This window comes from Orbicella franksi, chromosome 2 (assembly GCF_964199315.1).
Source record: "Orbicella franksi chromosome 2, jaOrbFran1.1, whole genome shotgun sequence".
NCBI lineage: Eukaryota > Metazoa > Cnidaria > Anthozoa > Scleractinia > Merulinidae > Orbicella > Orbicella franksi.
In genome coordinates this window covers 12,915,989-12,983,078 of record NC_138146.1, presented here as the reverse complement: position 1 = coordinate 12,983,078, position 67,090 = coordinate 12,915,989, and the positions used below count along the sequence as shown (strand labels likewise).

At 38.9% G+C, this 67,090-nt stretch overlaps 4 protein-coding genes across 4 annotated transcripts; 2 read left to right on the top strand and 2 right to left on the bottom strand.

The window, feature by feature from the left end:
- Nucleotides 1-10,627: 10,627 nt before the first annotated feature.
- LOC145478048 (serine/threonine-protein phosphatase 2A 55 kDa regulatory subunit B beta isoform-like) lies at nt 10,628-22,101 on the bottom strand. The gene is made up of 9 exons (XM_081455943.1): nt 21,975-22,101; nt 19,653-19,739; nt 18,274-18,342; nt 17,998-18,095; nt 17,745-17,907; nt 16,094-16,384; nt 15,426-15,590; nt 13,456-13,717; nt 10,628-11,956 (listed from the first exon to the last, which is right to left on the bottom strand). The coding sequence occupies exons 1-9, from the start codon at nt 22,000-22,002 to the stop codon at nt 11,677-11,679; spliced, it is 1,443 nt and encodes a 480-aa protein (XP_081312069.1). The 5' UTR covers nt 22,003-22,101; the 3' UTR covers nt 10,628-11,676.
- Nucleotides 22,102-22,170: 69 nt separating this feature from the next.
- LOC145478021 (golgin subfamily A member 7-like) lies at nt 22,171-32,608 on the top strand. The gene is made up of 5 exons (XM_081455906.1): nt 22,171-22,191; nt 22,325-22,438; nt 23,857-24,009; nt 29,085-29,186; nt 30,117-32,608. Exons 1-5 carry the CDS (start codon nt 22,177-22,179, stop codon nt 30,153-30,155), a joined length of 423 nt encoding a protein of 140 aa, XP_081312032.1. The 5' UTR covers nt 22,171-22,176; the 3' UTR covers nt 30,156-32,608.
- Nucleotides 32,609-32,676: 68 nt separating this feature from the next.
- LOC145478019 (wolframin-like) lies at nt 32,677-44,210 on the top strand. Its single transcript, XM_081455904.1, has 9 exons — nt 32,677-33,526; nt 36,092-36,454; nt 36,755-37,012; nt 39,956-40,242; nt 40,605-40,777; nt 41,462-41,599; nt 41,680-42,448; nt 43,021-43,207; nt 43,944-44,210. Exons 2-9 carry the CDS (start codon nt 36,113-36,115, stop codon nt 44,148-44,150), a joined length of 2,361 nt encoding a protein of 786 aa, XP_081312030.1. The 5' UTR covers nt 32,677-33,526; nt 36,092-36,112; the 3' UTR covers nt 44,151-44,210.
- Nucleotides 44,211-44,498: 288 nt separating this feature from the next.
- On the bottom strand, nt 44,499-66,391 carry LOC145478020 (cytosol aminopeptidase-like). The gene is made up of 16 exons (XM_081455905.1): nt 65,602-66,391; nt 65,376-65,524; nt 63,297-63,351; nt 61,944-62,052; nt 60,827-60,895; nt 54,162-54,276; nt 53,312-53,497; nt 52,707-52,849; nt 52,423-52,438; nt 51,372-51,585; nt 50,512-50,614; nt 49,998-50,077; nt 49,701-49,807; nt 49,228-49,264; nt 47,571-47,667; nt 44,499-44,966 (listed from the first exon to the last, which is right to left on the bottom strand). The coding sequence occupies exons 1-16, from the start codon at nt 65,761-65,763 to the stop codon at nt 44,905-44,907; spliced, it is 1,704 nt and encodes a 567-aa protein (XP_081312031.1). The 5' UTR covers nt 65,764-66,391; the 3' UTR covers nt 44,499-44,904.
- Nucleotides 66,392-67,090: the final 699 nt, after the last annotated feature.

Here is a 67,090-nt window from a genome sequence, read left to right as displayed (position 1 = left end):
GCTTGGCAGGATAGGAACCGCGGTAGGGATTTTCCTTCCCATCAGAAGTTCAGCAGGGCTGAGGCCGCTTTCAAGGGGAGTGGCATGATATGCCATCAGGGCTTTGTATGGGTCTGATGCCTTCTTTAGTACGTTTTTCACAGTCTGAACAGCACGCTCTACCTCGCCAGTTACTTGGGGGAAATTGGGGCTTGAGGTAATGTGCGTGAATCCAAACTCTTTTTGAAACTTGGCAAATGTGTTCGCTGAGAACTGCGGGGCATTATCTGACAGTAGCTGGTCTGGGATGCCGTGTCGCACAAACGTGAACTTGAGGTCCACTATTATGTCAGGTGAAGTCGTGCGGGACAGCTTGAATACCTTAACATATCAAGAGAAGTAGTCTATGACAAGTAGGTACTGTTGATCTTTCAGCTCAAATGAGTCAGCAGCAACTTTCTGCCAGGTCCGGTCAGGGAGTTCAGAAGGAATCGCTGGCTCCGCTTTGTTAACATGCCGTTTTATGCAGGTTGGAAATTTCTTTACCACTTCCTCCAGTTTTCTGTTCAGACCTGGCCACCATACTGAGGTTCTTGCTCTGTCTCTGCATTTGGCGATACTTTGGTGGGCTTCATGAATTCTCTCCAGGACACCTAGTCGCATGGACACAGGGATGAAAAGACGATTGCCCTTCATCAGTAAGCCGTGTTGTATTGTCAGTTCATTTCTCTCTGGCTAGTATGGTTCCAGCTGTCCTGGGAGTTGAGATCTCTCAGGCCATTGGGTCCAGGAATACTCCACGATCTGCTTGGTAACTTCATCTTCCTGTTGTAGGCACCTTGGCTCTTCTAGTCGATCCTCCGTTGCGGGCAGGTAGCTGATAATTGAGTCAATATAGGCCTTAACATCATTTTCCAGCTTCTCTTCCTGCTGGTTCACAGGTTTTACAAGATGTGCACGGGATAATGTGTCAGCAGTATACAGGTTTTTCCCAGGTACATGTGAGATGCTGTAGGAGAATCGCATCATACCGATCCGGGAATGCTGTACCCTAGCTGGAAGTTCTTCGAGGTTCTTTGTACTGAACAAAGGGACTAGTGGCTTGTGGTCCATCTCGATGTGAAACTTGAGTCCAGTGAGATAATCTGCAAAGCGTTCACTTGTCCAAGTTATGCTCAGTGCTTCCTTATCAATTTGTGCATGGCATTGTTCTGTAGGAATTACAGCTCTTGAGGCATAAGCGACTGGGCGCCATTGGTCATCATGGTTTTGCAGTAGACCCGTTCCTAGGCGGTAGGAAGATGCACCTGTAGAGAGTTGTCTGACGGCTTGCATCATGGAGAGCAAGGGTAGGAGTGGAAGCGAGGCTGTCTTTGACAGCAGAAAAGGCCTGCTGCCGAATTTCACCCCATGTCCAGTGGTTCTTGGCACTAAGGAGATCTCTTAGTGGTTTGGGGAGCACAGCTATATGGGACTGAAATTTGCTCAACTGATTAACCATTCCAAGGGACCTTCTTAATTCTAATGGGTCTTTAGGGGCTGCCATCTTCGTTATAGCTTCTCCTTTCTTGGGGTCAACTTGTATGCCCTCGGCATTGACAGTGGTACTTAAGAATTCCACTGATGGTTTGGCAAATTCACACTTTTCCTCATTTAAGGTATGGTTCGCCTCTTGTAGCTTGCATAGAGTTTCTTTCAGATGCTCATCATGTTCTTTGAATAATTTACCGCAGACCAGGATATCATCCATCTGGCACAGAGATCCTTCCGTTTCTTCCAAGACTTGTGAGATTCACTTATGGAAATGTTTGGTCGCCGAACCGATTCCAAATGGCAGACGGTTACAGCAAAGCCGGCCGAATGGTGTTATGAAGGCGGTGAACTTGGACGACTCTGGTGACAAGCCAATTTGCCAGAGTCCTGAATTTGCATCTAGCTTGCTAAATACTTTCACTCCAGCTAGTTGAGCTAGTGTCTGGTCAACACAGGGTAAGGGGTGGAATTCCCTCAAGATGTTTTCGTTTAGTCTTGTTAGACCCACACAGATTCGAGCCTTGGGGACTACGACCATCCCAGCGCACCATTCTGTTGGTTCATCAACTTTGGAAATGCTGTGCATTTGCTCCATCCGGGCAAGTTCTTTGACTTTCGAAAGGAGCAGAACAGGCACTCTCCTGGGTGTGGTGAGAGTGAATGGCTTGGCGTGTGGCTTCAGTTTTATGACATAGCTAGGTTCATCTAGTTTTCCGAGTCCAGTGAACAGTTTTGGGAACTGTGCTTTGTAATCTTTGTTTACCTCTATGGCATTAATCGTCTCAACAAGTTTGAGTCACTCTATTGCTGGGCAACTGAGGAGGGCTTGCCGTGCTCCGGTTACAACAGATATTTCCTGGTCTGTGGCCTTTTCACCTTGAGTGATTTTTCCCATAAAGTAGCCATGGGTAGGGAGGGCTGTATCTGCTGGCCCAAACAAAGTCTTGCTTGATTTGATCAGAGTTGTGGATGGATGCAGTGAATTATAAATACTCTCAGGGATTATCGTCACATCCGCTCCAGTATCTATCTTGAAGGAAAACAGGGGAGTTGTTGGAGGAGAGCTTTGCTGACCAGATGTTTTCGCCTGCCTCGGTTCCAACTGCTCCTAAGAAGGCGTAGTCTTCTTCCTCAACCGAACCAACTGTTCTCGAAGACTTGTAAAAGATTCCCTGGTGACGTCGCTTTGAGCACTTGTGGCAAGTCGCTTCCTTAGCTGGGCAGTTTTGTCGAATATGTCGGGATTTTTCTGCAGTATTCACAACGTTTCAGTGCTGGGGGATCTTTACCTTGATTCTTGAATTCTTTTGATTTTGGCGGCATCCTAAAGTTGACAGCGTCCACCTCGGTGGGTTCTTTGAAGTCATTTGTCATTAGGGTTTGCTTTCTCTTCCCGGCTTCGCTTTGCCGGGCCTGGTGCAACGGTTTTGAAAGCGTAAACTCGGGGTCAAGTTGGAGTTTTCGGCGAGTTTAGAGTCAAGCAAGCCAACAACGATCCGGTCCCTAATCAATTCATCCTGTAGTGTCCCAACGGCGCAATGTTTGGCCAAGGCGTATAAATCTGTGACGAAACTATCGACTGTCTCACCTTCCCTTGTCGGCGTCGATTGACTTTGGGCGCTCGAAAATAACATTCTGCGTACTACGAAATGTCCGTCAAACTTGTCTTCACAGTGTGATGCTGTTTCAGTTGAGTAGTTGATGACTTGAAGGAGTTGAGGATATCATCGGCTTTCTTCCTCTTCTTTCACAAGGCCTGATTCTTGGCAAAAGTGTTCGAATCGTTGGCTCCATTTAGGCCGGTCGTCTGGATGGCTGAAGTGGTAATTTTCCGGCAACGGAACTCGGAAGGACGTCATTGTCGTTTGCCACTTCTGACACCATGTAATGCTAGCTAGATAAGCGAGTATGAGACAGAACTGGACACAACGACAACACGTCTAATCCAGCAACATGGCGGCGAGCACATGGCATGTCGAAAGGGTCTCTGGGAAACAATGACTTACGTAACCGCCTACATCATAAGCATGACTTCCTCAGCCAACACCACTGATAAGACTTGCTCAATCAAAATGTTTGGTTGACATAGTTAAGTCAGTTACTTTGGTTCAAGTGGTCAAGTTGTGTTGGTTCTAGAAGTCCAGGTCTAGCTGGTTGTGTTGATGCAGCCATCAAATCGGTTGTGTAAGTCGAGACAGTCCAGTAGGTTGAACAATCAACCTGTTGGATTAGACAAGGCAGTGCAGTCGGTTGGATGGTTGCGCCTGTCGCGTTAGTTGAATTCACTGTGGTAGTGAAGTCGGTTGTAGTGGTTGAGACGTAGTTTAACGTTCTGATCCAACAGTCTAGTTGGTTGTTGATGGAGGTGGTCCACTTAGTAGTAGTAGTAGTCGTCGTCGTCGTCGTCGTCGTCGTCGTCGTCGTCGTCGTCGTCGTCGTCGTCGTAGTAGTAGTAGTAGTAGTAGTAGTAGTAGTAGTAGTAGTAGTAGTAGGCAGTTTAATCTGTCACGTTGGTCGAGGCAGTTTTGTTTAGTTTGGCTGTGCAAGTCAGCACAACTACCTTTGCTACCTGCATCAGCACAGTGTAGTGTTTTGCTGGTGAACGTTGTTATGTTGGTTGTGTTGATTATACTTTTATGGTGCTCTTGTCTACTATGTTGACTGTTCTAGTCTGTCAGTACCATGTTCATTATCATTAATCTAGGTATTCGTACCGTTGTTTTTGTTTTTGTTCATTTGAGACGTTATATATCTCATCTCATCTCATCTCATCTCATCTCATCTCATACGTAATGCTTATTCTTGTAGTTATGTAGTTCTGCAACTGAAAAACCCTCGTAGGGAGTTGCAATAAAGTATGTATGTAGTATGCTGCATGCATGCATATAGCTATCGTATCGAATCTTAACGTAACTTAATTATTATCTCATCGTATCTTAATCTTATTGTATCTTATCGTATAGTATCGTAACTTAATTTATATTTCCTAACTGAACCATGTTATCATATCTTATCTTATCCTACCATACCTTATCCTACCCTATCCTATTCTGTCCCATTCCATTCCATCCCATCCCATCCTATCTTATCTTCACATCCCATTACATCCCATCCTATCCCACCCTGTCCCATTCCTATCCTACCCTATTTTATCTTATCCTAAATTATCCTATCCTGTCTTATCGTCCCATCCCATCCTATCCTATCCTAGCCTAACCTATCCTGTTCTATCTTATCTTCTCTCATCCCCTCCCATCCCATTCCATTCCTTCCCTTCCCATCCTATCCCATCTTATCTTCTCTTCTCTTCTCTTCTCTTGCCTCACCTTATCTTATCCTTTCCTTTCCGTCACATCCTATCCTCATCTCATCTCGTTTTTCCTCATCTCATCTCATCTCATTTTCTTAATTATCTTATCGTATGGTATTTTAACTTATCTCATCTAATCTCGTCTCCTTTCGTCTCATCTCATCTCATCTCATCTTGTGCCATTTTTACTTATAAATCTGCTAGTCAGCTGTTATAATCTGCCGTGATAGTTAATATTACTTACGTTAGCTAGTCTCGCAGCAGCGTTTTGTTGCATTAAGCGTTGCCTAAATAGGAATCAAGCTCGACTTTAGGCAACGTTTACTGCAACAAAAATGTTGTGAGGCATGTTTGTTTTAAGGGACGTTGTTACACTACAAGCGAGATCTCATGAAATTTGTCAGCAAGGGCGCAACAGAAGTGCGAGACAAGTTACATGAAACTCTGCGGCCAGTGCAACAGCGCCTTATGTCCTGTGTGTTAAGTTCTGTGTGTTGGAGTATTTGTTCTTAGAGTCAACTTTACTGACTTGGTTACCTCCACAAGCACATGCATGTTTGTTGTGTCTGTTGAGGCTGTTGAGTCAGTTCCGTTGGTTTGGTTGCGAGTGGTGGTTAGTTGAGTTGGTGGAAGCGATTCTGTCGGTTGAAGCAGAATAGTCGGTTGTGTTGTTTGACGCAGGTCAGTCGGTTTGCTCAGGTGTTAGCAGTCAAGTCGGTGCTGTTGGTTGAAGCGGTCCAGTTGGCTGTGTAGGTCAAGGCGGCCAGGTCGGTTGAGTTAGTCGAGGTAGCCTGGTCATGCAGTATTGTTGGTGGGGGCAAGATGGCTACCGTGTTATCACCAGTATGATTGCTACGCGATTTTCAAACCTCTTTGGGGCGGTTTGCAATCCATGTAAAGGCTTGTAATCCAAACCGCCCTGAAGAGTTTTGCAAAGGGTGCGTGGCAATGAAACTGGTGATAGATATATCGCTTGAGGCATTTAGTTCGGTTTTGGTGGTCAAGCTAACGTAATATTTAGGAGGGGGTGGGGTAGATTCGAGATCTATCTGGTACAGTGGAACTGGAAGTCCTCGTTGCGTCAGCTGACTGTGTTGGTTTGATTCAACATGGCACAGGTCTAATCATTCTTCACTGAAACTATCAATCAATGCCACACTTTTCAAGGGGTCTGCCGCTGGGAAAAATCTGAAAGAGAAGCAGCCTGCCAGCAAGCATCTTGGGAAGGCAGTCCTCATGTGCGAATATCAAATAGAAAATCCTATCATTCCAGTCGTCTATCCTTGTCGAATTGAAATTTAGAGATATTAGTTTTTGTTCGCTTTGACTAATTCACACTTCATTCTTTGACCAAAATCTGATTCAATTAAAACCTAACTAGGGGAGAGTATTTGATAGAATTCTGCTCAATTCAGTTGTCAGTCTAGACTTGTATCTTCGTTGTATCATTTTTCTTTATGACAAATAAAAATAAAAACAAAAGCAAAAAAATAATTTTCCATCTTTTCGCTGATTTTCATCCTGAATTACAATATAAATGCTGCTAATTGTCAGTCTATTTTAGTTTTGTCTTCGATTTTCATATATGACAAAAAAATATATTGAAACAAAGCGCTATTTTCTGTTAGTTATGAACTGTTCATTGTACCTATATTAGTGTTGCTAAAGTATTACAGAAACGTCTATCTCGAACATTGCTTTCACAAGTTATTGTGACCGTTATTGAACTAAATGCACTGTAACCAAAATTTTCAAAATTCGCGTTTATAATTAATATTATTATAAGTATTATTATGTATTTAATTAAGTAAGTATTTAATTAAGTATCATTAAAATTTGGCAGCAATTAATGTGATGCTGTTATTGTTACTAACTAAATGCACTGTAACAACCGAATGTATACCGAATATATACCAATATTAGTCTTGTTAAAAGTATCACAGAAACGTCTATCCCGAACATTTCTTTCACAAGTTATTGTGACTGTTATTTAACAAAATGCACTGTAACAACCAAAATTTTCAAAATTCGTATCCATAATTAATGTTATCATAAGTATTATTATGTATTTATTTAAGTAATTATTTAATTAAGCAAGTGTCATTAAAATTTGGCAGTAATTGATGTGATGTTGTTAATTGTTGCTGTTTGTGGTAACACTTGGAATTGCTATTGTGCATTCATTTCACTTTAAGAGAGTTTAGAGGATCTTAGTCAGCCTCTGCCATTTTCGATGCTATGAAAATTATTGATATTGCATGGTGAAGCGAAATATTATTGCTTTACTGTAAGTCTTGTTCCTGAAAGTATGTTTAATTATCTTTAGTAGTTTCACAGTGATTTCCTTCGTTGGGACATGCTCTCTATAAAATATAATAGCCAAACTCTCGCATGTAAACAAAAAGGTGTGGCTGACTAGGGCCCTTTAAGGGGAACTGTGATCTGCCGTCATTAAAGAAAGAGCTCTCGCGAGCTAATGAGGCACGCTGATCGGCTCATATTAAAAAAATTCCTATGTAACAAACTGAAGAGTGGTTGTTACACAATAGCCTACTTTTCTTGCCTCTCGTAACTGAACAATTTTAGGGTACAAAATTGGATATTAGACCAATCTCGTTCCCAGGGCCTTTTCCCTGGCGGATATTACACGTAAAACTTTCCTTGCAATTTTCAACGTAACATGCAAGAAACATTGCTTCGTGTAACATGATTTTGAGTAAAGTAGGTAATGTGATGTGCTCAGGGAGGAAGAAGTTTGAGAGATGAAATGGGTGGTGTGGTCTGCTATGCGTGCAATGTTATAATAAAGTGTATTATCGTTTGTCTCACGATGTAGTCACTTGAGATGTAGATCGCGACGTTTCGACTGCTTACTGCTAGTCTTCTTCAGGCGATAAGGTCGACTGATTGCACGGTGTCATTTATATCACAAAGGTCGGCTGTGATTGGTGCATTTCGATCCTCCTATTGTTCCATTGTTCCGGCGAGTAGCTGTTCCCTCAGTGGTCCGCTGTTGTACCGTTCTCCTGTTGTTGTGTTTCTTGATCGTGGGTATCCATGCTTCAGGAATTTCAATTCCACTATCCCTGTTGATGTTATTAGGGTGAAGTCTTATGTGAATAGCTTCCTTGACCCTACGTGTGTACCAGTGAGGATCTCGATCAATAAACTTGACCTCATTCCAGATAGGATAGTGGCCGGTCTCTTGGGTGTGTTCAGAAACGGCGGAGGTCTGGGTACGGGCGAGTCGTATATCCCTGTCGTGTTCTTTGATCCTCTCCTGCATAGATCTCCCTGTTTCCCCGATTTAGACTTCGCCGCACTCACAGGGAATCCTGTAGACAACACCATCTTGTTTAGCCGGGTTGACGGTGTTCTTTGGTCGCACTAAGTGTGACCGAAGTGTCGTGTCGGACTTAAAGACGGTGCGAATGCCTTGTTGTTCTAGGCAGCGGCGGAGAGACTCCGAAACTCCTTGGACATAAGGTAAAACGGCGGAAACACAGGGAAATCTCGTTTGGAGGGATCATTTATCGAGATCGTATCAGTTAAGATGTAACAGTTGTAAATATCTGGTTACTTTTGATGAGTATATGCCATGTCCGGGCTACTGTGAGCAATGAGAGTGATCTAATGGGTCATTTAAGAAAGAAGGTCAAAAGAGTTTAAAAATTAATATATAGATTTAGCCAAGCCTAAAAGCGGAGCTCCTAGGCCGGCGCTCTAAACTTGAGCCCGTAATACGGTCACGTGATACTGGTCAGCGGATACCTTGATTTGACAGCTGTCAGTTGACCATAACATGGATGTTTAATATCAAAAATGTACTCTTTAAACCAAGGCTGTATATCGCGGTCAACCTATTAGCTAGGATATGGCCGCCATGTTGCGCGACTCTGTCGTCGTCGTGCATACGCGCCCTCAAGAAATACCATTAGCCATGATAACCACGAAAAAATCAATTCATGGTTTTCCTTTTTTTCTTCTTCGTGAGTATACCCTTCGGGCCGCAAGAGCTCCGCTAATACCTTCACGTGCGCGTAAAAGCAAGGAAATAAGGATTTAAAATTGCCAACAAAGCCAGATAACAAGTACATGGAACAAGTACATTTGGAAAATCAGAACACGTCCAGCAAGGATAAGCGTCTGCTACAAGTTGGTGTTGATGAGTTTGTTTAGAGGTTCTCTCAGTAATTTTGTTCCAAATCGTCCCTCTTGCAGGGGGTTGCAAGGTTTGCAGAGGGCGTCTGCAGACCACTCCAGAATTTTCCTTGGATTTTTCTTATTTCACGTCGTTTTTCGGTAAGTTCTTTTGAATATCGTATACTTCTGGCGACGCGATAAATCCTTTACCTTCTGTCGTGAAAGAGTTTTGCTCTCTATGATAGAGATGGGTTCGACACATTTGGGCGCGCTTCATGCACCTTTCAGCTGCCACCTGAATCTTTCAAACATTTAACGCTGTCATTGAACTTATTAACGGAGAAGAAATGTCAAAAAAATTTGCTGCACCTTCATGTAATATCTCAAACACGAGACAGTTGTTTCATCGGGATATCCAAACACCGAGAAGAGAGTTGAAAATACGACGCGCCGCGGAGTATTTTTGACGAAATTCGGTGTTTGGATAACCGATGAAACAGTCTCGAGTGTTCGACATATTTTCTCAATCGAAAGAAAAACGTAAGAGTAACCGGATAAGTAAAATCGTAAAAATCTATGCTAATTAAGACCGCGTATCGAAATCTCCTTCACGGTTGTGATTTTCTGTATTAACTTGATGAATTATCACCGAATTTGAGAAGTTCTACCCAACAACTCGCAGATTGCACGCGAAGATCATCCACATGTAGAGCTCTTTACTTTTCTTTCCCTCGCGGCAAGGCATACCGTTGGTTTTCCTTTTCTCCATATTTTATTGAGCCCTCCTCATCCTTGCACCCACTTTTATCCAGTTTCTAAACATTCACCCGAGCATCCTGCCCCAGAGAGTACCTCGTTCCCAGTCAGCACTTTCCCCTCGTTGAACCCTCGGACACTATGCCTAAACATGTACCCATCGCATATCTATTCCGACATACACTGTTCAAAGTGTGCACTTTGTTTAAAAAGTAGAGTTTCCATCATCCTGTCAAGATTTTTAACATACTTCTAAAGTTTGTGAGGCCAAGTTAAGAGCCATCTCAAGTTTTCAAAAACAAGGGGCCCCCCTCCCACAATTTCTTTTTCAAAACCGTGAAAGTTACTCCCTAATAGTTTTATCACATGGTGCATTCCTTTGGGGTGATCTGGATCAGGATCAGTGATCCAGATCACTCGGATCATGGTTCATCAAAGCAAACGATGAATCCATGATCAGAGTGGATTCATCGGTTTCTTTGATGCACCACGATCCGAGAGAACTTGAATCACTAATCCTGATCCAGATCACCCCAAAGGAATGCACCCACAGTTACATGACAACATTTCTGCCTTATGTCTCCTAGAGTCATAAGAACTTCAAACTCAAAGGGTTAGGTTGTTGCTATGGTAACCTTTCGACCCATGATTGTGCATTTGTTTGATGTCATCACTGTAGGGATCCACTAAAACTGAGTGGTAGTGGTGATCCATCAAAGCACTGGAAAATGCTGGAAACAGTTGCAAGCTACCTTAATCAAGGTGTTAACTGCTCCTTTGTAACTGACATTTGAAAGCGTTAAGATGCTCCGGATATTTACAAACAAGAGTGTTTTTTTTATTGTGAGCAGTTACAAATCAATATATTCCTTTCTTTTCCCATTTAAATAGCTCACTTGCCAACTCTAAAAAAACAAACAAACAGTAGTTTACTTTCAAGAAGGCAGGGTGAACAGTTTCTTTTCTTTTGTCAAGAAAATAAGAAACAACTATTTAATAGATACACTAAAACTTGTTAGTTTGAAAAAGCTGGTAGAAAACATCAACATCAACATCAAAGAAACCCTCAAATGAAGTGATTTTTCTGCTCTTTACACAACCTCAGCTACTGAGCAGATGTTTGTTATGGTTCAAGGTTACCAACAGAAACAGTTAAACAAATGTATCAGAAAATAGAGGAAGCAGGTCTAGAAATGGGGAATTAATTGGAATACATGGCTTAACACAGTACCTTTCTTGAAAGAAATAAAGTACATCTTGAACACAAGGCAACACTTGAGTACTTGTCAGTTAAGATCTGGGCTTATTTGTTAATTAGTGGAAATAAGGAGGTTGCTTATTGGTTTGAGAAATTAAAAACTTTAGCATTTGAAACTACCTAAATTTAACAAAATCTCAGAAGAACTTTTCTGAAAATAAGCAACAGTCTTGCTAGCTGCAACAGAAGTACCTTATACCCTAATTTTACAAAAATTTGCATCTTCATCTTAAGGTTCATTACTTATATTTACAGAGTATCAATCAACTGTTGCAACTGAACCACTGAAAGTGAAGCTTAAGCATACACTCAACCTCCATGCAAAAGAAAGCAATATGTGATTGCTCAATATCAGGAAAGGGTTATGTTAGTCAAAGCAGATTCTTACAGGGATAGGAAAATACTGGTACTGTAGCAATTAAAAGAGATAACATGGCACTGCCAATCAGTTCTGATAACTCAAATCTACAGGACTCTTTAAATGAAAGGTTGAGGAAGTTAATTTGATGTTATAAATATTTTTTTCAAAAATTCCACAAAAAAAATGGTAGTCTCAAAATGTTAATGATTGACAATTACCTAAGAGTTGCTGTGTAAGGCATCGCATACAATGCAATACCCTCAATTCAGTTTTAAGCCTAAATTCAAAATTGTCTGTAATTATTACAAAAAAGCATCCTATAAACAGTTTGAAGAGTTATGTTCGGGCCTCTTGGAACAGGTACAAATTATTTGTAGCTGCAACTGCTATAATGTTCTCTTGAGGATGCCACGCAGTATGGAGTATCTTATGGCTAAAGTCCAAGCATTCTACTGTAATATCATCTTTCTTTCGTTTTCCTGTAACTGCTACACGGCGAGGCTTGAGGATCTGGCGTGGCTTGCTGAACTCTCGAGATGCCTCAAGACAGATATCTTGCTTATCATTTCTGTCAAATATGTGAAAGAAATTATTGTAGGACCCAGTCATTATAGACCTGAAAGAGAAATAAATTCAAAGAAATCAGCTGTTAGATGGAACACTAAAAATTATAAACAAAAATTTATTCCCACATCAAGTTTCAGTATCTTGAAGCACATTGTCCATCTTATCTCAATTGCTGTCAATTGCATGTTTTCTGTGTATGCACACTTTTTCATGTCACCACTATTACTTTCTTATTGCGAAAATCAATCAAAATTGAGGATCTTTGGTCACCTCAATGATGACCAAAGATCCTCTCATGCCACCTCAACTACCTGTCAACGAAGATACTGTTCACCGAGTGGTATTGCCATTTAAAGATCAAACGTCGGCCGATGCAGTGAAAAAACAACTATCTGACCTGAGCAAGAAAATCGATCACACTCTTCAACCAGTATTCAAGAGTCGCAAAATCTGTGAAGATCTCAAGATGCGTGGACCAAAACCACCTCTAATTAATCAACAATGCGTAGTGTTCAATTACCAATGTGATCTGTGCGATGCAGAGTATGTCGGGTATACCAGCCAGCATTTGCACCAACGTATTGATGAACACAGGTTCTCCGCAATTGGAAAGCATTTAAAGAATGATCACGGCCTTTATAACATCAACGACCTTGCCAATAATTTTTCTGTCCTAAAGAAATGCCACGGAAAACTGGATTGTTTGATTTACGAAATGCTGTTTATTACAAAGAAGAAACCTAGCCTGAACATGCAATCCGATTCCATCCGTGCAAAACTATTTGTTTAAACAAATATGTTAATGAACAATCACACCTCTCACCGCATATATAACACTGTTGAACCGTTATTTTCTTGTCACTTGATAATAATGTCATGATGACATCGAAACATTGTGTAAAATTTCTATTGCTCATTTTTATTTTGAAATGTTTATCGAAATTTAATCTCATTCGCATTATTGTTATTTACTTTTAACACTTTTGTTCACTTCTTTCTCTTTCCCCACCTTTACTTTGAACTTTGCTAACAATATAAGTAAGTAATGTGGGCATTTCAGAAAAAGAAAGAAAGGAGTGGTCACTGTGCAAATATTTGAGTCCATTCCATAGTTCGGTCACTGATTTTCATGGTACACAATAATATTATTGCTGCAATGACCTGGTCGAGAGTTCGTTTCAGTAAGTTTCAATACCCTGTTATTCTAGCACCCTTGGAAAACTATTTACAAGTACACAAGTAATACAAATTGCCTTTGCAACTTCTTTGTGAGAGTTGTAAAGGAACCAGACAAATCTAGAATTAGTTCCTTGTGTATTAATATATAACTAATAACATAATTAATTAATACAAAATTAATATGATGGCCACAACTGAAGGGGAACCCTAAGTGACTCTTGATCTCATGTCAAATTCTCCTTTTCTGTACAAGGAAGTGAAAAGTGATTTGCTATGAGAATCTTGCAGTCTATCAGATGTCACTTAGGGTCTTTCTCCATGCACCCCTTCAACTGTAAGGCAATGAACAATATCAACCAAATAGCTTACCCATCATTTCCATTCCAAACACATTCGAACTTGTCAAAGATGCAGTCATTTTCATACAGGGAGCATAGCTTGCTTCTAAGATAGTCATGCACATTGTAAACCTCCACTGGCTTGTTTTCCATGTTTAAATCCCACACCTTGACTGTCAAGTAGTCCCGTGTCAACATGTGTCGGCCATTGTGGCTAAATCGCACATCTGATATAGATGAAATAATTTCTGAAAAAAATGATCGGGCACCAGGATCCTCTGGTTCTTCAAACACTGCAAGTAAAAATATAATGTGAACCATAATAACAACAACATAATACCTTAAGTAAAACACTATACAAGATCAACTATGACTTCGGAGCTTGGTTTAAGGGGAGGGGGCAGTCATTGGGAAAGAGTTCTTATATTTTTTCCTGCTCATCAGGGTCTTTGTTCTTGCACAAACTACAACTGTAATTTCATTTTATCTCCTCTTCTGATAAAAATAACCTCAAGAATTATTATATAAGTACACTGACACAGGGTCTGAAATTAACTTTTTCAGGCAGGCGCCAACTGGCGACTGAAATTTTTCTTTCAGTCGCCATATGGAAAAATGTGGTCGCTAAAAAGTGTCAATAAAATTTTTCCTTCGCAGCGAAACACAAACCAACATTTTTGGTCGCCAGATGGAAAATTCTGCTCGCCAATATTTCTTTTAAGAATCGGAACGAAGAGAACGCATTTGGGGTCACAATGATGGCGATTTTTTCGCTAACAATAAGATTAAATACAAACACGCTGATTATTGAAACACCTACCACTGAAAACCCACGACGAACGAATCGAAAGCCGGCCATATACGCAGTTTCATGAGACTGCCAAATGTTTCAAGTCAATTTTATACCTTCTCTTGTCTCTACCTTTTGGAGAAGAAATGTACCCGACTGAAAACTGCCATTTGGTTCTTTGCTCTACGTGCAAAACGATCTTTCCTTTCGCGTTGTGTCAAGACGATCGATGGATCGCCATGTTGAATATCGAAATCTTCCACTAATTTCTTCGCGGATGTTCCGTCTCCACTTTGTAATAAATTACGGAAAGAGTTCAGGACATCAGTCTTTGGACACCACATCGCCTGAATAAATATTCCTGGCGAAAGAACGCATGTGGCCTTCTGTGTCCGCAATACGTATGTTATGGGAAACCGTTGGAAAAACATGGCGATGAAGCTTTGCACTGATTGTAGCTGTGGAACCTTGTGGTAGAGTTATAGTAACAGGAAACTCGGTTTTATACTTCGAAAGCAGCGGGAAGGTAAAAAGTAAGTGACCAATTGGCGGGCGGCTTTGAATTTTATTTTAATCGATTTGGCTGAAAATCTAAGTTTGTGTAATTATCGTGGCTTGGAATAGTTAACCGCCCACTGGCGACCAGCTGCGAAATTCTGGTCGCCAGTGCAAAATTTTTAGTTGCATTGGCGACCAGGAAAGCGCAATTTCGGACCCTGTGACATCTAAACTCAATGATCAGGCATGCAAAGAAACAGACTCTTTGTAGAGGACACAATGTGACATTATTTTGGTCAGTATTCACTAAACTTCAATGTGAGACTTAAGCAAGAGAGGACTGTTTCTGTGTTGACATAGCCTCATCTAAACACAATGGGGAGTTGGGAGAATTCAAGACAGTTATGCAAAGCCGAGAAACGCTATCTTAAATATCAATTTTTCAACAGTTGATAGATATTGAGGAAATGTCATCTTCCAAGTACAAGAATAGGTTGTTTTTTTTTTCTTTCTTTTTTTTTTTGGTTTTTGAAGGTAACCACTGGAAAGTATTTCTTGTCATGAAAGCTTTCTTAGTGGAAAGATGACTTTTCTCAGCTAAACCTAAAATCAGAACTCGTACACATCTTTAGTAACAGACACCTACTACTAGGAAGCCTTAGATGGCACAACAAGGACGGATAATGGATGTCTACTGTAGTGTTAGAACTTACTTTTAGAATGCCTGTCACATAAAGCTGATTGCCTCATGTCACAAAGCCTAACAGTTCCTTTACTGCTACTGTACGCAAATGTACTGCATTCTATAGGGTGGAACTCAGCAGCAGTGATCACTTCTGTTAGTTCCTCCATATTGGCTGGTTTTATATCAACAATATCTGATCACACAGTTAAGCTTAAATCTGCACTAACAATGCAATAAATAAATGCTGAACTTGTGTTTGTTTCTTCTTAGATGTACTTGCGTCATTTTTGTCTGCTCGACTAATACTGACTTCTAGCATTCAATCATAGTGCATGCTACCGAGTCTCAGAAAAACTGTAGTAAGCCATCTTAAGATAGGTTACCAGAAATCCTCACTACATCTTCATGTAATGAGACAAATCATGTGCTTTGAACCTACCATTGATCACACAAGGGAAATGTTCATTAACTTTTATCCTGACATTTGTCTAACAAGTGCCATATTATGAGTTTGAAATTATGTAATGAGAAATATGCTGAAATTAAGGAAAGGTGATATTAAAAGGAGCTTCAAGGGGCAAAGTTATAAGTATTAACCATGTATTACTCAGCAAGAAATCTTAACTCTGTAAACAAATTTCTTATATATAGATGTCTTTTCTAAAATCATTATTCTGGATAATGCAAAAAGGATACTGTAACTCTGATCATTGATCCCAAGATGCCACAAGTTTATCCTCAAATCATCTGCTGACAAGTATGTTTCATCATCACTATTTAAGGATATAGAATTGATATGGTATGTGTGTGCATTTGCATACACTCTTCTAGGGCTAGCCTCTACAACTAGTTCAGAGGGTTTAAACACAGGAACACGTAATGTTGTTACATCTTCAGGATTTCTTGGTACCCCTTGGTCATCGCGAAGGTTGAAGTTCGATGGAGCATAGCACCTTTCAGAAATTTTCCATAATTTCACAGTTTTATCTGAAAGAAAGAGAAAATCAAATGTCTTTCATAAACAAATAGCACTAAATTGTTACACATGCCATTGAGTATGAAATTACCTTACTAAACAAAAAAAAGAAAAAAGGTTTAAAAAACTGATTAACATAGCTGAATTGTTGCAAAAAATAAGAAAAAAAGATCACATATAACACACATAGATGAACACTTGAAAAATATATCAAAAAAAATTATTGGTAAAAGATGATTATTAAGTATTAAATTGGTCAATGCCGTGTGATCTTGTGTTATGGAATCAAAACTAGTCAGTCAAAAAATGCTGCCTTCTTCAGTATCTGTGCTTGAAGAGACTGAGCCTGAGTCTTAGTTAATTCCAATCAGAATTGCTCTTTTTGTTAGTTGGCAGTTGGCTCCTGCAGGAAGAAATTGATTTCCAACTCTAACTTTGATGACACTACCAAATTGCAATAAGTAACAAAATGTAAACATGACCAAGCACACTGAAAGTGCTGGGAAGAATGACACAGCAATATTGAAATGATAAATGGAAATGACATCATAACATTTGAACCTGAGTGGTACTGAAAAACAACATACAGTGACATGCCACAGTGAAAAGTCAGACTCTTAGTCCGTGGTTTAGCTTTATAAATTAATATGAGCTCTACTAATACCCACAACTCCTTCATGTAGTTCACACTCACAAGCAGACATACAAAAAGCCCAGATGTGAGCCAAAGTGGCATAAGAACAATCACACGAAAAATGAAAATTTTTCTTTTCCACTGTGCTGGTTTCACCGGCATGATACAATCATAAACAAAACTTGCTGTCAGATCCCTGAGATATATTGGACACCCATCGTGCAATGATGATCATCATGTGTATCTCAAGGATTGTGCTTGCATATATTGCTTCATACTTGCACTAACCAAAAGTGTGAACATCATTACCATTAGTCTCAAGCCATAAGCAAGGAGTATGTGTAAGGCTCCTTGACTCATTCTGTCATCATTCAAAAAGACTCTTGTACAAATGTTTTGCAGGGTAGATGGTTCACAGGTGTTGACAGGTTTCTTGGTACAGTGAAGATACAAATAGTTTAGGTGATAATTCTATTGAAATTCAACACAATTCAATTGTAAACACTGTCAGATCTTGATACAACTAGAAAACATTTACCCCACGTAGTGAAGTCGTAAAGAAAACGATTGTCTGTGCCAAGACACAATATAAGAACCGAAACTACGACAATCGTCACACATACTAAACAGATCTATAAACTTTTGATCGTACATCATTTTATCAAAACGTTTTACGTACCGTGTTTTAAACGGGCATTTTTTAAGGGTTAAGTAAGACAATTAACTAATGAACTCACCATTGGTAGAAAGCAAAAAGTGCGATGCATTTCGTCGCTTTAACCATTTGATCTTATTTATCTTCTCTTCGATCTCCAAACTCTTTAAATAATCGAACTCCGGTTCGTGACTTTGAAAAGTGCTGTAAACGTTGTACTCGCCATAATGTTGAGATCCTTTCGGCTGTAATAAACATCATGCAAATAATCTATTAGATGCCATATTCATTAGCGCCTCGAGAAATTTCAAGAAATGACCGTTGGTTCCACTCACCGCCTCTTCTTTCTGAAAGATCACAATCCGTCCTCCCTTGTCGCCGGTTGCAAGAAGCTCGCCATCATGGTTAAATTCGACAGTAGAGACTATATCAGCTGAAAATCAGAAAGATGTCAATAAGTATAACCACGTCCTAAGTAAAATGATCCAAAATGAACAAATTTAAGCTTAAAACTAAATCTGTACATGAGAACGGCTTCAATTAGCGTAACCTCTGTTAGCTTATAATTTACGGTAAATTGCCTGAAGACTTAAAGAATTTTAAAATTTTACCTTCAGTGAGGTCCTCATCTAGTGTCCCTTTTACCTGTGAAAAGCACCATTGCACTTCTCCTCCATCTTCTGCAGACAGAAAATATCCCAATGAAAATCTCTCTGGTACTACGATACTATGAGACGGAGAAGAGTTTCGTATTTTCACACTCGCAGATACTTACTTGCCATCGCATTTAATGGCAAAATATATCCAAACAACAATACATAGATATCCTAGAAGTATATTTTTCACTATGAAAACGCTAAATTGAATTATAAGGCCAGGATGGCCCTAGATTGCAACCTCACATAGGTGTTACCGAAGGAAATCCAACATGGATGCCGTTCAAGGTGAACGTGTGACGTCAAAATGAAGAAAATATGTATTCTCCAGATTTGGACATAATTTCCAAATATGGCAGAACAGCTCTTCATGCCGCCAAGCTTCAAATTTCCCACGTTGTGGAGCATTCTAAAAGAACTTTTCTTGTTGTGACTAAGACATCGTTAGCTTCTGCAAAGGAAATTCGATGTCTCGTGAACCCTTCCGCCCAAAATATACCGGCTATGATTCTCTACAATTCCAATTGATTTTAGTGGCCAGTCCAAATGCGACGCAAAAAAGACAAGAATATAAACAGCAAACAACCCTAATCATACACTGCTTATTTTCTGAGAAATCAGAAAACGAAAAAGGTAAATTTCTATCTCATTTTCATTTCCGAAAATCTCTTGTTAATATCCCAATTTGAAAAATAATAAGATACACTAATGCATATTAACCTCGAAAAAAGGAACAACTTATGGACGTCAAAGTTCAACCGCTCGCGTGAAGTGTTTTTCGCGCTGAAATTATTGGATATATAATCACTAACGTGAAATAAACGAAACAAAGAAATCAGAAGACGTCTGCATGTAGGCAATCAGGTATCAAAGATTTACCTTCATTTTCGACGAATGGTTGGGTCAGTGTTCTTTTTTTCGCGAGGGAGAAAAGAACGCCTATTTTGTCAACGTGAAGTTGATTTAAACTAACCGCCTAGAGAGATTTAGCCTTTGATAAGAACAAAGACGACATGTAAATTAGTGTTAACGACAAAAAGTTCTCCCAAAATTAAAAGCATTTTCGGTTACTGAGTAACCACAACCCAAAAATACATTTTAGCGTTCTTATATACAGGATAGAGCTTGTTAATCTTTTAACCTCTTTTAACGATGAATCTAATTTTATTGTTGACTAGAACAAATCTAGCACTTCTTTTAGTCCTGGATTTCGTCAAAAATGCTCGACTAACGAGAAAAAATGATCCTTTTTTATTTGGTCACTCAATAAGCTGCAAGCAGCGTGTTTCTGTAACACACTGATACATATAACGTACGGAAAATAAAGTGTTCACCTTTTCGCTTTTCATCTTTTTCTTTGTGTTTGGAACCATCTCGCTTGTCGCTGTGACTATGTTTTACACTATGATGATGCCCTATATCTGCAAGAGAACAAACGATTATAGAAAATGACAAATCAATTGAATCGATCGGGAAAAGAAGGGTTTAAAAGAGATTACCGCGGTCGGGGAAAATGGAACGAGGAAAATTCCGAGAGTAACGATGAAAAACGATCTTTCCTATTGTATTTTTTTAAGAAAGAAATTTAAAAATCCCCCGGCTTTCTTTACAATTAAACCTAAGACCTCAACAATTAAAACAGCGAAATAGTAGTATCTTATTATCCATTTTATAAGCGCTGTGGGCCACAATGTTTTACAATTAATTAACGGTGTATGGTATACGAGTTAGTATTAGACCGTAGCGCCGCAAACTTGCACTTTTCTACAACTCTTTTTGTTCTGAAGCCTGTATCAGTATGATCTGCATACATTATGTAGACCTCACTGAGTGTTTTGCATTCGAGCTGATCAAAAATTCTATCATCTCATTAAACAAAGCTGCTCTTTTTCAGATTTACAGTTACACGCTTTGTTTTGTTTTCAATGAACGCAGTTTTGATATTTGAACAGTTTCTCGATTGTACTGGACTAACAATAAAAGAATAAATATTACTTGTGTTTTACTGAAAATGCTCGCTATATGCAATCATGCAAATATACGGTCGTTAACGTATGAGTTCCGAAATCTCCTTTACTGTTTACAGCATACAGTGTACTTGATCAATGTTCCTGATTAATTTAAATGCAGCGGCAAGCGGCTTTGAAATAACGAACAACACACGAGATGAAGGCAATTTGTCTTTTTCATTCCCGGATATTTCAACCTCCCTTGTATTAAATTGTCACCTTTTCCATCGTCGTTCAGGAAAGCAAACACGTGTTGTTTTCTTGACGGAAACGACTATACATTTATAATAGTCTAATGACTAATATTGCGTTGAATTTTTCCTACAACATTACTGTAACAACCTTTTATATGATGTGAATTCCATTCAGTCCATCTTAAGCTATCTTTGTGAATTTCATCATTTTGAAGTTCTCGTAAACTAGGTTATAAAGTTAAAACGAACGGGCAGAAATAATTCTCTTTTGAATCTGTAAGATCTGTGATACTTTAATGCAAACAAAGGAAGAACTGGGTTTAAGTTGTACAACTTACACAACACTGCCGAGAAGTTGTAAACATTTTATCACTTACTGTCGCTACGCTTCATTAGAAGAATCAAGAAAACAATAAAGTTTGCGGAGTGCTATTCTGTTAATGATTGACATAAAGAATGAATAGCATTATCACCCCGATCTTTGCAATGCATGTTACGACCGTGTCAAATTTCGCACAAACGTGTTTCGCGATGAGTTTCGTTGATTGATTTGATTGAGTTAATCCTGCGTCCTTCCTATGGGTATGTCGTTGAAAAACTTTGTGAATATTTCATTGAAAAAACAAATATTATGTTTTTAGATCCCAAATCTGCTTTTCGCTACTTACGAAACGAAAGACTTTACCGTTTACCCAAGCTTTTAATCAGAACAGTAAACGTGGATAAGTTTACCATCTGCCGATGGTTGTCTATTTCGCAATCACGATTTGCTTCGTATTCCGACTCGATAAAATTTATGGTTCTTCGTTTTACGCAACATTGCGCCTAAACAAACACGCAGCCGCTAAACGCTTGACAAAATTTGGGGGTTTTAATCGAAATGCACAGCTACATGCTGCAATCACTACTGGATATCTTTCTTTACATAATTTATAAATAGCGGCATGGATAAAATCAATGATTTATTTGTTTCGTGATGTATGGCATCATCTGAAGTCTTTCAAGTTGCAGCGTGCAGCCGGATTGTTTAGACTGCCACGTCTCAGGGAAATTCACCACTAATAAAATACAATGTAAAGAAAGCTTGCCGTATTAAAATTAGAGTTTCTGTATAAAATATCTTGTTTTACAAGTACGTTATCCAACGGGTGTTATGATACCAACACGTATGTAAGATTCTTGATCGCGCGTAAGTTTCACGGGTTGTGAATTTTGATCGCATTCTCTACAAGTTCAGCTCCCTTTTAGTTCCTATCTACTGAAAAGAAAATCGTTGTATCGCTTTAATTGGTTCTCCCCATTTATGAGTGTCAAGCGAATTCGACTGTGAATTTATTAGCAGTAACAAAGCGGAGCTCTTGACCTGCTGAAAAGTAAACAACAGTAGCATTGAACACATAATTCACTATAGAACTCAAAAAATGGTGTAAACAAGAAAATGGACTTTGCTCACGGTGAAGTTTATCCTTGAGGACTTGCATGGCTGTTTAGATCATCCTTCCTCCACGGCAAGGCGAATCAATACAGTCAATAAGTTGTTGAACATACATTTGAACTGAGATCAGCTTCCTTTTGGACAAAATGAGCCGGCGGATCGCTTTGGCTGCGAGAGATCTGGGAACTGAGTTGTTCTCAGTCGACAAGAAGAAGTCAATATGGCGGCCGCGCAGGTTGGGCTGTGACCTTTATTACCGTTCCTTTATCTGTTTTGGCCCCGAATATTTGAAAGGAATAACATCCTCCGTTGCAATAGTTATTTGTGTTATTTCTTGTCCAAACGAATGGTTTATTTATACTTTCTAGGTTCAGAGTGATGATGCTTCGAGACGAAATGTCAAAGTTTTCGTCCAAAGGGATTACTCGCGTGGAACCGCGTGTCGCTTTCAAAACAAGTTCCCACCCGAATTAGAAGGAAAGGTGGGTTTTATCAATTCCTTTTCCGCTATAGCGTTTGTTCGTAACAAAAAATCGTGGCCAAGAGATAGGGTTCCTCTTGGTACGGTATTTTTTAATGATTGTCTGCAAAACTATTGATCGATCGATCGATCGCGCGCCTTTGCAATAATTTTTACAATCGATCATTCGTTTTGGGATTTTAATGTTAAATCCAGGCCGAGACTACAACTGTTTTGTATCCAAAGCTAATTGAGAACACGTTTTCTCTGTGTTAAGGTCGTTCTCTTGAAACTTTGTAAGGAAAACAAGGTTTAATTTTAAAGCCAATGGTTTATATGTATGAACCTGGCTAGATTACATGTATGTTTACCCACTTATGTAAACAGTGATCTTCTGAAAGAGTCTTTTAAGAAAGAAAAATTGAGGGAGCTTTCCATTAAAACAAAAAAATATGGAAACAGGGACCAATGGAAAGAGAACCATTCAACCGAAAATTCCAGAAAATTCAGGAGGAAAGTCAAATGGGACAGATATTCCCGGAACGAAATTTTGATATACTTTGCAAAGTCATCCTCTTTTCGGGAAACTGGAAAATGCTGTTCAACTTTTCACAGGATATTTTTGGAAATTCAATCTGAATTTTTTTTCTTGTATAGAATGTGCCCTTGGAATAAGAAAAGCTTTCTCTCCTATAATTTATTCTGTTAGTTGATTGTTTTCATTTTTAATTGTAACAAAGACAGTGAACATGGAAACACTTGATTACCTTTACATTTGTTAGCTATTAACCCTTTGATTGTCACAAATGAGAGCCTTGCACTATGATGCAAGCATGGTGGAGTGGTTTGGCCAGACCTGAAGTGTGGAAGTGGTAGATGCAAGTCTCATTCTGTCCACTGGTTGGTCAGTAGTTGTTTAATGGCAGAGCTTTGCTCAACCCCTCAGCCATGCTTGCAAATATCCAACTCCTTCTCAGTGACCTTCCATAGAATGGATATAGGTATATTCTGGAAGTGGTGTTTAAAAACTCAAGTTAGGAGAATTCTGTTGTAATCTTGAACCTTGAAACAATATTTTAGGGCAATAATGAACCACAACATTTGCTGTATGATTTTGAAGAATTACAGTAGCACTAACAAGTTCAAAAACCAGTTTAATGTTTGGATCAACACTGCCATGTCAGCTACTAGTTACATGTATAATCATGATGACAACCACCTGAGCATGACAAAAAAACAAGCAAGCAAATTAGTTTGAAATCAAAATCATAACCTTTGGATGAATTTTGTTTAAGTAAACTTCATTACTCTGAACCTGTGACATCCACTAACATAGTTGACTGCAGATTGATTATACATTTTGGTTGAACTCGCAAGCTACTGAAGCATGTAATTTCTAAAGGATCAACTCTGATCTAAGATATGTATTTGTTGTTTAAGCTTGAGCGTAGTCAGTTTGAGCAAACAGTAAACCACATCAATGGAATCTTTGATGAAGCTGAGAGAGTTGGTCCTCGCACATATCTTGAAGGCTGCTTGGGTTGTGTCACAGCTTATCTGATTTTCATGTGTATGCAGACTCAGTATAACAAGGTAAGATCAACATATTTAATTCATTGTTAGTTTTGACCAGTTCCCAGATGGCTTGATAGCTCAGTTGGTAGAGCACTGCACCACTATCGCAGAGACCATGGGTTCAAAGATTTCCCTTTCGGGCCTGAGTTTTTTTTTTCTCAGGCTTAAATTTCACAGCTGCTTAAGTTGTGTTTGTAACTGCAATGATCAATCATGTCTTCATATCTTTCCCTGCAGTTCAAATATATGATCTTTCATATGTTCACTTGTATTCTTAATCATCTACGGTTATATTACAAACTAACAATGTGACCAGCTCCCAGTTGGCTTGATAACTCAGTTGGTAGAGGACTGCACTGTTATCGCAGAGGTCATGGGTTCGAGTCCCGTTCAGGCCTGAATTTTTTTTCAGGCTTAAATTTCACAACTAAATGATGAATTTACACACTCAGTGAAGTTCATTATATATAAATAATAATTTTACCATAACTGTCTAATTTATCGCACACTGATTGGCTCATTTTTATCATAAATAAGAGTACAGACTGATAAAATTTTAATTTATGCAAGCTTTCAAGTTCAACTTTCAGCTGTCAAACTGTCAACTTTTTAACCAATGAGATTTTATAGACTTTTTTATGTAGCTAATCAAAAAGCGAGAAAAGCTATTGACAATGTTCACACCATTTTGAATAAAATTCACTTATCTTTGTTTACGGCAAGTTTACGGTGTCCTTTCCCCTCATTTATTCCTGGCATTTGACCATTTTGGGGTCTTGTTATTGTAAAAAACAAATAGATATCAGTTTTTTTGTGTCTGTCCTCTTATTGATGATAAATTTTGTCATAACATTGTCAAAGTTCACTGTGAAACCACTTAAGTAAGCTCCAGATGTTTACACTATTTTCTGGCTGCTATATTGGAGGACTAAGGAGGTCCACCAACATGGTGGCTCCATACTAGGCGCTATAATTTTACGCGGAACATTTCGACAAATGTCTCAACTTTGGGACAATGCATACACCCTAAACTTGGAGAACTGTCTTCTTTATTTATCATCTATAATATCACAATTTCTTGACCTTATCCACTAAACAGTTTTTTTATTAACCGCGCGGCCATGGGCCGAGCGCGGTTCTAGGTTTACCCGTGGTTTATTTATTTTTTTTTTTGTCGGTCACCAGACGCAGACCTCCGCCCGGCCAAATTCCGAGTCACGCAACGTGTGATGTTTTTTCCGCCAGAAGCTGTTAAAACATTAATACACGGATAATTTTACGGATATTGTTTCCTTTGTTGTGGGTAAAATATATTTTCTTTTGGTTTTATCGAAGCGTTGGATTCAAAGAGAATAATAAATACGCTAAAAAAAGGTATTACGTCAGCCATGGAATGCGTTGACGTTGCAGCTTTCACTTTCGCTACGTGACTAATAAGATCGTGTTTACTTTGGAAGTTTATTTCGCCAGAAGCGACAGTCATCAATTTATTTGCAAGTTTGCGAGTATTTCTTGTGGTTTTAGGCAAATGAAGTAAATTCTTTGGCTGTTTCACCGCAGCGAGTTCATAGATCGGAAGGAAAATAAAATATTTGCAAGCCAAGCAAAGAACATGTCAGGACATGCAATGATTACGTCATTGGTAGGGAAATAACCACCGTACTAAAGATAGCCGTCGATAACGCAATTCTTGAATTATGTGACTCGTGTGACTTCTTTGCTAGCCCTTTACTCAAGGAAAAAATTAAATTTAAACTTGACTTTTAAGAAAGAAAGCTGTTGTTAATAGTGTTCGTATCTTCATGCCCATACATATCCCAAAGAAAGTTCCAGATTAACACTATTACGTCATCGGAGATTTCACAACGGCTACGACTGATGGTGCAATAGTACAGTCTGTGTTGATCAAGTGATGTGATGTCTACAGTAATCAATGAATCATCAAGGATTACTTTTGAATGTGCACTGCGTTGCGACTGTAGTGCTAAGAAAACAGTTAAATTTTAAAAGCGCGGTTTTAAGATCTAACGGATCTTCTTGTTTTTGGGGGGGTGACAATGAACACACTCTATTGTTCAATTTTTAATTATTCAGTTGTCTGCATTTTGCCTTTATGATTCTCTCTATCCACTTTGGGTAAGTTTGAGAAAAATTATTACAAAAATTAGCCACACGTGAAATACGAATACCAGGTCTTCAAGGTTATGGGTAACAAACGACCCCTCTTCATTATTTAAAATCCTTGTGTTACCTCAGGAAGGGGGCGGGGGTACTTCCTCTAATGGCCTAAAACAGGGCAGGAAAAAAAAATCTGAAATCCAGTTGCCCAGTGGACCAGTACATTTCAGTTTAAAAAATTGACGTCAGTTTTTCACATGTCTGGCCTGTTATTGATTATGAATTTCATCATAACATTAACAAAGTAGCTGTCACCGAGTGGTTCCGCAGTCACTTTGACAATGTTATGACGCAATTTATCATCAATAAGAGGACAGACACATTAAAACTGACGTCAATGTTTTAAGTTTACACTCGGTGAGATGAAACTTCCTTATTTCTAAGTTATGAATTTACTCACTCAGTGAAGTTCATTATTTATAATTAATAAATTTACACTCCACGAGAGGAAACTTCACTATTTGTAAATAATGAATTTACACATTCAGTGAAGTTCATTATTTATAAATAAATAACTATTTTAGAGATGGCCTGATTTATAAATAATTGAAGTTGTTTAGTTTATTGTTTATATATAATAACTCTATTGTAAAAGATTATTTATAAATCAGGATGTACCTAGTATAATTATTTACATATCAACGGACAAGTTCTTGTGTCTTATTTATAACAAATTTTCTGGCATTTTCAATTATCTAGAAAGAGGAAAATGGCATGAATTCGGTCAAAATAATAAATTTACAAATGGCGACCCATATATCCTAGCCTGCGAACGCAGACATATTTCCGGTTGTCACTTGTCTCTGCCGAAAACAACATCTGCAAACCCAAGCCAGGAAATGATTTCTGTGACATAATGACTTTTGTTTCTCTGTGACCAATCAGATTCCATGATAGAATGAAACTCAAGTGCTCCTCGCAACGAATACTTCGCATTAGTTCTGGGGCTACTTGAGCTAAACTGTGATTGGCTTAAAATTCCTATGTGACAGAAATCGTTTCCTGTCTCGGGTTGGCAGATGTAATTTTCGGTGGAGACAAGCGACAGCGGGAAATATGTCTGCGTTCGCAGGCTACATACATGTATATCCCTTCAGGGCTGTCATTAAGAGCTGTAACCCTTAACACCTGTTACAGCTGAGTATGCTTGATTTTCCCTTGATGTTACAAGTGAAATTGCCTGTTGTTGAAAGAATTCACCCACAGAGTACTGGTAACAAGTTTGCTACAGTGTGGAGAACAAGGGTACAGGCGACTCAACATAATGACAGCCCTGTGACCCTTGACCTAATACATTACATACAAAGGACTTTGGAGGTTTAATTTCAGTTGTTTTTTCAGACACTTTTTATCTTATGTCAGACAAAAATTTCGGAGACTCTGTTCAAACATAGCTAAAATAAGTTTCTGCCTACAAAGCACAAACTAGACTGAAGCAGCATCTGTGAAAATTATACTTTTACTGCACCCTCATGGTTTCACAGATTCATGGACAAGAAAATAACACAATTTGTGTCAAGGGATTTAGATGAGAACTGTGAAGTCCTCCCCTTTCCAGTCTCTCAGCACAAATATTCGTGGAAGAAAACTTCCTTCCTTCACTATTAGCAAGTTTTTTCTGCTATTCCAGGTCACCTCCTGACAAAAGTAAAATTCAAGGGTTTAACATCTGAAAGTATTAGTCATGAGGACCCCGAATCCTTCCCTCTAACTGAAAATGTAAATATAAATTTGCTTAAGGCAAAGTCAAAAGACTTCCATTGGCTAATTGTTCATTAGAAATATAATGATCAGCATGCAGGCCCAATGGAACAAAGCTGTTACAGAAGGCAAAGCAAATTGGGGAAAGATATTTAGATCAGTTCGAAAAGTATTCAAGGAAAACAAGTTAAGAGAATTCCACGTCAAATTCATTCACAGAGTTGTTGTCACAAAGAAGGAACTGTTCCGATTTAACATCAAACCAGATAGCAATTGGGTTTATTATGGGGAATCAGACTCCATAGATCATACCTTTATTGAGTGCCAGTTCACAAAATCTTTTACTCAAGAAGTATTACAATGGTTTAATGTAAATAATAGCTCTAATTTAATTCTAAATGATGAAGATGTTCTCTTTGGCTTTTTCTCTGCATCAAACACACGAACAAAGAAATTGAATTATACTCTTCTCTTCTTGCACTATCATATTTATAAATGTAAGCTCCAAAATAGCTCACCACCACTACAGATCATTGATTTTATCAATAAAATAAAATACAAGTATAAAATCGAAAAGATTAATTAATGTTTTACAATGCAAAGTTCCTCTTCTTCTCCTTATTTCTCTTCCTCTATGTAGATGTTAAATAACAATAACTGAAGGGAAATACTGTAAATTAAAACACTTAGAATATATGTTAAGATTTGCAAAAAAATAAAAGGTAACTAGTGCTAGTGTTACTGTAATTACCTATGTTGTTGTTGGTATTTTTGTAGTAATATAAGTTACTTACATGTAAAGTATTACGCTTATTTTAGTAGGACAGTTTTAATGAAAGTTATGTGTTTGCAAAAAAATTTTTTGTGTGTGTGTGTGAGCAAAAGTAATAAAAATGTGGAAAAAATAATAATATAAAAAAAACATCAAGGGGTTACAAATCTCAAGCAGTGTCTCATCTAGAGTTTACTCCATAAAGGAAACTAAGAGCTTACTGTACTGTGAATATTTCAGACGCTTAAAATTTCGGACACTTAAAAATTTCAGACAGTTTGAATTTCGGACACCTTTTGTCCGAAATTGAAATCGTCCTAATTTTTTTGCAATTATTATGGTACAATTGTTACTTCGTAACTATTATTTCATGTATGTGTTTAGTAACTATTCTATTCTTCAATATTTAGCCCTAAAAATGACTTTTTCTGCTCTATTGCAGTGTCTAAAAAGGCTAGCAGAATATATAAATGAACAGAACCAGAGTGTCTTTGTTCCAAGGGGACTGATGATTACTAACCCCATGGACAGAGGACTTCGAGTTGTATCCTTTAAGTTGCGTGCACATATAACTATAATGAACATTGCAGTTTTCAAACATATCAAAACATGGATCTCAATATAAAAGTAAAGCTTCAACCATTTTTCAATGAAAGTTTTAAATTAAAAAATTGCCATTTCCCTGGAAAATTTCTCAGTTATCCCTATATATTTCCCTGATGGAAAATGTTTTAAATTTTGAGTTGCTGCTTCTGTTCAAGGGGAAATTGTTACCAAGGTGTTAATCTTATCTTTTTTTGTCTTAGAAGGTTTATGCAGCTCCAAAATGGGACTGGGGAAGGTACTTTGTAATACTGGGCAGGGTTTAGTTTTGTAAACAATTCCTTTAGCTGAATATACATGAGAATTTGAAACTAAGCTTTATCATTATCTTATCCAAAATCCAGAAAAAATTCCCCCATGAATGTTTCAATTTTCAATAATTATTATTTTTGATATGCCATCCATGCCAGGGTTTTGAGTACAAGTACTGTAGAAGGCAGAAACAGGCAGATTTCTGCTGCTTTTTCCTGCTTGAAAATATGAGACTTTGCTTTAATAAGTAGCTGTCTATCAGACTACTGTATATCGTTAGCCAACTTATCAAAAACCCATCAAAAACTTTCTGCCTGCTATACTGTGGTTGTATACTTAATGGCTGGCTGGGAATGGCTTTATTCCACTAAGCAAAGAACTTGCCATCATGTGATTATCTTTTATTAAACCACTGGGTGAAACATAACAGGGTGATTTTTGACGCTGGCAGACTTCTGGTTCATAGTCAAGGATGCCTTGTTTCAGCAGTATATTTTCCTGAAATTTAGATGTACGTAATTGGTGTTTATTTTCTTAGTAATGTTACAAGGTTTGTTTTGACCTGTTTTATTGTCAGTGGCAATGAATGATGTATATTTTCCTTGACGCATTTCTTCAGATTGAAATTGTGGTGGTTAACCCATTAGATCAGAGGTGACCAATGAAATCTGTCTCCAGTCCTTTGTACATAAATTGATTCAGTGTGGCACTGAATTCTGCTACTCCCAGGGACTACCAAGAGTAGCACAGAATCTGAAATAAGTCTGTTGGTTATATTCCAGCATGCCTGCTATAAAGCTCCTCATAATTAAAATATGTAGTAAGCTTTCTGTTTAAAACATATAGTTAAAAAAAACACTCTCCTTGTCAAGTCATTAATTATATATAAAGAAAATCAAATCAGACAATAATATTTATCCTAATTTGCGATTAAATATTTTGCTTTAATTTTGTTGGCCAAAATAGGTTACATCTGTGACTGTTTTTTCAGATCTTTGATACCCCTTATTCCAATTAGAATTGAAGGGCTAAGTCAAGTTGATAAGCAATATATTTCAAATGGAGAGTAGGTTCCAATTGGAAGCAATGCAGGCAATGAGCTAGTGAATGTGGACAAAATGCGAGTAAAGGGGTAACAATGGCAGCCTCCCACAAGCTGATCCCCCCTCCCCCAGCATCTGTCACACTGATCTCTCAGTGGGGAATAAATATGACAAAGAGAACTTTAATATCTGAACACAGGACCTCCCAGGAACCAAGAGGTGGTGGGTGGGGACAAACTGAGGGCAAAAAAGCAGCAATACTACTCAAAGAGAAACCACCAGGTCAAATCTACAAGGCCATGATTCAAATGTGCATGTGCAAGGCAATCACCTGCTGGTTGAAAACAAATCTCCTTCCATATAAACTATGATTATTGGAAATCTCATTAAATTTATTCAAACTTTTTCTCCTTTAACTAAGTCTGTTAGTGAAATTCCAATATGGTCACTGTTCTCCTTATGATACGGTGTATATTAATTTACTGATAAAGTGTGGTGTCCAAAATCATCTGTTCTATATAACTTGGTAAGTAAATACAGACTAAAAAAAACTATCAATGGTAAATTTCAAAATTTAGACATTCTTTTGTATTTAGTTCTTGCGGATATAATTTCTGGATCATTTTAGCCATCAGTTGAGGGAGCATCCATTATTTAATTAATTATTTTTCATGGCTTATTCCTTGGATCATCTGGGTTTTAGTTATGAGTTGCACTGTACATATAGAATGCCAAAATATTAATTTTGTATAAGTGTTATTTTGTTTATACAAATTTGATAGAATAGTTAGCGAGTTGTGAAATTTGTATATTACTTTGCTTTTAGGAGAAAGAGAATGTGTAATGCAATAAAATTAAGTCACAGGCATTTTCAGACCCATGGGAGGTGTTATTTATACCATACTAATTGTCAGGGCTTGAAGTGTATTTGTGAATACTTTACAATATTGATACTGGCTTAAATTGTCAAGGAATATTAAATACCGTATTGAATTAGTCAAGGAATGTTGAACATTGGATTAAAACCAGGAATATTAGAGTAAGTCAAATTATTCCCACATTTTGATTGGTTTCCACTTATGGTGCTTTGGAGGACAGACCCACAGATGACATCATGGATTCTCTTTTTTGTTTCTTTACTATATAAAACAAGTAGTCTGTAGATTCCATGTTGCTATGCATCTGTGGTACATTCTTACCACATTTTAACATCATCTGTGATGTATCATTTTAGGCAACATGGAAGATATTTGTCTATTGAATGCCTTTGTACATGTAAGTACCACATCAGGCAATAATCATCTTTATTCTGGCCTGAAAATAGAGATTGGTTTCTCATGGAAAATTGGATTGGTATGATGCATAGTATTTAGCTTCAACCCCAAATGATAAGCAGTGTATGTGATTTCACGATCATGCAGTCAAATCTGTATTAAGCAGACATGCTCAGGGAATGCCCCCATGTCCACTTAATTATACAGTTTTCAAATGAAGACACTACAACCAAAAATATTTCTGCTAAAAAAAACAAACTCTAAGCTGTCAGTAGTGGAATGCCAAATAACTAAGAGCAACAAGGGTATAAGGAACTGTTTCTTTTTCTGCCATATTGTAGGAGCTTAATGCCTTTGATTAGAAAATACTAGTTACGTTTATTTTCTTTTGATGATTCAACTTTCATGTACTATATGGCATTTAGCAAACGCTACTGATACAAGCTAAGCTGTCAGTGAAGACGTTTTAGAAATTCAGCCCACAAACAGACAGTTGTTCAAGGTTCAAATTTACATGGGCTTGGGATGAAAGGATTGGTATGTTGATCATTGTCAGTAATTCAAGTGGAGAATTATGTAACAGCTGATCATTTTACAAGATTTAGGTCTTTTGCATGCATTGAACGTTGAAGAGTAATAAGAATGAGCCAAACAAAATGTGTAAGAAACATTTAAGATTAATTTTCCATTTGACCATAGTAGTAAATGACCTACTGTTTTTCATCATTGAAGCCGATGTACACATAATTATATGTCAGTAACAAATAAAATCAATTTTTCCAGTGTTACAGGTATTCATTCTGCATTTTGTTATATGGCTAGCTCCGTGAGCGGGCAAGATGAATCAAATCCTGCGCTGTGATTGGCTACCCGAGCGGGCAAGATGGAGCTATCTTGCCCGCTCGGGACTACCCGCCGTGTCCCGCAAGAAAAATTTCTGCGAAAACCATATAATAAATCCTTTATTGACCAAGCTTGTTCGGTCAAGATGGCTGGATATTGGCCTCGTTCTTTTTTTGCGAGTTTATGGACCTCAACTCCGTCTCGGTCCATAAACACGCAAAAAAAGAACTTGGCCAATATCCAGCCATCTTGACCTCACACTTGGTCAATAACCCATACATCTTATCCTCGCGTCCCCAACTTCCCAACTTTATTACCTTCGAAAAGCCTGAAACTCAGGGCAGCCGAATTGTCAAAGAAAAACAATTATTTTCCTTGGTAGTGTCTTAAAATGAATGCTGTCAAGGGTTAAAGTATTATAATCTCTGTTTCATTGTCAAAAAAATTTTGTTGATGTCACATATTTTTACTTAATACGTGACAACTTAAACACGGGGAAGACTCCCATATAGAAAGGACAGCAGTGCTCATTGAAAATTTGAAAAGAACCCCAAGAGGTACCAAGATCCTGTTTTGTGGGTGTGACTTGAAATGTTTTCAGTCTTTCGGCTCAATACCATAAAAGGTACTGCCAAAGCTCCTGCTGTGGACCCTTTGAGACTGAACACCCTAAGAGGTAGGTACGACTAGCACCCCGTCCTCTCCCCCGTCCTCCTCCAACCAACCCAAGCGGGAAGTTGTGGCATTGTGACGTGCGTCTGGGGACGATAAACATGGCGGAAGTGAATTTGCATTTCTTTCTGGGCTGAAAAGCAGCACACTTGATCTTAGGTCGTTGCAATTGAGTTCACAAGGAAGCTACTTGCAAGGTTAGTTATAGCCTTTTTCTGTCAGTTTTCTTTTAAGACGTGTTTTCTTTCTGCATGAACATGGAGAGTTCTTCATGAAACAAATGTGACGGACGCTCGAGGAAGTCAGATGACCAGACATTTTAACCAACTTGTTATTGTCGTTTTGATAATAGTTTCTACTGTAGGTACACTGATATAAGCTTACAATGTGGCTTAGTAAAATTAGTGGTAATAAATCTTAATTGAGTAAAATAAACAGTTTACATGCAAACTAGCGTTCGCAGATGTTGTTATGATGTTGTTTCTCTTTCTCTTCTCTTCCTCTTTCTCGTCTGTCGTTCTCCTTGAGTTTCCGGCTGAACTGAACGTCTTTTGCTTAACCACCCCCCGCCTTTCACGTTTTTACTTCTGACTCAGAGAACCAATATGCAGTCAGCATTTCACCCTCCGTCTACATAATTTCTTAACTCCAAGTCTAGACCTGCAGTCTACGTTTAAATAGGCCCAGTTCAGACGTCGTGCTTCTGTCGTGCCGAACTAAATTCAGAAATTAAGTTTGACAAAAGCACGGCAGAAGCACGGCGTCTGAATCAAACTTTTGAATTAAGTTCGACAAGCTCTGCAGTGCTACACGACTCTGCCACAGCGGCGATTCAAACATCATGCTTCTGTCGCGCCAAACTAACTTCACAATGTGTTTTGGCGAGATTTCGTTCACTCGGGGAGTTAGAAGGAGAATTGTTACGAGGCCTCAGTAAACCCTGGATTTGATTCAACTCTGGCACAACGTCTGAATCAGAGTTGATTTCCTGCCGTGCTACTGTCGAACCAAATTGCAATTTAGTTCAGCATGGCAGAAGCATGACATCTAAACTGAGCCTTACACTGACCGTGTATCTTTTTATGTTACCATAATGTGGTAAGTTTTTGACAGTAGATAATTGACAACTCGTCCCAAGGGAGGGTTTCACGGGTTGCAGATGCGCAAGCTACAATGTTAATCATTCAATTTCATTGTTGATAATCAAATCAATCAATCAATCAATCAATGGAAAGCATGCAAATGACTCTAATACGGGAAATTTTCTTGAAAATTTTACAGTCAGTCATTAAAACCTGACAATATAGGTGAGATTTCTCATTAGAAATCCCTTCATGTTCTGACTCCATGCATAATAAGTACATAATTTTTTATTTTCATACCAACAAGATTTATTTGCAGAATCACAGACTATGATTTTATTTTGTAAAAGCATGATGCATCAGATAGCCTTTGAGTTGCTTACACAGCTACATAAAGGCTAGCAAAATTACTGGTGTCCAAATTTTACAGAAGATGTAGACGGATTTAGGCCATTAAAGTGTTGAATTAAGAATTGAACATCAAACTTATGTTATTCAGGCCGAGCTGTTTATTTTGGATCAGACAAACGAGTTACGTACTCGCATTTGATTGGTCTATAAACTATGGAATTGGTGGGGCTACATCACAGCTAGCTTGCACGTGTGTCAGTGTCAAACTGTGAAACTATCCCTTTAATATATGGCAGCCTTTCAAATTCGGAGTTACAAACCCTTGAGTGGAAACCTATATGTATATTACAGCTGTTGTTAAGATTTGAGTCACCCATTGCAGTGGTCTTTACACCATCCTGTAGCAAACTTGTTACTTTGTGGATGAATTGTACCAACAACAGCCAATTTTGCCCATAACATCAAGGCCTCATCAAGGATTAACTCAGCCGTAACAGGTGTTATGGGTTATGGTCCTTAAGGTGGCTCAAAACAGTTTCCAGCACTTAGATTTTGATGGGTTGTTCTAACCACTCTTTATCACTTGATGCTACAATCATGGTATCAAAAAACTGCCCAATCATTGGTGAACACGTTGGTATCATTTTCGTGACACAATAGGTTATCATAGCAACAGTATGACCTCCTAAAACACCCAACACTGCAGTGATGTAGCCATTTTCAGAAAGGTTGTAGTCAAAGGGAATGTGACAATGGTAAGGGGGTACATAATTTATAGGTAATTGGTAAGAGGTAGAGTCTGCATATACGAGCCAAGTGGCCAAGTGGCCATCAGAACAGAGCTTGTCCCAAGTTTTTGTCATTGATATTCAGTTAGTTACGCTGATATCTCCAACTTCCCAGTACCCATTTATACAACTGAGTGGAGAGAGGTGAGGATTGAGTGTCTTGCCTAAGAACACAACTTGATGTCACAAATCAGGACTCAAAGTTCCCAGACTGCTCAATCCTGAGTGTAGCACACTAACCGTGAGTTCTGACCATGCCTCTGACTTGTTTTATGGGCAGTCAGGTGGTTTGCTGAGTGCAAACCAAGAGGAAAACAAAAATACCGGTATATATTTCTTTATTCTGCATTAAACCTTCATGAATTGCAAAGAAATAAAAAACTGCCACTACCCATAATATCTCATGCCAAACTGCCAAGTATGCTTTGACACTTCTGCAGGACAACCTTTAATTTGGCAAAACAGCAGAAAATCACACTTTCCCAAGTTCAGAGAGAACCATTTGACTGATCTAATCTTTTACCTTCTTTTTCAAAAACAGACTTGAAAAAAAACTGTTGAAATGTACACTGTCAATATGGAAGAGCAGATATTGCAGGCAAAAGAGCTATTACAAATGTCAGATTTGGAAAAGAAAGAAGAAGCAGTGAGAATATTAATTGACATTTCTAAACAAGGAAACCAGGAGGCCACAACCATTCTGGCTAAATGCCTAGCAGGTGGAGAAGGTGTCACATCAGAGAATGAAGATGAAGTAAAATGGTGTATAGAGACTTCTGAAGAGGAAAAGAGACTTCAACATGCTGTGGAAGATATTTACCATTCCATGAGGAAAGATGGTGAAGACAAGGTTGCTCTTCAAGATATCAATGAAGCTCTGAAAAAGGCAGAAGGAAAACTTAAGGTGAGATTGAAGAATGTCGCCAGAAGCATAATAATATTTATAGCTTGTATGTGCCTGCATTTGTTCATTCTGCAACCCATGAATCCCAGGGAGGAGGGACTCCTACATGTACATAAAAAGACTGGGGAATTGCCTGTCGTCTCGCTTAGGGGTACAAATCAAGAATTCTGATCTCACTTAGGGTGTTGATGACAAAATGCCACAATTTTTAGATGTCAAAGTGTCTTTTAGGGTGCACTTCAAGCAATAATAATTTTACATGCTGTACGTTATTGCATGTTTCGCATTTCACTTAATTAGGAAAAAGAACAAGATACTGAGGGTGACATTACCAGTTCTTCAGAAAAAGAAAAGAAAGACCAACAACAGATGAGACAAGAACTGGACCTTATGAGCTTGCTGACAAATGCATTGACAGTTGGCAGACAAGATGAGTTCACTCTTGGTGAGCTGAAGGACACAGTTCTGGCATATGCTAAGGGTGACGTTCCAGAGGTTGTTACTGTGCTCAGTAAAGAAGATATGGAAAAATATGAAAAGGCTTCTCCCATAGAGAAGGTACAGTTGAACCCCAATTAAGCAGCCAGCAATTAAACAGCCATCCCCAATAGGCGGCCAGTCATCAAAGTCCTTATGGGGGCTTTTCTATTGTTTTTACCTCTATTAAGTGGCCAACCCCTTTTAAGCAGCCACTATTCATTCCTCCACAGGTGGGCCATTTAATAGGGGTTGAACGAAATATATAGTTATCTGCAAATATTTTTCACAAGTAAGTTGTGGTTTAAATTAATGTATTTAATATTTGTTTTTAGTTTGGTATTTTTTGAACCAGGTGCTTTATTATTTTTCTATGTCCTGTAGTTTATAAAGTTTTAAACCAAAACCAATTTAAACCTCATCACATGCCTTTGTAAATGTTATACATATATTGGATCATACTAAGTACATTTACATGTGGTTCATGACTAGATCAGAATAGAACACTCATGTCTCGATTTTTCCAAAAGTCAACCTTCCTTTGTTTACTGCATATTACTGACATTTATGTTTATAATTAGTGCGTGTTACAAAAATCTCATTTTTGATTCAATAAATTATCATAGTTCTAGTTGGTGTTCCAGCAGTGAGAACTTGTAAGCTTTGTTTGGTTATTTGTAGCTGTCCATGGCCAGTACTGTAGATTAATCTCAGGTTTAGGTGAAGAGGATCCAGTTTGTTTTATGCTTGGGCAGTTTTATTCCAGCTTCCACCATGAACTGTTCTGTTATACTCACTTACAGTGGGGCTCTTGCACGCCGGAGGCATGTGAGCAGAGACTCATTGCTTAGAAAATTTGGTAACCCATCAAGTTAAAAGTTTTTGGTTGTCACGTGATTGTCTGCACATACATTCATCCATCTGTACATCATGTAAATCAATGTGAAATGTCACTCTGCAACAACCAGCTAGTTCCCAAGGCCTAATCATTTCCCTTAGAGATCAGGAGGGGTGGATTTTACAATGTACATCTTTGATATTGGGCCTCCATGTTATTGGCACCTGTCAAAACAAGGTATCTGCTGGCCAGTATCACGTGACCATATAGTGGGCTCATGTTTAGAGTGCATCCTGGTCTCATGTTTTTTGGTAGTGGGCCACTGTCCAGGTACAGGTTTTCAACTGGATCGCAGGCTCAAGCCAGGTTAACTTATTGTAACCAGGAGCTCTGCTTTTAGGCTTGGCTAAATCTATGTATTACAATCACTCAACAACATACTTCCAGACTTTTTTTTTGCATTTTATTTCTGGGTAGAGAAAAAGAGTTGGAAACTCACTGACCTTTGGGAACATCAATTAGGATTTGTCAAAATTGACACTTCCTGGACTGGTTAAAGATTATACTAGCTTCTACAATATTGCCTTGTTCATTCAAGTAATTAGTTAAACATTGATTTCACTTTTGAGAAATTCAAGACATAGATTTCAGTGATATGTTTTTGGTTTCATATGATGTTACTAGTCTTTTTACTAATATACCTTTGTCTGAAACCATTGATTTAGCTGTTAATGCAATTTTTGATAGTAGCACTGAGTCGGACTTAAAACTAAGCAAATTTCAACTTAAGGAACTTTTCAAATTTGCTACAAGTCACACCCATTTTTTATTCAACGGTTGCTTTTATGATCAAGTAGATGGAGTAGCTATGGGCTCACCTCTATTCCCTGTATTAGCCAATTTCTTTATGGGTTATTATGAAAAGCTTTGGTTAGATAATTACACCGGTCCTAGAGTACTATACTATTGCAGATATGTAGACGATATTATTTGCTGTTTTAGAAACAGTGAACATGCCAATATGTTTTTTGAATACCTCAACATGTGCCATCCTAACATCAAGTTCACAATGGAAACAGAGGAAAAAGGTCAATTGCCATTTTCAGATGTATTGTTATCTAAGCAGAGCACTAGTGACAATCAATGTTCTTGTGTCACTTCTGTTTTTTGGAAGAAGACTTACACTGGTTTACTAACTAATTTTTTTTAGCTTTACTCCCTTTAAGTACAAATTAGGTTTAATGAAAACTCTCATAGACAGAGCCTACAAAATTAACAACACTACTCAGGGCTTTCAAAATGACATCAAAAACCTTTCTGTTATTTTGAAACGTAATTTGTTTCCAAGTTGGCTAATTGACAAGTCGGGTAAGGGTTATCTCAAAAAGATCAAAACCACAGAACAGGATGTAGATACTGCAACATCTGACACATCCAAATGCCATTTTTATAAACTACCATATATTGGTTTTTATTCTACCTACACAGGGAAGAAAATTTCATCTATTATTAATAAGTATTGCAAGGATTTAATTGTGAAAGTTTTATTCTCTCCTTTCAAACTTAGCAGTATGTTTAGTCCTAAAGATTTTATTCCTGAGTCTCTTAAATCATGTGTTGTGTACCAGTTTACGTGTGCGAGCTGTGGAGCTCATTATATTGGTGAAACCAATAGGCATTTTCACACACGTGTTAATGAACATCTTTTTCGGGACAAAAATTCCCATGTTTTTAAACATCTCAATAGTTCTGAGCAATGTTGAGACAATGGTGATGCCTCCAGTTTTAAAATTATTGATTTTGCTAAGACTTTCTCACAACTTAAAATCAAGGAGAGTTTTCATATTGAATGGTTGAATCCAGAACTCAACAAACAAGTTGAGCATGTCAATTTATTGTTACACTGTTAAATGTATCTATTTCAGCTCAGTGATTTTTCACTATTGTTCTTTTCAAAATTTTTATTGGTTAGTGTAAATAAGTTTGCATTTTACATTAATTTAAATTTATAAAGGTTCATTGTATAGGCTGTTACATATATAATAATGATCTTTCTATAAACCTTATATATTCATTATGGCTGATGATGATGTTTGAAACATCAAAACATGTTCCGAAAACTGAAAAGTGTTGTTGTGTTTTTAAAAATGATTTCACTTAAATTTTAATTTCTTTCTTTCAATTAGATCATGAAATTTCCACAGCAGTCCCTGGAATCAGCCAAACATTTCATCCTTCTGAGAATTTCAAAGAAAGGGTCAAGCTTTTTGAAATCGTTGATTCCAACATCCCAAATTCAGATGTTGCTCCTTCTGTACATCTACAGCCATATGACTGGAGACTTCCTTTGGTTCCTTGTTCCTTTGGTTATCTTCTACATCTCTTTCCTTTCTCTGGTTGTGTTTTCACTTCAAATGTTTTATGGAAGAGAAGCTTTGAGGCAGCTGAGAAGTGTTTCACAACTCATGAAAAAGTAGGCCTCTGTGTTTACAGTACACTCTACATTAAGTGTTATTTAATATGCCATTTTTCTTGGATTGGACAGTGCATTTTTTTTTATCATGACCTCCAACAAAAATATCATAATAATATTATACCCATCTTATGCCCTTCATGTTCTGAATCATCTCTTGCTCCCCTAGGCTGGATTTTCAGGCTCCACTGTTTGGGAAACGAGCCTGTGCTCAAAGACCGGATGCAAGAGAGTGGTGGAAATCAAGCCTATTGCTCCCTCAATTCTCACAATAATTTGACTGAATGTAAACTCACATCAGACTTGATCATGTGGAAACCTCTTGTAAGCCGTACCATTTTTACTCTTTTTGCTTTTGACAGATTTGATCCAAGGCTTGATGGGCAAGAAGCTGAAAGGAAATTCATGTGGAAATCTACAACTCCTTATGTTTCATTCTTCATTGTTTTGTTGGTGACAGTGGCTGTGTTGCCACTTTGTGATAAACAGTGGATACCATGTTCTGAAATGTCTTTGGTGGCTCTATTTTTCACAGGTAATGTTTTTGTTAATATTCATTTATTACAGCAGAACTTTACTAGTTGAACGGTACTCAACTGGGACATTTGAGACCAAATAAACTCCATTTGACCCTCTCATTCCAAAGAGTGACCTGACAGCAGTGGCTCATAATGTCATACACCGAATGCAAATATGGCGGACCACCTGGTCGACACCCTGGACTAGTTGCTTGAACGTGAGGCAAGTGAGGCATCAGTGCTTGGTTTTGACAAGACACCCCAGAAAGGTCTTGCTTTGTCGTCGATCAGGTCAATGTTTGATCTTCTCAGATTTGCCTTTTCAGTGAAAAAAAAGCACACACCCATTTTATATGACACATGATTACCTGCCCCTCTCAAACACCCACACAAATACTCTTTCTTGATGCAAGCCTCTAGTAAGCCTCTAGTAAACCTTCCAGTAAGGTTGGAGTCTTTTTCCATAATTCCATAACCAGCACAGACCCATTTTGTAAGAGTGGGTGGCTATCCTTCAATTCCACCCCAACCAGGAGGAGTCCAGGGACTACTCTCTGTTGGCTCTCTCTCTCGTTTGCCAAATCCAGCTTTGATAGATCTGCCAGTAGCTTGCAACAGGCACTCAAGCTCTGCCAGCCCATGCTAGAGAACTGGTAATTCATTGTTTCTGTTTTTATTAACACATCTCATGCATGTTGCAGTTTCTTCTTTCAGAGGATTACCTTCAAAATATGACGACTATGCGTTGTACACAATTCTACTCAAACTATTGACCACTGTGTTACGCAGCGTAGAAAATGTACGAGGCTTGGGAATCCTATGCTATTCACTTTTTAGTGGTAGGTGCCTGATGTACAATGTTTGCTTGTCAGTCTTGAAATACTTTGATCTTCTTAACTGTCTCCCTTTTGTCCTGTAGTACCCCTCCCCTATGGACTGGAATTAGACATCAGCCTCCCATCCCTTCTTCACGTGCTCATCCTCGTTCTACTAATCACCATGGCCGGCCGTCACTCTTGGCGCGGCATATATAAAGTACTTATCCCTCATTTAGTCTGCTTGCTGTGGTGGCAGTTGTTCACTGAGCTCTTCCACTTCACCTCCTGGAGCAGTCTGCTACGTGCCACGGTGGGATGGGTCATATTTATCACCATACTGCCCTTGTTGTTTTTCTTCACCATCGGCCTTGCTCTGGCGTATTTGTTGCAGTGGTTTATAACGCTTGATGTTGCCCTGAAGCTCGCTGTCACAGCACTCATTGTTGCTGTGTCTTCGGCACTATTCTATTACTCCAAGCTGGAAATTCCTCATGGAGAGAAACTGGAGCGAAAAAAGAAGCCGCTAATGATTGGCGCGGGCCTGGTGGTGTTCTGCCTTTTGGTCCCTATCATTTACGTCAATTTTGTCCCCTCCATATATGGATTCCACAAGCCCCTGTCGTGGGAAGAGTATTATGAAACATGTGGGAGCAAGGCGAGTGAAGGTGATGGTGTAAACATTGCAGCGGTGCAGATAAAGTGCAGTGAATATTATGGTGAATCGGTCAACTGGACTGGGACTGTAACTTATGTCAAGTTAACCTCTGTGGAAAATCGTTTTCGACACCTGGTGACATTTCTGCCCGTGTTTCTAAGACCCACTATCAAGTGTCTCCTCGGTGGAGCTGAGGAAAGCAGTCTGACTGGCAGGTGAGTAAGAGACCGGATATCAATGAGCGCCTATCAAATAAATTCGTTGTTTCGGAAGCGTAGTATCATGGCCACAGACAAGTATGCAATTTCTACAACTACTTTTGATCGTCTTCAGTACCAGTACTTTTGCGGTGCTAGATAGTAATGATGATCTTGAGGAACATGAGAACTTACCAGCAGATGATCTTTTGCTGTCGTATATTGCGCGTCCAAGTGAGAACAAACCGGCTGTAGACAACATGACATATGGCAGGGACAGCTGGGAAGGGGTACAGTATAGGGAAATCTTTGTAGATATTGAAGTTTAGTTTCCTATTCTTACTCAGATGTGTTCCATGCGCTCTTAAGGCTGAAGCCGTCAAGGTTGTGTTAAGTTTGCACTGTGTTAGCTCAGTTTGTTTTCGGCATTAAAACGTAACTTTTGTTTCCCTGTCTGGACAGCATCAACGGGAAGCAAAACAGAAACTTTATGAATTAAGCAAACTGACAACATTGCCAAATCACTCAGTTACCTAGCGCTGGACACATGTACATGTATGCATAAAAGATCAACTCTTTTTCTCTCCCAGGGTTCCAAAAGAAAGCACTTGGTTGCCAAGACCTAAAGGACCGTGTCACTTGAGAACTTTCGACAGATACACTTTTTCTGTTGGGGTGAACATGGCGGATCCGGCGTCGCAGAACAGCGAAGTGATTCAACTGACTGTTACGCACCGTTTCTACCTCACAATGATTACATTACGAAAGGATACACAGGTTCAAGGACTATTCTTGCATTTCGTACTTATTTTTATTCCGTAAAATGGTAAATTGAAACAGCACTTCCTTTCTATAGCACCTTCAGTAATAGACCTTAATGATCATGCAATCGAAATTCTTATGTTGCATTTTTCAAAAGCTAAAGGGAACTTTTAGATTGTATGAAAAACGAGATCACCTCTCCTAGTTTTTTCCCATTTTAGTAAACTTATCCAAATAGTGGAGGGGAGGGGGACGGGGGTCAGAAGCCCCCGCTTGCCGTACCTTTATCTCGCAACTCCTGCCCTTGTATGTCCTGCTCCCGTCGCCTGTAAATTAGGAGACTTATCCGCATCCAAGCTATTCAGTTGCGCAATTTAACTTAGAGAGTAGGCCCGTGATTTAGCCCAAGCGCGAATTGTCATTTGCTCAGAAGTCTGTTTTTTGAAAGTATTCTAACGTTTTGCATTTCTCTCACACTTCCCGCCCTCTTAGAACTCCCGCTTCCAGCCCATTCCTGTCCGGCCCCCTATTTTCCCGGCCTCCCGGCCATTGTTCCCCCTTCCACCAAAATGTACAATCCCCAAACAGCCTGAAATGTCCTTGCCACTTAAAACCGATTGTCCATTTTGCTGACATTGTAGAAAATTATTTTATTTGCCTAAAATAGACCAGAGCAAGTTTCTTCCCCGTGAACATTTAATATATTCCTGTGGGATACTTTCCTGATTCTGCTGTAATCGTGTTATTTCAGATCACATTTCAAGGTCGCCTAGAAAGTGGTCCACCTTACGTTAGCGTCACTGCCAAGAAGCTCTTTATCGATGGTGTTAAGGTCAAATCGCGGATTGGACTTGGACGTGACGACATATTTGAAGGATTGCGTGACTCTGGCAGATTCATGGCTCAGTTCTTTATGACTCCTTTGGTCATTGAAAAAGAAGACGAGGAAGATGATTAAAGAGTTACTATGAAACTGAATTCAGAGACGGGAACCTCTTTCCCTTGGCATTTTAACTGAGCTCGTGGTCGTCGCTATTTCGTATGCGGAGATCTCATTTCTTATTTCTCAGATCAACACTGGTGTTGTGGAACCAGTTTCTACTCGGCAGCCATTACTTACAAGTGTCTTCTCACAACCTCTGCAGGCGTAGCTTTTTTCCCAAATATATGGGAGTATTGTCGGAACAATTACAATAGTTGTACAAGTAAGTCAGCCGGAGTGTTTTACGCAGGGTTTGAGGACATTAGGTTTTTGAGAACGTTTAAGAAACGGGAAAAGTAATAAAAGAAACCAAGCTCTCGATTACGAATTTAAAAATATTTTTATTATATTAAATTTTGTACTTCACTATTATTTATTGTTGTTTTAGATCAATACGCTCAGATTTCGTAAAACTGCATTGTGTTTAGTATACGGTATCAATTTCACCCAGAATCTAAAAAGTAAGTTGATAAATATTTCCACGTTCGCAGTTTTAGTTCTTGAGTAAGTTCAAAAGGTTCGACATAACTACGCGGGGTTTAATTCCTTAATTGTTTCATTTTATTTTCGTGGTGCTAGGTAAAGGAAAACCTATAGCTTCAAAAGAAATTACCTAATCCCCCAGTCTTTGCAATCAAAATGATGTCTCCCTGATAACTTTTTCTGTCTGTTTCTCAATCTAAGACGTAAAGTGCTTCATGGTTTGTGTTTTACAAGTAGGAACAGTTCTCTAATCTAATTTATTGACTGCAAGTTGTCTTGCTATTTCCACGAAGGCTCTTGTTGGTCGACCTGCAAAGAAAAACAAGAACAATAAGCTACAATTAATGATGCAACTGAAAAAAATCCGTTACAATAAATCAACGTTTATATGTATGATCAGTTTGAGTCAATGCATGGTAACATAACAGGACTTAGAATTAACTCCTGTAAAAGAGTTTGTTATATTGTTAGTGTTGTAAGCAATGTTGATTGGTATTGTAATTTGTAAGTAGTGATAGATAGTGATGTAAGTAACTTTAGTTTTTTTTTTGTAAAACCGTACATAAAGTGTAGTATTGCAATAATAATAATAATGATAATAATAATAATAATAATAATAATAATAATAACAATAACAATAATAATAATGATAATAATAAACATAACCGGACTTAGTCAAAACTGTTTCGAAGAGAAGCGCGAACGGAGAATAACTCAACGTACAGAAAAACAGGTAGAAGCCTAATACGCTTTTGGGTGTTATGTCCGGCCAAACAACAAGAATGGGAATCAGGGGCGGATCTAGGAATTCCTGGAAGGGGGGTTTGTACACATTAAGAACTTTCGACGCCATGGGTATAGATGGTGAGCGCCGCAGGCGCGACCTTTCTGGGGGTCCGGGGTCATCCGATTTTACCCTCTAAAGCATTTCTGACACTTGAGAGACGTTTGTGAAGGCATGATATAAAATCTGGAGTTTCCATTTTTACCAACCAGAAAACTGAACAAAAATAATAATGCAGTCGTGAAATGAACATATATCTTCTCTAAACTTGACCATCAGTCAATTGGTGGAAGTGAAACAACTACGGATAAAACAAATTTATTCTATTATTTTTATGATGAGTCGAAAAAGATAGCAAAAAAAAGCTGCTCAAGGAAGGGGGGGGGGTGGCGGTTGGAACCCCCTCAACCCCTCCCCCGAATCCGCCTCTGGGAATAAGCAAACGCAAAGTACCAGAACAGCCGGTGAGAGACAACTTCCAGTGGCTTGCTTCCCTCGCGTCTATGAAAATTTGTTCACAGGCTAATAAGTGATGAAAAAAGTCCTTTTTAAGTATATGTAGTTATAACGTCAGCTCAATTCCCATACACTGTAGCGTATGCACGATTATTTCTTAATTTTGGAAACTGTCCAAATTATTTGTTAATTTGGCTGTCTAAATTGGAAATAATTGGGTGACAAAATTCCTTGGAATATTACTTACTATTTATAAAATAACCGAGGTAGAACGCGCACTCTCATTGGTCGATAGGAAAGTTTGGACGAGAGTAGGTAACCACAGTTGTGACGTTCTGGATTCGCGCGTATTTTGGGGCACTTTTTTCCGTGTTTACATAGTCTTATCTAAACACTTGGGGGTGGGGGGGAATTTTTAACAGTTGTGCTAAACTTCTCCAAGCCCCCTCATGTTTAGATGAGGCTATGTAAACACGGTATGATAGATATAATGTGATATTAAGAAATAGAAAACATGTACCGTGTTTCTATCGAGTTTTAGTAGATTTCTACTAGTATACTGATGCAAATGCTGCAATCTGTTTGGCTGAGCTATACGTATACTATCAGCCATTAGAGTGCAGTGGTCGGAGGTCGTCTACGAATTGGCGACCTTTTTTTCGTTTTAACAAAGTTCTGAGGGAACATTTTGATGCAAAAGGATAAATTGATTCCTGAGAAGACTCAAAGAAAAACATTAAAGGTTTCTTGACTTTAAAAATCTTGAAATTATTGAAAAAAGTGATGAGCGCGCGCACACAACTTCAATTTCAAATGACAATTCAATCCGAGCGATCTTTCTAAGGCGCAAAGTTTAATAATATGTCGAGAAGTACTTGGAAACCGTTATTTGAAGTAAATTTCGGTTAGAATTCTACTAAAACAATTAGATTATTCGCTCTCGATTTCTATGAGGTGATAGAAATCATAGAAATCTCGAGTTCATAATCTAATTGTTAAATAGAAACGCAAGTGGAAGTTTGGGAGAACGAGAAATGCTGTGGGAACACGAGCCGCAGACGAGTGTTTCCACAGCTTTTTCGAACTCTCCCAAACTTTCACGAGTGTTTCTATAACACGATAGAAACGCGGAGAACATGTTTTCTATTTCTTTTAGAAAATACCGGGGCGAAAAAAAGGAAAACAACTTGTTAACTTTGATTATCAAAATATAAATTCTCTTTGCTCGCGCCATCATTACGTCAACAGTTCGTGCTAGTTCTGTGTTTCTATCGAGTTATAGAAACACGATTTTTAACCAATCAGCGCGAATATTTTCTCAGGACTGTTTTCTAAATGATGATATTGTTCAATCTGTATTGCGGCCAGTGGTGAAATGCAACAAGCCAACACCTTGTCAGGTTTACTTCGACTGAAAGTTTGTAAGAGTTTGAAGCGAAAACGTGAAAGACGTTTGTATAATAGAGATGAAGCAAGCGAAATTACGAGCTGATAAACAAACTAAGTGGATAATAATTGTTCAATTCTGTGAGGATATGCAGCGTGTAAGACTTAACTCTTAAGTGACTGAGTTAACTTTTGGCTTTAGACTGGAGGACGTCCGAACATAGAGACGGTAATAAGCGCCAGATTGGACAAACACGAACTGATTGTAACATATTGGTCCACATTACCTGACATGCCCTTGTTAAGATACGGAATAGCATTGGCACTGTTGTCCATCACACCAGCGATGTCAAAATGTGCCCAGTGTTTAGCCTCGACAAACTCCTACAAAAAAAGAATTCGTTTATGAAGAGTTTAAGTTCCTGGCGGGTCCACACCAGCCTTTAGGTTGCCGCAAACCGACCTGCCTCAACAAAAACTATATGTATGTACGTATGTAGTTCAGGTGCTGATCACCGCTGGAGCCAATATAGAACTCTACAATGAAGGAGCTGTTATCACGAATTACGTTGAGATACTACTCAGATCTTCAGTACATATGGAGTCTAATACAGGTCTGTTTCGTAGGCTAGCATGAAGCTAGCCCACTCATCAGTTAGTTTCCATATACACGGAAGCCTACGTATGTATGTAGGAACGTTTGACTGCTTCACCTCAAAGGAGTAATTTGACATTTCGATAATGAGTGCAAAGTAACACAAAGTAAAGGACGTTGAGTAAATTTAACACAGGCATTACTCCCCTGCAAAACAAGCTGTTTTACCAAACTGCCACGATTTCCTTTCTATTCTAAATTGTGAGAAGAACTGAGGCCTAAACAGTGCACTACACTCAGATGGACGGGTCCAATTCTAGGCTGCCTGACCGGGGACATTGTGTTGTTTTCTTGGCGAAGGGACTTCGCTCGCACAGTGCCTCTCTTCACCCAGTTTCGCGAAAATATGCTCTGATATTTGTCCGCGGACATAATCTGTTCGAATCTGTTCCGAGAAGCATAGCTCGAGGAAGCGTAGCTCGAGGAAAAGTGTGAGCTTCAAGGAACAGATAATGTCCAAGGACAAATATCCAGGCATATTTTCGCGTCAAATGGAGGCTATTGTGTTTAGTATCCTTCAAATGTTTATGGCAACACGCCTTGTTTTAAAAATTGGGGAATGTCCAAGTGATATTCCTCAGTTTTAGCAGGGGCAAATTCAGTCACATGACGCGTTTAGACCAATGGCGCGCGAGCGAAAATATTTGATGGATTATGAAAATAAATACCAGCGATTTTATGCTGGGGGTGACTGTGCGATAGACTTGTATCCCATCCGGGGAGTGGAAATCCTTGTAGTCGCTTCATGCTAATGTAACCGGAGACAAGCGCCAACCGGCTGATGGTTTACTTTACTCGAACGCAGAGCTCTGTTTAACGTGACGTTAAAAGCCAGTTTCATTTTCCTGGCATGATGTAATATTAACACTGATCCTAGAGCAGGAACCATAATATACGCCTAACACGCGGCTCAAACAAAGGATTTGGCCTACAATCCAATCTTGGTGGCTTTGCTAATGATTTAATCGATTTAAGGTCGTGTTCTATTGGGATTAACCGTTTCCAGCTGGTTGGGATTTTTCGTGTTGTATTGGGGTAACTGAAAACCGTTTTGGTTTGGTTGATCAACTTTTTCAACCGGTCTCAAACCAGGTTGAAACGGTTGGAAAAGCATTTGCGCGATTATGTCGCGTGATTGTAGCTCGCGTAAGGACTATTCTCAGGAGTTACTGCGTTTCAACCTAAAACGGTTGGAAAAGTGTTCTACTGAAAAACGTCAACCATATCATCCCAACCCGGTCGCAGTTGAAACGGTTGATCCCAATAGAGCACCACCTAAGAGTTGTTACCTTGAGAAAGGCTGCTGCAGTACACGACCCAGCTGACCTTCAAACCAAAATGGGAAGTATTTGATGTCAAAAACAGCAAAAAACGTAAGCAACTACAGTCTAGTTTTAGGCTCGTGTCATTACGTTTTATTTAGTCGCCCTATTATTTAGTAGATCTCTAAATTTTTCTGCCCATCTAATTCGTTACGCCTCGAATCTTCTTTCACACACTACCAATTCATTAATACATACTATAATGTCCTATTAATGACGTCATTACAACTGAGACACGCATTTGAACACGCTCCATCTTGTTGAGTTCTGTTTCTCCTCGGCGCATTAACTCCATATTGCACGTCCACTTTCCTTTCTCTCCTTCCTCGCCATCTCCGATATGCTGTTATTCTCAAATTTCCTGTCCCCGTCTCTTCACTCCAAATCCTCTCCCTCTTTTCTTCCACGTTCCCCCTATCGCCATCTTAGACTTCACTTACCTCTTCTTGCCTGTGTTTCTTAAATCAGCAACATCGGACTCTATCTGTTCAGTGTAGTGCTTGTAAAATGGCATACGCCACATTCTCTCCCCACAGTCAAACCCGGCCTAAACATAAACCAAACAAGAAAAACAGACTAAAAACTGGATCCTGGAATCAAGAGGGAGACATCCCCTTCTAATTGTGCAAAAAGACGGGAGTGAATCATCAGGGCCAACCCTTTGACCTCCCCAAAGATTATGATCTGAAATCAGTCAAGGTAGTGCTGCATGCATGTAACAAAACAGTAGTCCTTACCTGAAAAATACAATGCCACAATGTCGGTGAGTTGGTAAAGACGCCTGCTGCTCCCTGCCCCAAGGCGATATCTATCGCTCCTGTAATATAATAAGCATTTGCAACTAGCTTAATGATTGAATTAAATTGTAAATCACTACCCGAAAAATGATAGGATGACTGACATTCGATGGGTTCGGCTTAAACTGCAAACATTCTTATTCTCACAGTTTTACCTGACAATTCAGTACACGATAAAAATACGACATCGTGAGGAGAAACAATCTCATTACAAGCTATAGAGAACCCTGAAAACATGCGACTGTAGAGTCCTGAAACAACTATCTTTTTCGATCGGAAATTCAAACTTTCAATTGACCTGGTAAGAAAAGAATCACTAAAAATAAACAACCGGAATTATTAATTGTAGCCTTAGAAGTCATCTAAGTATAACGCGATTTGGTCTGCTACGCTCGGCTGAACTGGGAAATTCCTGAGTGTAAAGAGAGCACGTTAAGAACCATGGAATAGTTACCGGTCAGTGTAGCAGCGTCGATGATGGCAAGAGGATTAAGTTTATTTGCATAACAAAGAGCGTCGGCGAGAATTAGTCTTCCCTCTGCATCTGTGTTGTCGATCTGCGAGAAAACTTTTATTAATTTTACCAATAAAAATAAGGCAGAAGAACGTGTTTAAGTCACAAAATAATAATAATAATAATAATAATAATAATAATGATAACAAATAATAATAATAATAATAATAACAGCTTGCAACAATTTCATAAAATACATCAGGAAAAAATTACAAAAAAACTTAAGCGATGACGACGGCGACCCCGAGGACAACGCCTGGTAAAAAACGAATTATATTTTACCTTCGAATTTCGCAATTGTCTAGATCATTTCAGTGCGTTTATTGGTCTCAGAACTGTTCAAGCTAAATATGTAACGCCAGCGTTCAATTTCAAATGAAAATACGAAAAATTGGCCGCCGTCGTTCGCGTTATGCAAAACACGCAGAACTTAGTCATTTCATGTTGTTCTTGTGCAGAGGACGGCAGAGAAATGTACACAGATTTATAACGCACGTGCACAGCCATCATTAAACCTTTTGTTTCGTGACGTTCTTGTTGCCGTTGCCGTCGTGGTTTACTAAGCTCTCTATTAATACGTCAGTGAAAACGACCTGACAGGTAGTCACTTAGTCCGTAATACAAACATAGAAAGTCTCTTTCATACTGGTTTTCACACCTTCCCAACAGCAAATGACAGGAGAATTTTACAACAAATCACGACAAGTTCCCTTGGGATGTTGCCTTTCAGCTTTAAGCGCATAACGTTTCTGCCCATACAGACTGTTTTATGTTTACAATACAGCGTGCTTGTCACTAACCTCAATAGTCTTTCCATTCATTGCAGTGACGACATCTCCAGGTTTGTTAGCACTTCCAGATGGCATATTCTCGCACAGTGGCACAAGAGCCGTGACATTGATTGGCACTTTAAGCCTTGCTATGGCTTCAAAAGCTGCGCTGACTGTAGCGGCTCCACCCATGTCACCTTTCATCAGTCCCATCCCAGCTGCTGGCTTGATGCTAATACCGCCACTAAAAATACAAACAAGCAATTGATGCTATCGTAAATTTAACAAATCGAAATGTGGTTTAGCATGGTCTGTACTCTTATCGACAAAGATACGCGTTATCACAGTGGTCAAAATGTTGTGGACTCACGAGGCGCAGCTGAGTGATGACGCGTATCGTCGATAAGAGTAGACCACGCTAAACCACATTTCGCCTTGTTTTTTGCCAAAATATCAACGTCAAAGAAAATGGTTTTTTTCAGAGCGCGAGGTGGAAAAGGCATTGCGTGACACATTGACGCGAGTAGCGTTGTCTGGACTCTTATCGACAAGAACAAATTAGCCAATCAGATTGCGAGAATAGTAGCAATTGTGGTAAAAAACGATTTTGATTATCCCTATTTTTCTTTATATTTTGGACAGCACAAATTCCAAACTTTTTAAGTTGAACAGGATTCTCAATAAACTTTTACCAACCGTTGCATTTTTGCAGGAGACACGAACAGGGTAAAAGTAGATTGTTCTCCTCGTTGGATGGGATAACAGTGCCCTGATTGCAAGTCACCCCTACCATTTGTCCAGTTGCCAAAAGACCTTGCATGCAATTAGAAATGCAATATTATATACTCTTGGATGGGGTGCTGGTCAGACTGAAGCCAGGCAAGCTTCAGGCCCGTGATCTGGATCGACACACCAACACACTGAACACATGGCCATGGTGCCTCCCATAATCAGCTCACATTCTACAGCTAAATATTCCTCTGTAAAATCACGCATCTGGGAAAATCTACAGGTAAATGTAGGTAAAGAATAAGATAATCAGTTTATATTAATAGGTGAAGTCAATTTTAGAATCACATACCTGTCAAATGTTACACCTGCAAGATAAGAAGAGCTATGAGATATCAACAAACTAAACACAATGACCAGTCAACTATCTGTCAAACACTCCATACCATACAGTCAATAATCATCTAATATCACTACCACTAATAACGTCTGTAAATATACTAATAAAAAGCTGATAAGTGGCATCAGTTGAGTGGATGACAATACTCTCTCTGCACTATCTTAGTACAAATTATAGACTGGAAGTCATTATTAACATGTCAAAGGCACATGCCACTTGATCGAGCTTACACTGACCTTTTCCTACAAAAATTAAAGGTGGTGAATTGCTTTCCTTCGCACCAGAATACTTCATTTCCAAGAATACACTTGGTTCTCTTGAGCCCTTGCCAACACTAAGAAAAGCACCCATCTTTTGCTGCTCAGCCCAACTCTGGTCTCTTGTGTTAAGAAAAGAAGAGAGACACAAAGCAGAAGACAAGGAGATTATACTTTGTGCATACAAAATATAACCTGTCATAGTGGATAGTAAAAATTAACGTGTACATGCAAAAGGCCAGAGATGGGAGAAATGATCATAGTAGGAGAGCAAAGTAATTAAAGTGCTTGAAGGCACATTCAAAGCATATATTTCACAAGAAAATGAGATCACACCCTCCAATTATCACTTGCTTTTTATGTCCTCTGTGCTCCTGAATTATATTTATTATATAAATTATTATGAAGCTAATTTGCACAAAGAGGAATCAGTATTTAACTTATCCAGCCTGATATACCATCAGCGTGTTATCAATCAGATGCAACAGGAATGTAGAAAATGATAGTCCTATTACCACATGGAAAAACCTTATATTTTAACATTTAGCAACATATTATAAGTAGAACATTGTCGTACACGGTACCTAGCAAACACTTGCACATTTTCAATATCAGAGAGCCTTTGAGTGAGTGTTTCAGCAAAAATTGTTGGTGTCATAAGGTTTGATGGAGTTTCCATAAGCTCTCTGGCAAAATTTTGTGCTCCAGATAACAATAGCCCATCTTGCCAAAGTTTATGCCAGGTATGTAAATGAGTTTTCTCCTCATTACTGCAAAAATAAGTAAACAAATTACTAAAAATAGATTAATTGTTTATTGGGCAGTAGATTTACTAGGTTAAGTCTGTGTGAACGTCAAAATGGTACATACATGTACCGCCGCCTTATCCAGGTTTCCCTGGCATTAAGTGACTAGGAATATATCAGCCCTCCCCTGGATAGGATGTTATTCAATCACAGGGAAAGCACTGTAAGAGAGAGGCACTTTTTTTCACCAAGAACACATAGTGCAGTGAACTCAGCTGGTACAGCATTGTTTCTTAACATTTGCTAAGCTTGATGCAAATTTAAATGAAAGCCATTAACCTGATACGTACATGAGAGACCTTCACCCTAAATTACAGCCAGATAAGTTTTGCTTCATTTTTGCTTCATTCGACCAAATTTAAGATTTACAAAAATTTGGTTGCTTTATGGCTCTACCTGGTGAGGTTGGTGACCTAAAATTCAACCTAAATTTCTTTGGCTCGGGCAGTTTGGTTCATTTTTGGTCACTCTTTGGCTCTCTGTGCAGATTTAAGGCCTTAGTTGCACCCTATTTAGGTTCGTTAGAACTATAGAATTTTGTATGGATGAGATTGCATTGTTTCAAGTCCGCAGTGCTTAGAGAAGACAGATTAAATAACAATTGAGTTAACCAGATGCATAAATTTACCTCCGTAAATTACTTTCATTTACATGCTCGTGAAGTCGAAGATCCACTTGTAATTTTTTGTCAGATTTCAGGGTGTCATAGCTGAACAGCGCAAGGCCAGCACCTTCAGCTGCCGCTGTAAAAGAAGTGCAAGATTGTAGCATATAAGTTTACCTTTTATGTTAAATTCAATGCTTATAGTAATTTGTTCCTAACAGCACTAACAGTCAATAAATAAATTTCAAGTTTCTTTTAATTTGTAATTAGTACACATTGACTTTGACACATACTCATATAATGTTAGTCAAAATATTAGCGTACAAAATACTAGACAATCCAAGCCGAGGAAATGGAAGGTGCCGCTTAATAGGGGTTCATGAGGAATTAGCATGAGCCTTCTACAAACTTCAATTTATTCAAGTACAAACAGGCTTTTATCTAATTAAGGCATGCAAATTAGACAATAAAAACGTTTGTTTGAATATTTTTATCAGTGGTCACTTTCTATTTCAGACTCTCATTTGTCACTGCCTTTCCAAACAAAGCCAAACTGTATGTATTACATTATATTTGGGAGGCCACCTAAGTTAATAGGGGAAAGGAAAATAGAAAACCCTCATTAGGATGACCAAAACATGGCCGTAGCCACTTAATATACAGAGGTGGTTGGTTGATAGGGGTTTTATTTACAGTAGTTTACTGACATCAATTTCATTTAGTTTTTAAAAAAGACTATACCAAAGAGACACTATACCATAGAGTTGAAGAGTGGCTAAATGTACTATGTAACTATACAGGAGGTGATTACAACTGCAAGTTCTAAATGAGAGCTTTAAAATGTGGGGCCAAGGGGGCCTAATTATATTTAGGCATTTACAGTACATGTGTTGGAAAGGAATATACATGTACTTATTGACAGCCCCTGGTCCTCCAGGTTGGGGGTTGGGCGGCGGGCTGATAACCCGCTCCTGGAAAAAGAAACATATTACAGAAACTGAAACTAGAATTACCACTGTGCCCTATCGGGAAGCAGGGGTACAAGATGCTAACACCCGGTTGGAGCAACGTGCGAAGCAGAGAATGACACATAAACCACCGATGAAATTGCTGTCGCCAAAAGCGTGTGTGAAGATCGGGCAATGGAATGTAAGGACATTGTTTGAGACTGGTAAGTGTGCTCAGGTGATCAAAGAGATGCAAAGATATGGTATTAGTATTCTGGGAGTAAGTGGAATGAGATGGAGCTCTTGTGGGAAGTTGAGGATAGCTACAGGAGAAACTGTGCTGTACTCAGGAATGGATGAAGGTGAAAATCATGAGAGAGGAGTTGGCTTCATTCTGTCTAAAGAAACTGCACAATGCCTGCTGGAATGGCAACCGGTGTCCGAGAGGATAATCAGAGCCAGGTTCAACTCAAGGTGGCAACAGGTCACCATATTGCAATGCTATGCCCCAACAAATGAGGCAGCAGAGGAGGTGAAGGACGATTTCTATGACCAGCTACAGATGGTTTTGGAGCAGGTGCCATGCAGAGATGTGAAGATCGTCATGGGAGATATGAATGCTAAGGTGGGGATGGACAATACAGGCAGAGAGGAGGTGATGGGTAAACATGGGGCAAGAGCTGAGATGAATGAAAATGGTGAGAGGTGGGTGGACTTCTGTTAGGCAAATGAGCTGGTAATCGGTGGAATGCTGTTCCCCCATAAGGAGTGTCACAAGAGGACATGGAGGTCTCCTGACGGTGTTATTGTGAACCAGATCGACCACCTGGCTTTTAGCAGGAGATGGAGGAGTTCACTGCCAAACGTTCGCATGTTGCGTGGGGCAGACGTTGGGTCAGACCACCATCTGTTGATGGCAAAAGTCAGGTTAAAGATTGCCAAAGTGAGAAAAGGGGAAAGTGGCCGAGTGTGTTTCGAGGTCAGCAAACTGAAAGACTTGGAGGTTAGGAACGCATTCAAGCTAGCGCTGCACAACAGATTTGAGGATCTGCAGCAGTTGATGGAGGAGGAGGAGGTGCCAGTGGATGATGAATGGAGGCTTATTGAACAAGGTTATGTGAGACGTGCGAGCAGGTGCTGGGTAGGGCAAAGGCAAACAGGAAGGTGTGGATCAGCAAGGAGACTTGGGAGGTAATCGAGCAGCGAAAAGTGGCAAAAAACACCATGAACATGGCCAGAACGAGAATGCAGAAGAGAGATGCAAACAAAAGGTACCAAGAGCTTAATAGGGAGGTGAAGAGGAGGTGCAGGAGAGACAGGAGGGTGTATGTGGAATCAGAAGCTGAAAGAGCTGAGGAGGCTGGAAAGAGAGGTGATGCAAGGACCTTGTACGAAATCACCAGAAAGTTAAGTGGGAGGTTCCAGAATACATGTAAGCCAGTGAGAAACGAGGCAGGCATGTTGCTCAGGTCAGCAGAGGAGGAGATGCAACACTGGAGGGAGCACTTTCAAACAGTGCTTAACCATGAAGAGCCGCTCAACCCCCCAGAGGTGGAGCCAAATAACGAGCTTAACATCAGGACAGGTCGTATCACACGTATTGAAATCAAGAATGCTATAAAGAAGTTAAAAAATGGTAAGGCTGCAGGATGTGACAATATACCGCCAGAGGCAATTAAGGTGGGAGGGGACACATCAGAGGAGGTTCTTTTGGACCTCTGGAACAGGATGTGGAGGGAGGAAAAGATACCAGAGGAGTGGAAGAAGGGTCTGATAATCAAGCTGCCCAAGAAAGGTGATCTGAGCTACTGTAAAAACTGGCATGGCATCATGTTGCTGAACATGGCAAGTAAGGTGTTTTGCAGAGTGATCCTGGAGCACATCAAGATCGCGCTGGATGAAAATTTAAGAGAGGAACAGACGGGTTTCCGAGCTGATCGAAGCTGTACGCATCAAATAGCAACACTGCAAATTATTGTGGAACAGAGCATCGAGTGGCAGTCCTCCTTGTATATCAACTTTATAGATTTCGAAAAGGCCTTTGATAGTATCAGCAGAGAGGTTTTGTGGAGGTTGTTGTGGCACTACGGGATGCCTGACAAGGTGGTCACCATCATCAGAGCTCTCTATGAAGGTTTTTCTGCACAAGTGGTACACAATGGACAGAGGACCCAACCATTGAATATGAGGACCGGTGTAAGACAAGGCTGCCTGCTATCTCCCCTGCTGTTTCTGGTCGCCTTCGACTGGGTGACAACGACAGCCTTTGACAGGAAGAGAGGTATTCAGTGGACCTTTACAACATCCTTAGAAGATCTTGACTTTGCCGAAGATCTGGCCCTACTATTGCACAGAATTCAAGATATGAGGGATAAGACACGGGCCTTGGAGGTGTAAGGTGCGAAGGTATGCCTGAAGATCAATGCCACCAAGACAAAGTTGATGCGTATTGGTACCAAACATGGCGATGGTGTGTTGGTTGCAGGGGGGCGGATTGAGGAAGTGGATGAGTTCACATACCTTGGGAGCATTGTAAGCAAGAAGGGAAGCACTGATGAGGACATTCAGGCACGAATTGGAAAGGCTAGACAGGTATTTGCGATGCTGGGACCAATATGGCGATCCACAGCACTAACAACCAAGACCAAGCTGAGAGTCTTTGGGTCAAATGTGAAGGCAGTGCTCTTGTATGGTTCTGAAACTTGGAGGCTAACTAAGGGATTGGAGCAGAAGTTGCAAGTGTTCATCAATAAGAGCCTGAGGAACATCTTGTGGATTTGGTGGCCTAGAAAAATCAGCAACAAGGAGCTTTGGAGACAAACAGGGCAGCGACCGATAGAGCAAGAGATAAGACAAAGAGCTTGGGGCTGGATCGGCCACACGTTGAGGAGACCAGATGGACATGTAGTCAAGAGGGCACTGGAGTGGAACCCACAGGGGAAGCGAAAGAGAGGGAGACCCCAGCACACCTGGCGACATACAAGAATGGCAGAGTTGGAGAGGAAACATCTCGCGTGGAATGTGGCAAAGTGCACTGCACAAAATAGGGTTAGGTGGCGCGCTCTAGTTGAGGACCTATGTTCCATTAGGAATGAAGAGGAATAAGTAAGTAAGTATTGACTGAGTGGGCCGGGGTGGGGAGGGGGGTACTGTCATATATGGGCTATATAGGTATGTGCTGCTGTGAAGGGTATGGTTTTCAAGCAGTTTACTCTAGAATCGTGTATATAAATCAGAGCATTTGGGTCTAGAATAGGGCATCATTTTTCATGAAACTGACCAGTTGGTTGAGGATTTTATCTAGACTAAGGAAACCAGGAATTGCCACTCAAAAATAAAAAAAGTCAAACTGGTAAGTTTAAATTTACACAAATAAGCCTTTACAGTGTTGATAGATGGGGGGATTTGGGGAGTTCACTCTAATATAGGGTAGCAAAATTCAGCTGAACTAGCTCTGGTTTAGACCAAGGGTTCCAGGGTCCCAGCGGCACATCCCCACCCAGAAATTCCCCGGGTACCCCCCTGGGTGAGTGGGAGGGCTGGACAGGAAAATATTTGGCTCGAGGTCAGTACGTCCTGACCGAGAGTCAAATAGTTTCCCATCTGGCCCGACCTAACTCAGTAAATAAGCATTCTATCATATATTATGACCATATAGTGGTGAAAATTTTGAAAATTCTGTTTGAACCTAAATAGAAAGCGACTACATAACATCAGGCGGCTGCACGCAGGACATCTACAAAAAAAAATCCACACTAAAAAGCTTCTTATTTATTCATTCGCTTAGGAATCCGGCAAGAAACTCACAATTCATTGATTTGAAAAACATGACTGAGTTTCTCATTTCTGTTTTTCTCTAAATTAAAAGTACCCAAATTTCTTAAAATATTATTCTTTCAAATATTAACATGGGTTGTGAAAGTATGAATTGGACAAGTTACTGAGAGTCAGAAAAATCATTCAATAGCCATAAAGCTGTAATGTCTAAAAAGCCAACAGAAAGTTGATATAAAGCTGTCAAAAATATGTCAAAACCATCAAAAACTTAGCGAGCAACTAAAGTTCACTCCACGCTTCACTGAGATTGTTTACTAATCTTCTTCATCTGAAGACTCAATAAAATGTCTACGTCATTTCAAGCTATTTGTCAAACTCTCAGATCATCTTAAACAAGGGAGAACCAGTGACTGAATATTAATTACACCAACGTTGGCTCAGGCTCCAGCTACAACTGCATGGGTTTGCTGACCTTGCTGTGTAGTAATTACACCAACAGGAACAACCAAGTTTTACAGTGTATTATCTGTATGAATTGTGTGCCAACCTGAATGAACTTGTGTTTGGACTCAAAGAACACTTGATCCTGATGTACATAAGGTATGTTTGTGATTTTTCTGGCATCTCCAACTTCTCCCAGAAGAAAACAACTTCTCCTTGAAGAAAACATTCATTTCGTACTTTGTTTTCTTCACGGTGTTTTCTTGCTTTTGACCCACATGTATGATAAATTCTTTGATGCTTTTTACTGAAAGAAGTTTCTTCTCAAGACTGTTTAGTTGTTCAGTCCAAAAGTTCATTTTTTTCTTAACAGTGTTTGCTTGCTGTTGGCTTCTGATAAAGTTGTGAACTTCTGCAGTTGTAAGGAGTGTTAAAAATGTTAAATGTTAAAAAAAACATATTGTAGGTAAGTTCATCGTAAGTATTGTATAGTAAGTAGTTTACTGTAATTGACGTATCACAGGTAAATTTATTGTAAGTATTGTATTGTGACTAGTTTATTGTAATTATGTATTGTATGTGAGCTTTTTCAAAATAAAAAGTCAAAAACAAAAGAGTGTTGACTTTCTTTCCGTGCTTTTGGAGTAAGTTGGCAACTGAAGAAGTTCTGCATAGGACAGTTTGCCATGATGGTAAAATTCACTGTTAGAATGTTCACTTTCATTATGTACTCACATTGAAGAAAAAAGAATTTTGCATTCACATCATTAACTCACATAGATTGTGCCAAACGCATCTCTAGTAGGGCTGTACGCATTTCTAGAGGGGCCATACGCGTTTTTCCAGCCCTATCACTTTGAAGTGCACAGCCTTCATACGGAACAGGACCTTTGATCTTATGGCTTTCCAAGGAAATAGCACACGGGGCCGTACGGGTCATATGATAAGATCACTTATGTGGCAAAAATGAGTTAAAAAATAAAAAATAAAATGGGGCAAAAGTTATCTTTGTTTGGTTTTTTACCACAGTCATGGTCTGGTGGCACACTCTTGTTATGATCTAATGTTAGCATACTGTGTCTCTTCTCTCTCCCAACAAGTCACTTACATATGGCCCCACCTACCCCCAGTGAGTAACCTTCACCCTGTAAAGTTGCGATGTACATTTACTGCCCCCCAACCCTCTTTCAAAGTTTCACCATGGCAGAGGGAAGAGATATAATAATAAATAATAATATAAATAATAAATAATAAATTTAATATTTTAAGAGGAGGTCTCCAATCAGCTAGAGGTGGTTTTCAGGAGCGTTCTAAAATATACATTAAATGTCTAAAATACAGAAATAATAAAAGCTTAAAACTTAAAACTACAACTGCACGTAAGGTTTAAAACTAGAACTAAGATTAAAAATACTACACAACTGGTACATGTAACAAACTAAAGGCTAAAAATGGTTAAGTGAAAAAAAGTAAAAGATCATGATAGATTGAGTTATTTTGTGTTCAAAAGTTGCAACTCTTTACCTTGAGGATCTGAAAATGTGTCTACTTCAACTGTCTGAACTCCACAATCCCTTAGAACCTTGACACCAACTGAAAAGAAACATCAGCCTGACAGTTCGGACATATACTTCAGAAAGAAATTTCATACCAAGTTTCAATTTTAGAAATAAAGTTTACTTCCTAGCCAGTCACAATACAGCCAATAGAATTATATCGTCATTTGATACAACAGAAAAAAAAATATATATATATAACCCTGATTACTATTTAGAGTGGATTTGAAACAAGAACATTAGAACCAGAACAGGAATCAGATCTTGAATTTGTTAAATATACAAGAAATAACCTTTTCAGAGGAAACACAGGCTAACTACAATGAAAAAAAAAACACTGTGTAATCAGTTTAATCTTGTTCATACACCTGTAGATATTACATATACACGACCATGCAGGGGTGCGAAAATTTTATCTTCAAGTGCCGATGCTCTCACAAGTGAGTGTAGTGGATGAGAGATATCATGAACATGGGAAGATAAAATTCATATCCCCCAGAGGTAATGTAATCTTCCGTTTATTATAACATACACTATGGATGAAACATGCAAATTTAAGTTATCGCAATTACTTGAGGACAGGACTGTAAATGAAATCAGTATATAAATCAATATTATTAATATATTGACAGCCATTTTACAAAATGCCTAATTATTGCTTCTCAAGAGAAGGCAGTTATTTTCTGTGTTAAAAAATTTTAATGAGACCAACAACTGCATGACCTCATGCTTGAATGAAATGCTCTGACTGATACCATTGGTTGACATGTCCATAACCAAGACATCAGCTGGTATCCTCACTTGTAAAACGATAATATCTAACATCACATGACGAAGAAATCAATTTTTAAGAACAAGAAAAATCCTGGTATTTCATCAATATACCTAGATATAATAAGACAACAAAATATGAAACAGCTTATTGTGTTTCTGTTCGCGACCTGAATCAATCATTGATTGTGTATATCTTTCCAAGTTCCTGCCCTGTACCAGTTCAGGATTTCATTTTGAATTCACTCTACAACTAAATAACCACCATTGCTGTCTTGATGTAACTCTTCGTTATAAAGAAGACTAAACTTCACCTCCTGATGCTTGCCTACAGTTGCCACTACATTGACTTTCTTCACTTGTCTCAGTGTTTGATTCAATGTCTTTCTTGCCAAGACCAACAACAACAACACATGCATAATCCTAGGGTAGAAAAAGTATCAACTCAGTGACAACTTTTATTAGTATCACCCAACTAGTGGACTAATGCAAATCCTACATTTTTATTGCCTCCGCTACTAGAGGACTATTAGAAATAGCCCTCAAATAGCGAAATTGGCCCAATCGAGCGTGACGCTTCCTTTTGCTTAATTTCCAAATAAATATTTCTTCAACTTACATTTGCTAACTTTATTATTGCCTTTTCTGTCCCACTAGTTGGGTGATACTAAAAAAATTAGACCCAACACCATCAAGGGCAACAGGTCAATAGCCCATTTGGCTTCGCCTCATGGGCTATTGACCTGTAGCCCTTGTGGGCTACAGGTCTAATTGAAGGGTTTCGTGCAAAAAGGGTGTATGTAGCATTTTGGGCCAATTTTTATTTTTTGCAGGATTGAGCTAATTTTTGGCAGACTGACTTGTTTTGACATGAAAAGCATCATTGTGTAATTGTTTTTCTTGATTTGCACTTCATTTTCGAGAAATAACGTATGCAAAAAAAAATCAGTTTTCCGAGTGGCATCTTTTGGAGCGAATCCTTCCAAGGTGGATTTTGACAAGGGCGCAAACTTAACCGGTTACTTTCAACAGCTTCGACAGCACGGTTTTTTTTTAAATAGATGTTTTGATTTTTGAAAGAAGTAGAGAAATAGACCAGAAAAAAAATATGTTGACCGACCTCGTATCGAACCGGTGTCATGACAAAACAAACTCAAATCCAGCCCGTTCAGCGCCTATATTCACTTGCGCTAACGAAGCAACAGTAAGAGAATTGCATAATTATATGAATAATAAAACTAGCGGCAAATACTACACTTCGGTGACTTCATCATTTAGCAAAACAAAGGTTTCTTTTGTTTTTTGCTCAACAAAAGATCTCCAAAAGATACCCTTGGAAAACTGAGTTTTTTGCATACGTTATTTCCCGAAAACGAAGTGCAAATCAACAAAAACAACTACGCAATGATGCTTTTCATGTCAAAACAGGTCACTCTGCCAAAAATTAGCTTGATCCTGCAAAAAATAAAAATCCGCCCAAAATGCTACATATGCCCTTTTTGCACGAAACCCTTCAATTGTTACTTAATCAGTGACACAGGTTTCTTGGTAAAAAGGCAGAGCAAACCTAGCAAGAGTCAAATCTACAACCTTCCACCTGTATTTTAGCATTTTGATAAAAATTTACAAAGTGTAGTCAGTAGTAAAAAGCTCTTAACAGTACAAACCTTATCAATACCGAAGTATGTTTTTGATTTGCCAGTCTTTCCCTCAAATCCAGACCTGATACAAAAAGATTACATTCAAAAGACACATTAAGCAAACATCACACTTTCTTACACTTCCCAAGAGAGTTGCCATTTTTCATCATACAAAACAACTTTACCTCACATGTTCCACAGCAACTTCCACAAAACTTTTTAATGGGATTAACCTTATACAACTAAACAAACGTCCATCAAAACTTTTGGTAGCAATGAATATTACGAACTACATATACATGCATCTCTACCAGATTATTTACTGAAATGTGATATTTTAAGCTTTAGAGCAAACTTTACACCCATTTTTTTTTTTTAAAAAAAGAATTCAATAGTTCAATTTTTAATTATTCAGTTGTCTGCATTTTGCCTTTATGATTCTCTCTATCCACTTGGGTGAATTTGAGAAAAATTATTACAAAAATTAGCCATGTGAAATACGAATACCTGGTCTTCAAGGTTATGGGTAACAAACGACCCCTCTCCATTAAAATCCTTCTGTTACCTTGGGGGGGGGGGGGGTGGGGAGGTACTCCCTATACTGGTCTAAAACAGGGCAGGAAAAAAAATTCTGACATCCATTTGCTCAGTGGGCCAGTACATTTCAGTTTAACTAATTGAGATCAGTTTTTCATGCATCTCTCCTGTTATTGATCATGAATTTCGTCGTAACATTGTCAAAGTAGCTGTGGATCCATGAGGCGATAGCTGAGTGCATCCACAGACTACTTTGACTACAATGTTTGACTATATCCACAGACTACAATGTTATGATGAAATTCATTGTCAATAACAGGACAGACGCATGAAAAACTGACGTCAATTTGTTTTTTACGACAACAAATTGTCAAATTACCCGCTCTTGCTCCTTGACGCATTGCATAAATTATAAATTCATATGTCTGTCCGCTTATTGACAATGAAAACTAGCCAATGAGCATGCAAGAATTTCTGCAGTTAGCGTAAAATTTCAGTTGCCCCCACTAAAAAATGTCTTGCCCAGTAGGTGTGCGGTGTTCATGCCTTATCAATTAGGTACATCATTTACTAGGTACTGTCTATAATCAGTGATAGACTGTAACAAAATGCGCTTACTGGTACTAAACTGGGTGAAAGATACTGGACTGTAACACAAATGGATGTATTTCAATTAATCCATGCTACTAAGGCTAATTGCACTTGCCCACCAGACCACCAAACTTCCATTTTGACTTGCCCAGGAGCAAAAGTTACTTGCCCCGGGCAATCAGACCTGCGTTTTTCTCCTGCCCTGCCTATATAGGGAGGCTCTGTCCAAAAGAGGTATTTTTTTTGAACCGATGCACTTTATGGCTGTATCGTTTAATTTATTAAGCACTTAAGACAACATTTTCTTTCTCGCCAATTTATTTATAAATACGGGCCAGTCATGATTTCAAGCATGTGAAAGAGGTACCTTTTTGAATTAAAGGTATATGAAAGGGGTACATTTTTGGTCAAAATGGTATACAAAAGGGTAAGGTATTGGACCTTGCACTAGAGCCTCTCCATATAAAACTTTGTCGAGTAACCCCCATGGGGTGTTACAGAAACTGGAAGCACTGAAAACAATACAACCCAAACTACGGGTGTTACTGCTGAGGAATTATATGGCCAAAGTGTACTGTAGAACAGGGAGGGTTGGGACAGCCTCGTGTGTGCCTATATAAGCATACAAGATCACCACATAATATTTCTACCAGATTGAAAACCACTACAAAATTCTCTGCTCTGAGGCACAATCCCATGAAAGTCAAGTTCGTACTAACAGTTACCTTCAAAGTGGTGATGGGATTAATGCGTACATGCTTTAAGTTTAGAACAAGTGACACAAGATGAACTTTTTGGCAAATGGGAGGCTTTAACTTTCGATATGTAACGCAAAGATCAGTTTGCAGGGCTGTCACACAACACATCCATGCCAGTCACGCTACACATTGAAACATGAACCACCCAGATAAAGAAAAAAATTATGAATGAATGAATCAGAATAATATCTATAGTCAATAGCATGCGTTAGTTTCTTACAGTTTGATCATTTCTTTGAGCCTTCCTGAAGTTCTTAAGTTGAAATTTTTAGCTGCATCGGTAAAGAAATTCTCTACTTCGCATTTGTCCGTGTCATTACGGCTGTCTACCTCATACACACCGAGAACAACTCCACGATCTATGACGGCCTAAAATAAGGTAAATAGAAAAAAATAAGCTGAAAAAATTGACATTCAAACTTTTAAATTCTTTTCGAAGTACTAACCTTTGAACAAAATGCCCTGACCGTGGGTGAAAAATATCTGGAAGTGCGACCAACCAATAGAGAAACAGCCGCCATCTTGAAACTTGCAAACTGGTTTCCAGACTTCATCGGACAGGACTTTTTCAACCTTCCTGCAGCCTCTTCCAGCCTCATAAATTTCATGTGGAAAGTAAACCTACTTACCGAAAGCAATTTGATCCGTAGCTGTTATGTGTCCGACTTGATTCTTTTAAATATCAATTCGATTTGTTAAACAGTTCGTGCTCTTCTTACAGATCTTAGGTCTCGTCCACACTACGCAGGAGAAATTTGAAAACGCAACTTTATTTCTCCGGTTAAGCTGGGTTAAGCCAACCGTACACTCTGATCCGACACGAAAACGGCAGAAACGGACCTTTTCGAAATCGCAATTCCAACCGAAGGAATGTTTAAATACCGGCTTTGCGTTTTAGTGTGGACAGAAAACATTTTGAAAATGGAGCTTTTCGACGATGAACGGTGATTGTTGCGTTTTTAATTTTCTCCGACGTAGCCCAGCTGCACAACAGGCGGATTAGCGGGGCAGAGAGCGAAACGTGATACACGAGCGCGAACTTCGCGCTCGTGTGACACGTCTCGCGGTCTGCTCCCCTAAACCGCCTGATCAGCAGTCTACTCCGGCGTAGTGTGCACAGAATTGACATATGATGCGTTTTCAGAGTGAAAGCCCTGTTTTCAAATTTATCCCACGTGGTGTGGACGAGGCCTTGGAGCAACACAATCACGACGTTTTGTGGCCAACCTATTTTCTTCATAAAATGCTGTAATCTGCAGCAATCCAGTCCTAATTTCTGCAGTATAGTAAGCGAAAAATTTAAAACGTTTTATCTCAGATGTTCAATTTTCGGACACTTCTTATCGCATTTCGAATACGTTTCGGGCAAAAATTTCGGACCCCAAGTTGCTGAAGATATACCAACAGATACAGCGACAAGAGCATAACACAAGTTCTATCGACTAGAGTTCGCTCTATAGAAAGAAACTAAGAGCTTTAGGGCTACTTAGAAGTTTTACACTGTTTTGCAAATATTTCGCACGCTTAAAATTTCGGACGTTTTTATTTTCCGAACTTAAAATCGTCCGAGTAATATAAGTAATATATACGATTTTGTAACTATGCTTTAACATGTCTAACTCTTCGATTCTGGTGCAGAACTTGTCCTTTTCCTCTGACAGGCTTGCTAGCTTCGTGTTTGTTTTATCTTTCTTTTTTCTTTTTTCTCTCGTGATCCACTTTGATTGAATTTAAGCTCTTTTTGATATGATTAATATGACGTCTTGAACACGTCCTTGAACAGGGGCACCCAACGGATCGTTTCGATAAACTATCTGTTCGGAAGGCCTTTAATCCCCTCTGATTTTCTCGAGAGAATTGGCACCTCGAACTTTCGTGATATGAGAAATTTAATGTCTGTTGTTTTGGGACTGTTGAAAATGTCGTTTTAGGTAC

What these genes read in the sequence shown, in the direction of transcription:
- LOC145478048 (XM_081455943.1), bottom strand. Translation starts at nt 22,002, where the DNA reads ATGCAAGTCCTCAAGGATAAACTTCACC. An exon ending in AAAAGATGAAAAGCGAAAAG is followed by an intron (nt 18,343 to 19,652) that starts GTGAACACTTTA and finishes TTCTGTCTGCAG; the next exon opens with AAGATGGAGGAGAAGTGCAA. An exon ending in GATCAATGATCAGAGTTACA is followed by an intron (nt 15,591 to 16,093) that starts GTATCCTTTTTG and finishes CTGTGTGATCAG; the next exon opens with ATATTGTTGATATAAAACCA.
- LOC145478021 (XM_081455906.1), top strand. An exon ending in CACCCGAATTAGAAGGAAAG is followed by an intron (nt 22,439 to 23,856) that starts GTGGGTTTTATC and finishes TTGTTGTTTAAG; the next exon opens with CTTGAGCGTAGTCAGTTTGA. An exon ending in TGCAGACTCAGTATAACAAG is followed by an intron (nt 24,010 to 29,084) that starts GTAAGATCAACA and finishes GCTCTATTGCAG; the next exon opens with TGTCTAAAAAGGCTAGCAGA.
- LOC145478019 (XM_081455904.1), top strand. Translation starts at nt 36,113, where the DNA reads ATGTACACTGTCAATATGGAAGAGCAGATATTGCAGGCAAAAGAGCTA. An exon ending in GAAAGCAGTCTGACTGGCAG is followed by an intron (nt 42,449 to 43,020) that starts GTGAGTAAGAGA and finishes TTTCTCTCCCAG; the next exon opens with GGTTCCAAAAGAAAGCACTT. An exon ending in CATTACGAAAGGATACACAG is followed by an intron (nt 43,208 to 43,943) that starts GTTCAAGGACTA and finishes GTGTTATTTCAG; the next exon opens with ATCACATTTCAAGGTCGCCT.
- LOC145478020 (XM_081455905.1), bottom strand. Translation starts at nt 65,763, where the DNA reads ATGAAATTTATGAGGCTGGAAGAGGCTGCAGGAAGGTTGAAAAAGTCC. An exon ending in TCAGGGCATTTTGTTCAAAG is followed by an intron (nt 65,525 to 65,601) that starts GTTAGTACTTCG and finishes ACCTTATTTTAG; the next exon opens with GCCGTCATAGATCGTGGAGT. An exon ending in CTGTAGGCAAGCATCAGGAG is followed by an intron (nt 60,896 to 61,943) that starts GTGAAGTTTAGT and finishes GTTTCTTTTCAG; the next exon opens with TTGGTGTCAAGGTTCTAAGG.